The sequence below is a fragment of the Setaria italica genome, chromosome VI, assembly GCF_000263155.2.
Source record: "Setaria italica strain Yugu1 chromosome VI, Setaria_italica_v2.0, whole genome shotgun sequence".
NCBI lineage: Eukaryota > Viridiplantae > Streptophyta > Magnoliopsida > Poales > Poaceae > Setaria > Setaria italica.
In genome coordinates, this window is record NC_028455.1 from 20,297,406 (window position 1) to 20,369,494 (window position 72,089).

Here is a 72,089-nt window from a genome sequence, read left to right on the forward strand (position 1 = left end):
CGGATCCAATCCGAGTAGTTTGTTCCATTCAACTTGTCCTTCTCAAGGACCGAACGCAAAGCAAACGATGCGGTGGTGTTGCTAGGTGCCATTTAATCTACAACAAAAGTAATGCAAAATACACTAAGACAAACGTATCCATGATAGAGCAAATTACATTAAACTATTTTAACAGAATCTACTCCCACTAAAATCAATATCCCTCTATTGAAACTTAGTGATTCAGGATCCACAACTAACAAGTCTACTAGTGAGCTTTAGCATCACCACTAGCAAACGAGGTAGATCGGTAAGCAACTTTTGCTAATCATATCACATATGACTCCTGTTGTTGGGTGACATCTCTATGTCTCGGTGCCCAACCTTTATACCCCAAGGTCCTTAACCGTTAAGATAACCTTGTTAAGCAAACCAACCCTTATGCGTGTAAGTGTCCGACACAAACCCGTCTAGTCAAGGAAAACTAGTGGCACCCTAATTTCATAGACCCACCACTAATTGTACAAGACATGGGACGGTGCAAGTTTTAGTTGGGAGGGCATACTAACTTAAAATTTGCGAGGGATCGTTCTACTTCTAACATCACAGCATGCAGAAAGTAAAACATAAATAGAATAGCATTCACACAGCTTGTGACACAGTATGGCCCGTTTTCATATGGTGATCTCCATCTCCATAGAACCTGTTCACCATGGTGATCTCCATCTCCATGTTCCATGTGCGCCATCCTCCCGGTGATGAGTCCTCCAAGAACTAGAGCATGCTATTACGCCTAATAGCTAGTAAAGAATCTAGTAATGAAGATTACATAGTTGCTTGGATCATCACAGATTGGTACGCAGACCATTAAATACAATAAAGTGACAACACATATGGCTCCTGCCGTGTTGCCGTACGCGCGACACGCAGGTCACGAATGAGTTACACACATGCATCACATACACAAGGGGGCCATACTGATCACAAGATACATACATACATCCTGCAAAACAGAGTTAGGCGTCCTAACGTTCCAAACTTCGGAGGCCCGAAACTCCATCTTCCAAGCCGAATTTGGGAAATCTAATTTCGCCGAATTTGGGAAATCTTTCTATAGATCAATTTTTGTATAGAAATCGCCTCGATCCGAGATCGTACCGAAAAGTTACGGCTGATTTACCGAAGCATACGCATACGGCAAAATCCCGACCCCGGCAGTAGATCCCATCTACCATTGCACATCTAATGCGCCTGGCGTATGACCCTGGATCTCGATTCGACCAATCATATTGATCTTCGCTCACTGCAACTGGATTTACGTGTATCACTTAACTCCGATGGCGGAAACCGACCGGTAGGAGTATGTCGTTACACTACCATTGCAGCAAGGGCACGAAATCAGGACATAGATCAAACAGAGAACTCGCATATCTCCATATGCACACATCCCGAATCCAAAACTAAGCAGCTACGGCTCTGATACCATTGTTGGGATACGAGGTAGGCTACGCTAGCGCAAATCAAAATTTCTACCGTGTATAACCAGGAAGAACTGCCGTATAAGGATCACGGGATTACCACTCGACGCACTACTGGTGCGGAAGATGTAGATATGCGTCGATGCAGTGAAGATGATCACGTAGTCGTACGTAGTCGATCAACGTAGTCGTACGTAGTCGATCACGTCCAGCAGCTCCTCAGCAGCTCGTCCATGTGCACAGCAAGATCGCCTCCGGTACCGCGGCTCGTCGTGGCTCGTCGGCGGCTCGTCGATGGCTCGTCCAAGTGCTGCAGGCGCAACACCTCCAAGGTATCCACACGTGCAGGGAGGAAGCGTCGCAAGCCGGACTGCTAGATCCACGAGTTGCAACAGGCGAGGGCGTGGGAGGCGCGGCAGGTGTGTTTCGCCAAAAGGTGTAAACCCTAGGGCGCCCCCACCCCTCTATTTATAGAGGTTCCTGATGGGCCTCTGGATCCGAGGCCCATTAGTACTCCTAAACCTAATCCAACTCGGATCAGATCCGAATTGGGCTTCCAGCCCCTTAAGTGTGTGACCCTATGGGTTCGGTTACGTATAGACATGGCCTGAGTACTCCTACTCGGCCCAATAGTCGGTAGCGGCCTCTAGCAAGACGTGCCAACTCCTATACGCACACGAAGATCATATCAGATGAACCATCACAACATAATATACATGCTATTCCCTTTGCCTCACGACATTTGGTCTAGCTTCAAGCCGACCGCTCTTTCTCGATCCTGTGATTCGGAATCCCTTTGTAGGTTAACTCTTAACCGTACGTAGCATGGCCATGCATTTTCGGATCCGATCACTCGAGGGGCCCAGAGATATCACTCTCAATCAGAGAGGGGCAAATCCCATCTTGATTGACCATGTCTCATAGCATGCTTCTTGACAAACCCGAAAGCTACCTTTATAACTACCCTGTTACGGCGTAGCGTTTGATAGCCCCTAAGTAGGTCGATCCACATCTAGAATACATGCAACAATCTCAGGTCTAAGGACAAAGCGTATATGTTGTTTAAAGAGAGAACTACTTCTCGTGTTGGGTCAGTCCTAACACATGTCTCCACATGTGTCCACATTATTAGTTCAACATCTCCATGTCCATGACTTGTGAAACATAGTCATCAACTAATACATGTGCTAGTCTAATATTCATGTGTGTCCTCACATGAACTCCGACTAGGGACAACTTTAGAATAACCATACAAGTAATGAGTTTCACATACAATTCACATAATTGCAAATCAATTCAAGTAGCCTTTAATGGATATTCAATGAACACAACATACAAATCATGGATACAAATGGAATATCATCATCTCTATGATTGCCTCTAGGGCATACCTCCAACAACTTCGGCCTTGAGTTGAAGGAATCCAACAAGGGCTAGCACAAGGAGTGGTTTACGGTCACCAACCAGAAGCCCGAGCTCCCGCCGCGTACCGGATATGCCCCAGTTACTATGCCTGAGTGGTTGAACCAGCCGACCTTGGAAGAGATAGTCCAGGTCAACCAGCTGCTGAAGGAGATTACCAACCTGAAGGCGTGTGGACTCACAACAGGGGCTCTAAGTATCAATTTCTGTTGGAGATTAATGCAGCTGATCAAGAACAGGGTCCATCCGGTATATACACAGGACCACTAGATCCAACCTGAGAGGTGCAGTGAAAGGTGACCAAAGAAGAAGTTGCCAACTGGGTATGCGAGTTCTTTGGTGGTGTCATCAAGAACAAGAGCTGCCCCATGGCCTTTTCCCTCAAGAGTCCGGCCGACCCGGTATGATCTTAACCACATGGATTTGGTGTTCCCGTTTTGCTTTTGTGTTGTCTCTAACTAATCTTGTTGATTGACCAGAGCTGCGAGTTTGAGTTCTTTTGCCTAGTGCCACTTCCTAGAGGGGCCGAGCAATAATGACCCAAGGTCCACCCAACCACCGAGTTTGACCAGCCGCCTGCCACCCTTGATTGGGAATCGGACTCCTCCATTGGGTCGAACGAGGATGTGCCAGATGAGGTCGGCCAGGCTAAGAACTCCCCACTAGTTGGACGCTGAACACGGTAGGCCGTGAAGAAGCTTCCCGCCTCTAAATCGAAGCCAAGCGGCAAGAGAAAGAAGGCGGCTGGTAAGAAAGAGAAGGTTGCCCCAAGCACAGCCTCCGCAGGTAGATCAGCCAGCGAAGCAGACAAGGAGTCGAACACACTGAGTCCGCCCACCAAGAAGAAGAAGGCTGAGCTCCTTGAGACAACCACGGCCGATGCGGAGCGGATCAAAGGGACGCTAAAGGAAAAATCCACGAGGGGGCCGAGCGAAGGTGTGTTGTCGCCACCACTGCCCTTGCGTCCCAAGTTTTGGGTGAAGCAGAGTACTGTGTAAGTGCAATCTGGTTATATTATTTGTCTTGTGGTTCCTTTGCGGCCTATCTTGCTTAAGTTTCCTCTTGCATCGATGATACAAGAAGGCCGTGCTAGATGATGAATCTAGCGCGCAGCTGACTATTGGTGGCACTGACGATATTCCTCCGAAGGCTATGCCAAAGTAGGAGCTGCACCAACCTCGGTGCCACAGCAAGGCACAGTTGGGGTTATTGCTTCAAGTGCAGTTGCTGTGGAGGCTGCTATAGTTGGCTCCGGGGCTGAGCAGGTTTCCGGTGAGAGAGCCAGAGCCGAGCCTCACCTGGAAGAGTTGCCTAGGGTTGATCCGCTGCCAGAGACGTCCACCAGGGATGCTGGCGTGGACATGCGAGGGGGGATGATCCCGATACCCTGGACTTTGCTAGGACTAACCTTGCCTAGGACGTGGCGGAGGACAAGGAAGATCATGCTGAGCTACGGCAGTCATCCTCTCGGATTTCTGAGTTGTTATTTGTAAGTATGCTGACCAACCTAGAGAACCTATATCTTAAATCCCGTTCCTTTGCAATGCTCTGATCTTTAGAGTGTAAACAAAATCTGGCCATGCATGCTCATAAGAGGGAAGACGCAATTCACCAAGCTGAGGAGTATTGCCTTAAGGCACAACTTGAGGCTGACCTCAAGAGGGCCAAAGAGGATGTCGTGGAGTAGCTCAAACAGAAAGACCTGGAGCATGCCGAGCAAAAAGAAATCTTTGCTGCATAGCTGAAAGGTACATTGTGCTGACCTGTCGACTCAGTTCTATCCTTGAAGTCTTGGTGTTGGTGTGTGCTTGTTCAAATGAGCAGATGCCGAAGGAAGGGAGCACAAGCTCAAGCAACATCTCAAATAATGCGAGGTTGCAAATGCTCGTCTCTAGCAAGAGCATGATGTGGCGGTTTAGCGTGAGTACGCTGTGCCGTAGAAGCTGGCTTACGAGGCCAGGTTGTGCATAGATACTGACCGTTGCTTAGAAGCTACAATGCAAAGTCTTCAGCGTGACCAATCAGTGATTGCAGGGTTGGAGGTGGAGTTGGAAGATCTGCGCAGGGTGGCTAGCTATGTGATGGACATGGTCCAGCCGGAAACTGACCCGACCGCGCCAACACCACTTCTTGATCGCCTTAAGGCTGTGCCTAGTCGGCTAAAAGAGCTGCTGAATTACATGAGTTAGTCGTATTGCCTTGAGAGGGGGCGGAGGAGGATGAGAGACCCAGCGGTAGGTGTTGTTGCTTGGAGAAGAATTGAAACCCTTTGCACTTTTGGACAGGATCCTTTGCGTCGGCTACTGTTGTTGGACAATAGAAGCCAGAGAGAAATGCCTTGCCGACCAAAGTGCTTGAAGCGGTGTGGTTCCCGCATGTGCTCGAGTGGATCTCGTGAAGGAGGTCAATGCCCTCACTGTGCAGAATGCACTTCATCAAGATGCCTGTGGATGCGATCTTTCTGTAGAGCTCCTTCTTGATGACGACGTAGTTTGCACTGCGCCATGCTAGTTTCTCGTGTTCTATCTTGTCCCCTTGTGCCAGCTAGTCGGTGATCAAGGCTATGAATGGAGCGCGCCAATCTTGTTCTGCCTCAACTATCATGACATGAATGGAAGCTGGGTCGGCCGGAGCCTCTGTACTGTCGTTGACCTGATCTGGATCTAGAATCTTGATGGAAGGTTTTCGTATGTCTTGTACGAAGACGCCGATTGGGATTTATGCATGCTTGGAGCCGAGCTTGGACAGGAGATCGGCGACGATGCTGTGTTCCCTGGAGACATGGTGGAACTGAAGACCATTGAAGTGGGCCTTAAGTTTGCGGATTTCCGCACAATAAGCATCAATGGTTTCTTTGGTGCAGTCCCAGTTCTTGTTGACCTGCTCGATGATGACCTTGGAGTCACCGTATGCAAGGCTGTGCTTGATCCTGAGGGAGCCGGCAATGCGGAGGCCGTGGATGAGAGCCTCATACTCGGCGCCGTTGTTGGTGACCTTGTAGTGGATTTGGAGAACGTACTTGAGTTGCTCGCCTTTGGGGAATATGAAGAGGACCCCCGCATCGGCTCCTTTGAGGTTGAGGGCGCTGTCAAAGTACTTTGTCCAGTGTTTCGGCCTCTCCAGGGAGGGCGGCTTTTGGATCTCTATCCATTTGGCCATGAAGTTGGCTAGGATCTGCGACTTGATTGCATGACGTGGGCAGAAATCGAGGTCAAACTCATCGAGCTCTATAGACCACTTGAAAACTTGGCTGTTGACATCCTTGTTGTGGAGGATTTCACCTATTAGGTATGAGGATGCTACCCGGATCTTGTACGCCTAGAAATAATGGCGCAGTTTTCTAGACGAGATCAAAATTGCGTAGAGCAATTTTTGAACCTATATGTAATGAACTTTGGAGTCACTGAGGACCTCGCTAACGTAGTACACCGGTCGTTGCACCATGTGTGCATGGTTGGGCTCTTCGCGTTCCACAACTACCACGGTGCTGACAACGTGCGTCGTTGTAGAGATGTAGAGTTGTAGCGTTTCATGGTCGGCCGAGGCCGTCATGATGTGGGGAGTGGTAAGGAAGGCTTTGATTTCCTCGAGTGCCTTGCTGGCTTCATCATCCCACTCGAACTTGTCCACCTTTTTGAGTAGCTTGAAGAAGGGCAGTCCCTTTTCACCGAGTTTGCTGATGAAGAGGCTGAGGGCCGCCATCATGCCAGTAAACTTCATGACATCTTTCTTGCTAGCTGCTTCATCATGTTTCTGATTGTGTCAACCTTGATAGGATCAGCTTTGATGCCGCAGTGGCTGACCATGAAGCCCAGGAGCTTTCCAGATGGGACACCGAAGACACATTTGTCCGAGTTGAGTTTCCAGCGATAGGCCCAGAGGCAGTCAAAGGTTTCTTCGAGGTCGGCTATAAAGTTCTCCTCATCCTTAGTCTTGACAACCACATCATCGATGTTGGCCTCGACGTTCCTGTGTAGCTGATTCGCGAGGCAACCCGTGATTGCCTTCTGGTAGGTGGCGCCGGAGTTTTTTAATCCAAAGGTCATGGTGTTGTAGCAGTAGATGCCGAAAGGTGTTATGAACGTCGTTCTGTCTTGGTCAGTAGGATTGAGACCGATTTGGTGATAGCTCGAGTAATAGTCAAGGAAGCACAGCAAGGTGCTTCCAGGCGTAGAGTCTATGACCTGGTCGATGTGCGGAAGATGAAAGGGGTCCTTAGGGCAGTGCCTATTGAGGTTGGTGTAATTGATACACATTTTTCATTCACTCGATTTCTTTTTTACAAGGACTAGATTTGCTAACCAATCAGGGTGCTTACATTCACAGATGAAACCAACAACTAAGAGCTTATTCAATTCTACCCTAATGGCGTCCTTGCGATCTTGGGCGAAACGGCAAAGCTTTTGCTTCATCAGTCTTGCTGTCTTGATCATGTCCAAGGAGTACTCAGCCAGCTACCGCGGGACACCGGGCATATCGGATGGCTTCCACGCGAATATGTCCAAGTTGTCCCGGAGGAAACTGGTGAGTGCGAGTTCCTATTTTGGGGAGAGGTCGAACCCTATGAGGGCTGTCTTGGAGGGGTCTTCCAGGCCGAGGCAGATCTTCTTGACCTTCGGATCGGGCTGCAGCGCTGTGGGCATTGGCTCCGTCTTTGGGATCGTGAGCTGGTTCTGGTCCACCTTGTAGGACTCAGTGAGCATGGTGGTGGCTTTGGTCGAGTACTCCAGGACTTTAGCAAGTTGCACTGCCTCCGTGTCACACTTGTATGACGTCTCAATGTCACCGTAGATGGAGAGGACACCGTTTGGAGCCAACATCTTGAGGATGAGGTAGGTATGATGCGGAATTGCCATGAACCTCGCGAGCATGGGTCTGCCAAAGATGGCATGATAGGAAGTTTTGAAGTTGGCGACCTCAAAGGTGAGGTGCTCCGTACGGTAGTTGTCGGGCATGCCGAAGGTGACTGGCAAAATAACTCGGCCAATAGGATAGGATCCTTTGCTAGGCACGATGCCGTAGAAGGGGTCTTCACAGGGCTGGAGATGGTCAAAATTGAAGTCCTGCACTTCAGGGTTTTGGTGAAGATGATATTAAGCTCGCTGCCGCTATCGATTAGCACCTTGGGAAGGAGAGCCCGGTCTATGGTCGGGCAGACCACCAACGAGTAGAACCCAGGATCTGGAATGTGTACCCAGTGATCTTTCCTGGAGAAGGTTATGGGCATCTCTGACAAGTGCAAATACTGGATTGGTCGTATGGAGATGAAGTGCACCTCTCGCCGGTACAGCTTGTGTTTGCGGTTGCTGCAGAACACCTTGGGGCCGCCCATGATGATGTTGACATGACGGTTCGGTCGTTGAAACTCCTCGTTTTGGTTGGTGCCAGCCCGTTGGGCATTTGGGTTTAGCTGGTTGTGGTGCTCCTCTCTATGCTGATCATCACGGTTGTCGCGTCAGCGGTTACCGCGGTCATCACGGTGGTCGTGGTAGTGGTCATGACGATTATCGCGACGACGGTCACCACGGTCATCACGGTTATCGCGGCGGCGGTGTCGCCACGAGGGTCGTCCCTACCGTAGTCGTTGCGGCGAGGTCGCTTGCACTCCACCGGGGTGCCGAGCTCTTTCTTGAGATTGTGACGTTCATCCTTATGGATGAGGCACGGAGTGTTTAGGGTGTCATCAAACTCTTCCTGAAGGAAGGTGGTTGGTCTGACGGGGTCAGCTTCGGCAGTGAGTACCTCGAGGGCCCTTTTTTGAAGTCGGGAGGACTCCGGTTGTGCTTGGTGTTCCTCATAGGTCGGCAGTTTGTGGTCATCATTCTGGCGATGCTTGCCGCCCTAGAATTGTACTTGTGCCACCTCCTCTGTGTCGGCCTGAACATTGACGAGCTGCATCATCTGCCTGACCGTCTTGGGGGCAGCCTCATACAGCTGGCAGAACATGTTGCGGTTCATCAAGCTAGAGTGGAAGTACCAAATGACATCAAGGTCCCTGATGCCAGCCAACCTGTTGCGATTCTCGAAGAAGCGGTTCACGTACTCTCGGAGAGTTTCGTCCTTCCGCTGGGAGACTTGCCCAAGATTCTCCATGTTTCCAGATCGGCTGTAGGTAGCCTGGTAGTTTTGGGTGAAAGCCCTAGCTAGCTGACCCAAGCTATCAATGCTGCTCGGTGGGAGGTTCTCTAGCAATATGAGAGGGGCAGGTCCCATCACCACCGCGAAATAGGCGGCCATCTGGTGATAGGTGCCATTGGCGGCTTTCAGCGCAGTGCTGTACGTTTTGAGCCATATAGTAGGGTCGGAGCGGCCATCCTACTTTTCATTAATAGCTGGCTTGAACAAGGCAAACCACTCAACAACCCTGAGGTGGGGAGTGAAGGCGATGAAACCATCAATCGCTATGCTGTCGTCATCCTCGAGGTTGTATTCGACGGGTGGTGCCCTAGGCATGCACTATTGTTGCGCCTGGGTGGGACGTAGGCATCTTCAGGGGTGCCATACATGCGCCGCATCTCATCTTCTTGGTGTCAGTGGTCATCCCATTCTGCATCGCAGTTTAGCCCGCCGTCAAGTTCAGGAGCGCCGTAGTCGTGGTCGTACTCGGTGCGGTAGTAGAGCTCGACCTCTTCCCACTCTTGGTGGCGGTTGTTGAGGTCGGCGCGGAGGTCGTGGTGGTCGTGAATTGTTCACGGGGGTCATGTTGCTGACCTTGTCTGCCGTAGTTCTCGCCATCGCCTCTCCTGCCACTGCGCCGGTTGTCATGGTTCTCGAGTTGATGGGCGTTTTTGGCAGGTGGGTTGGCGGGTGTCTCCACCTCCTCTTCACGAACGGGCTCCAGCCGACCTCCTGTGCGATTGCCGTGGTCACCTCGGTGGTGACCGGATCTGCTATGAGCGGATTGGCTTTGAGAGTGCCAAGTAGATGTGGGCTGGGAGTGTGTTGACCGGCTCCGGGCCCGCTCTTCGATCTGGGTGTTGGCGATGCGGATACGTGCTCGGATCCGCCGGAGTGGTGCCAAGTCTGGAAGGTTTTCCAAATCGGAAAAGGTAGGCCCCAGGTTAGCCTAGGGTGTGGTGAAGACATATGTGGCTGGCCTCCTTGAGGTCGGCTTGTAGATTGCGGGCACGCATGGGTGCCTACCTCTGCCCCAGACACTGTCCTGATCAGCGTTGTCACCTTCGTTGGCACACGGTGGTACGACTTTGGCAGCGGGTGGTGGTTGGCGCTAGTCGCCTGCTGCCTCCGCTTCCATGTTAGCAGCAGGTTGTTGGCGTTGCTGGGCATCGGCTGGCTCCCGCTGGCGCTGTAGTACATGATCCCGATTCTTGGCGTTGCGACCTTCTTCCTGAGAAGAGGTTTTTCCATCACTGGATGGATCGTCAACGGAGACCATGAAGGCTTCACAATATGGCATGTTGGAGTTGCTCTCAACATCGTCTCCATAAGGGTTCGAAGTCAGGACGATGCAGGGGATGTGGAACTCACCACAGTCCAAAAACTGGGTGGGTCTGGGTGGGCCTTCAGATTGGATCTGAAGAGACCATGTGAGTTTTGCGGAAAACATGGCAGCCGAGTTCCTTAGACCAAAGGGGCGCGAGAAGGACCCTGCGCCGACCATGTTGGGCGTAGCACCACCTCAGAGAGGTTGATGCACTCAGCATTGGTTTTGCTGGTGTGATCAAGCCCCATGATCAGGTCAGAGGGTGGGTGGGTTGTCGCGAGGATGTGTGGGACCCTCTGTGTGAGAGAGAGAGATCGCCGACTTGCTGGGCAAGTGGTGTGATGATCCTCGGGTGAAGACCTTGCTCCGTCGAAGTAGATCCGACAGATGCTAAGCTAGCGGTGGACGCCTAGTCGGCGAAGAAGGTGGGTGAGTTGGAGTCCACCGGCATGCTCCCGAAGCAGAGCTAGATCCGATTAGCGAGGAAGTCCTTCATGCTCTCAGGGAATATGACATCGGGGCGAGATGCCATCGAGCTTGTTGGGGAGGATCCCACAATCACCCCTACCTGGTGCGCCAACTGTCGGATTTAGTAGCCCGACAGTCCACCAAGGGGTTACCCAAGTGGTTGATTTGTAGGTAGGAAGGATTGCGAGACCAACAACTCGATGGTAATCACGAGAACATGAAGGTTTAGACAGGTTCGAGCCTCTGGAGAGTAATACCTTGCGTCCTATTTTTTGCTGAATTATATTGCTGGTATGGTATGCAGAGAGTTGAGATTGTATGGGATCGTATGCCCCTGGGAGGCGCCCTTGGCCGCCTTATATAGGTTGATGACCTAGGGTTACAAGTCGGTTTGAATGTAATCTAGTTTGTTACTACATGGAAAGTAATCTGAGTCAGATTACAACAAGTATCCCGCAATATCCTAACTAATTTGAATTGCCCAGCCTCCTTGACTTGTGCTCCAAGTATCTTCACTCCTTGGCCCGCACATTCAGGTCGGGCGGGCCCACTTGTCAGGACCATCTAGCATCCTTGTCGGTGGGGACCCATGGGGTACCCGTATCCCTCAATTGTAGAGCTATTAATAATATCACCATTTGATATCGACACCCTATTCCACATTTAGATGATATGCTTGATGAATTGAGTGGTGCTGTTGTGTTTTCCAAGATTGATTTGCGTAGTGGGTACCACTAGATTCGTATGAAATTGGGAGATGAATGGAAAATCACTTTTAAAACTATGTTCGGTTTATATGAGTGGTTAGTTATGCATTTTGGGTTAACTAATGCACCTAGTACTTTCATGAGATTAATGAACGAGGTTTTGCATGCTTTCATTGGAAAATTTGTTGTAGTCTACTTTGATGATATATTGATTTACAGCAAATCTATAGATTAACATCTTGGTCATTTACGTGCTATTTTTAATTCTTTAAGAGATGCACGTTTATTTAGTAACCTTGAGAAATGCACCTTTTGCACCGACCGAGTGTCTTTTCTTGGCTATGTTGTGACTCCACAGGGAGTTAAGGTTGATCAAGCCAAGGTAGAAGGTATACAAGGATAACCTACACATCCACAAGAGGATCTTCGCCAGCCTTGAGCTTCGCCTACGATGCTTGATTTGTCTCTGCGACATTGAGGTTTATCACTTGTGAATCATCCTGAACTACATCTTGAGGCTCTGAATCATCCTCAATCTCAATCAGTTCCTCGGTGATTGGCGCCTTGCTTTGAGTAGCCACAACAATCGCCTTCTCCACTTTGGTCGCTTCTTCGAGTACGTACAAACTAGAAGTTTCATTCTGAGTAGACACGGTGGTGATACTGGAAACACCTTTTGGGAGTACATGATACTTAGGATCTTGTCCCTCCTCATAAGTAATTACTGTGGGAGGCACATCTTCCACGGGTACAGACTTGTTCACGATCCGTTTCGCAATAACGGATTGCTTCTTCTTTGGTAGTGGAGGAATCACAGCTTCAAGCTCACTAGCAGCCAAGCATTTCCTTGCTCCGGAGGAAGACCCAGCCTTAGCAGATGGCTGAGCCTTGATTTCTTCTGCGGTGTCAGAACAAGTGTTGCTGGAGGACTCGACTACCTCCTCCTCCTAGTCATCGCCTATCATGCCTTCTCGCGTAAACATGCGAGGAGCGGCTTCACAGGATTCTTCGGATCCAGGAGGAGGAGGAGAAGAGAAATACAAATCAACATCTTCCTACAAAGAAAGAAAAGTTAGGAAACCCAACAACTTCAAATAAGTACTCAGGGGCTAAGGCCACGGGTATTTACAGGATTCAGCGGGTGTGAGGTGTTGAATTCCCGCACAATAGTCGAGTCCCCACCCACGTTCTTGACCATTTGCTTCAGCCTAGCCATGATTTCATTCGTGCTGATTTCATCAGGAGAGAATCTGGATGAATCATCAAGGCTGGTGTACTTGTAGCCTAAATGACAGTGTTGCTGCAGCGGCTGAATCCGTCGCTTCATAAAGTTGAATGCGACACCAAGACCGGTTAGACCCTGTTCCTTTAGATCTGCTATTCGCTTCACCAGCTTGGGTACTTGCAGAAAATCGCCATGCTTTAGCTCATCAAGCCAGCGGTTGTTCCAAGAGGGACGGTGTCGTGTCAGCTTGGGGAGTTTCGGATCATGATTGCCAATGTAGCACTATTTTTCTTTCAACCCGGCATTGGAGTCTATCAATTCGTAGCCCAAATATTGGCTGCTCACTGTTTCTTGCATCTGGATCCCGGTGCCTCCAACCAAGAGGGTATGATTTTTTTGAGGGTTGAGGCTTCACATGGAAAAGTTTTTGGAATAACTGAAATTGCAACCTGATCCCAAAAAAAGCTTCACAAAAGTGGATGAAAATAGCAATGTGGAAGATCCCATTGGGGTTCAGATGAACCAACTCCAATTTATAGAAATCCAGCAAGCGCCGAAAGAAATCTGAAGTTGGCAATGTGAGACCTCGCTCAATGAAGTGGGCAAAAATTACCGTCTCATCAGGATAGGACTCCAAAGGGCAGGCGTTTCCATATGCAGATCGCCAGTTGATGAGGTCCTAATCTTGGAGTAAATTGGTGGCTACGAGCGCCTTGATGTCCTCCTCCTTCAGAGTTGACCGCTTGCAGGCACAGACGGGATTTGGCGGTGCGGTCTGATTGATTTTCTCGGACTTGGGCGCTGGCAACTGCATCTCTTTCTTCTTGTCAGATGTTTTTTCTTCTCGCCTTCGCCTGATTTGGATGTAGCAGTTTTCCAACCCATCCTTAATGTCACAAGCTCCTTCTACACTTGGGGGCTGCTTGGTAGGGGGACGACAGCGCTAGTGTTTGGAGATTGAACAGTGGCGGTGGTGCTAGGGCTAAAGTGTGGAAGTTGGAAAGACAAATGGCAAGGGTAACACTGAAGGGACAACTTCCTCCATTATTTATCACAGCGGCACGGTAACAACGGTTCAAATGAAGGGATTTTAATTTTAAAGGATCCCTAGAATTTTAGACACCTAATTGGCAGTTACCTTTATTTCAGGAGGAGATAAGATCTCCTTCCAGAGATGGTCATGTTGACCAAAGGTTGATCCTTATACCCACCAAACTAGTCAGCTAAAGGCTCGGGGGCTGTGTGCCACGTGTCCATTGGCAAAAGGTTTTTTCTTTCTGGTTTTAAGGGGAAAGTAATGCGAATTACAGATTGACCCTCAACCTAATTCTTTGATTCAACCTAAGGCTCGAGGGCTACTCCATGTTCAAGATTGAAGGACGAGACTGAGTTAAATGAGGCTTAAGCACATTCTAGCCACATGGCAGTTTTTGGGTACCTTTGAAGATTCAACCACATGATGTACTCGAAGAGCACCAAAACTAGTTGGTAAAGTCTGCAAAAGTATTCAGAACTGCTGCATTTGACTAAAAAGTACTCGAGGGCTTGTCATACATACGTCTATGGGCCCACCAGAAGGTTTGGACAGTCCTAAATATGGGCCTGGACACCGAGACGCATCTGACATGGAGACCATGGCGTAGGACGGCGTAGTCTACATGGAAAGACAAGAACTAGTCAAGGATTAGGAAAGTACTTGTTGTAATAAGAGTAGAACTCCTATAGTAGTACCTAACTGGTATTCTTGTAACCAACCAACAATGTAACCCTGCCCCCGGCAATATAAGGCGAGGCAGGGACCCCCTCTAAAGGAATTCAATCAAACCAACACATAGGACGTAGAGTATTACGCAATCTAGCAGCCTGAACCTGTCTAAATCTTGTGTTTGCATTTACCTTCAAGTTTCTGATCTCGACGAGCCCCACTAACGAAAGCACTACCTCGGGCACCCTCCTCGGTAGGTTGCCAGGTCTAAACACCGACACTTGGTGTCTTATTTTTACTTGCATCTGGCCTGGCATGTCGATAGCTTCAGATAAGATTGATGTTTGGTAAACTTTCCAAATCTCCACTTGATCCTCTTTGATCCCAAACTCATCTTGCCATATCCTTGCAAACTTAGCCCCTAAGTAATCTTTGAGGAGTGCTTGCCAAAAATGAGCATCAGAGGAGCCTAGTGGACCCTAGGCTGATCGGTCTGGGCCTCCATAGGCCAATTGGCCTAGGCCCTTTTTGGGCTCGTTGGCCTTTGTCTTTTACTGGTTCATCGCTTATTCTAGACTTTATCCAATAATGCTCCATTTAGTTCAATTTCCTGCAAAAACATAATATGCTCCTTAATTCATTGCATATGCGAAAATGGAGTTATTTCAGGTGCCAAGTGGAGGGTTAGTATAAAAATATGTATGAAAACACCACTTAAATGGCACTAAAAGTGTATCAATAATGAGCGTCAACAACCGTGATTAGTGATGTTGCTTATTTTGGTGCGTCAATAAGATGATGACGAATGGAAGTTCATCCTAGAAGTCTTCATAACATTGTTTCCTAGGTTGCACCACGTTGGATAAGAATCTAAAGAACATTAAAATTTGAATATATATTGGTACAAATATACCATTGTTACATTTTAGAGCATCATATATTCAATTTTGGCTGCTAATATGATCACAATCACACATAGGCCGTGTCATAGATACTTCGATATTGTTCACATCAAAATTAATCAAAAGTTTACCAGCAACAATGCAACATAGAACGAGTTTGTAGATAGATGGATACAGTGAAACAGGCACATCACACAAAATGCCGTTAGTGTTTGTCAACGTCAATATCTCACACAACATCAACACTAGGTGCATAGCATGTGGCTTCAATTGATGGAAGAATACAATTTCTTTGTTGTGTTCTTCAAATCATTGAGCTCTTTTGATTGAGCCTTCATTGTTGTTTCTTGTGTTTCATCCCTCGCTCTTAGGGCACCCATCTCTGATTCCTGTTCATCAATTTTTTATGCCAAAGTTGTGCCCCCTTTTTATAGTCTCAAGATGAGTGTGGATTTGTTCTACCTGTAGCAATACCAAACCTAGTTCTTTTCTTTGAATGTGGGTGAATGCCAACAACCTTACAAAATATCCTAGCTTGGACAACATCAGAAACTGGTTTAGTAGCAGTCTTTGCTTGGTCATCTCCAGGATGGGCGAGGATTTGTTCCATCTGAGCCTAATAAAAAAAAGAAAAAGGAAAGATCTCAAAAAATTACTCATAATTTTTTCAAGTGTTATTGTTGCAAAAAAAGAATGCAAAGGAAACAAGGACTTACAATAGCAGCCTATGCAGGAGCAGTGAAGCCATTTTTGCTACAATGGAAGTTCTTGAAAAAATCTATTGCAATTGGTTCTCCTTCAACATGCCCCTCTAATATGATGTGAAAACAGGCATAAACTGTTAGCTTGGAATAAGGAACATGAGCAGGTTTGTCAAAGTACACAACAAAAACATGATTTTTTTAGTTGCTTACCACTACTTGTGCCTGTGCAGCGTAGCTTCTAGATCCTGTGCACTAAGGAAATCTAACTTTCCCATGATTACTTTGGTTTGTACTACACTTCTCCTGTACAATGTACACTCATATAAGATACATGAATAAGAGGAACAAATCACTAATGCAAATGTGCTAGTGGTAAGTTGAAATTCTATCATACCCTGTGAGCTGGGGAAGTCCATAGCTTAACTAGTTCTTTCCTTCGAAGTTATTCATAGTGTCCATAGAAGATTTGGTTGCATTTTCATTTGCTAGCACATCATTGAAGTATTTTTTTCTTTAGCTTGTACCTCTTCAAATTGGACCTATTAAGCACAAGAAGGTCGGAAAAATGGATGCAAAGAACCATGCTAGTATATTAGTCAATATACATACCACCAGTTTGCCCATGTAGTTTTGGAGAATATGAACCTAGCTCCTGTTGTGCTTCTAGTGAGAAAGGATCAGTATATGCTGCCGCAGTACAATCCCACCCTCTAATGCATACTTTGCAGCTTGCATTGGTGCCTCTACCCATTTGAGCTCTTCTGGAACATGGATTGGAAGCTTGTTGTTAACTCTCTGCTTATCCTATCGAGATTTCTGCCCAACTTTCTTAGTTCTATGGCACTTGTACTCTTCTGGAAGGGCGTGCATCACCTAACAATAGTGTAACATTCATACATGTGGTGTGTTAATAATTATTTTGTTGCCAATTGCAGTGTTCTAAATTTTTGCTTTCGAAAAAAGAGATAAAATGACTTGCCTTCATCAATCAACATGTCGATGATGTCCTCAATGTGTGTGGCTGTTGCTTGGCTTGAGACCAGCAATTCTTGTGAATCTGGAGTCATCCCATTCAAAATATGTTCATTTGAAGCTAATTCCTTTGCCTTCCTCCTTATCAATCTAGGAGTTGTACTGTCAGAGGTATTAGGTGTCCGAGTTCCCTTGGCCAACCCTCTTCCCCCGCTAATAGGTATGCTTTCACTGATCTGATTGGATAAATTGCATAAATAAAGATAATAAGAAGTAATCCTGCATAATGAGAAGTCTTGCGAGACCATCTAACCGCGCTTGTGGAGTTGCCATTAGTGCATGTGAAAAGGTCGAGAGACCCTTGGTGTTTTGCCAAATTTCTACCAACTGAAGAGCAACGAGAAGCATCCGGGAGAGGCAAGGCAGAGACCCAGTTGCACATGGGGAAGACCCATTAGCTATCCAATGGAGTTACTTGATCGAGAAGTTTATACCATTGCGCAGGCATTCCCTTGAGAGCCAACAATAAGGACTAGTGGAAAGCTTCACCTTCTAATACCTCACTAAAAATCATCGTGTCACTATGTCACGAGTCTGCATTCTCTACCCCCTTTACCGCATTTCTTATTGCATTTACATTCTGCGTTTACCTTTTCTAAAATTACCATGTGTAGTTTATAGGAATGGAACCTAGGATGCAAAATTCTTTACAGTAGAGATAGCAACACATATAAAACTTTTGTGCACATCTAGATAGAAATTGGAATAGGTTTTTATATGTGGTTGGCGCCTTAGGTCTGTTTGTTTGAGCTGTAGCTTTTGAGCTTCTCTGAAAAGTTGCTGCTGGCTTTTTGGTTCTGAAAAACCAACACTAGCTTTTAGAAGATATGTTTAGCTTTCTGAGCTTAGGAAGCTACAGAAAGCTTATAAAATTAAGCTTTCCAGCTTTCCATATAAACTCTGCTTTTGTAGGCTTCTAGCTTTTCAGAAGTTGTACTTTTCGTTTTTTGTTTGAACTTTTTGCTTTCACACTAAGAAGCTGTCAGGAAGCTCAAACAAACACGCCCTTAGTTTTTAGAAATCCAGTTCACCCCCTCTTATGGTGTCACAGTCCCTTCACCCATGGATGTCACCGCCGCATCTGCCAAGGCACGAGCAGAGGACACAAGCTCCTTCCGCGCCTCGGCCGTGGATCCGGTGAAGGAGGGAGCTATCGACGGAGGAGGAGACGAGTAGGGGTGGAGGAGTAGTGGTGACGGAGGAGTGGAGGGAACGGTTGCGACAGAGGAGGAGTGGAGGGAGTTGCGGCGGAGAAGTAGGAGTGGAGGGAGGGACGGAAGTGGACGAGGGTTAGGTTTAGGAAAAAATCGCCGGCTTATATATAGAGAAACATTCTAACCGACCTAATAACCTACCGGTTAGAATTGCTCACACATTCTAACCGGCCTAATAGCACCCAAGTTAGAATAGCACATACATTCTAACACATTGGGCATAACTCATACATTCTAACTAGTATTGTATTCCACCTGTTAGAATGTTATAATAAATATAAAAATAAAGAAAACTCAATAAACACAAGCAAGTTAAAGTAACATAACATGAAATTAGAACTTATTTCAATCCACACAATTCATTGACATTAGATTAACATAAATTTAAAACAAACAACGCGGACGGCCGGATTCCACGAACTCACACTAATCACCAGATTCTTGACCCTCCGGAAGGTCACGCACTTTTCCCACAAAGACCATAAGTGGCCATGGAATCTGGCCATGTCGGCAGGATCAGGGAGCTTGATGTAGATCATCGCTGGTGACGATCTCGCAGCGATAGCGCCTCATTTCCTGAGCGACGTAGATGTTGGCGGTGACGAAGGGCTCGAATCGTTCCCTCATCGCGTACGTGGCGACGATGCGATCCTGCTCCCCATCCCACATGTTCAGCTGTTGGAAGATGCAGCAAGAGACAAGCAACCACGGAATAGGATGGACCATGCTGTTGCCCCTTCTCTGCATCAAAATAAGCACAACAAAATTAGAACAAAGCAAGCGAGAACAAGAAGACTAGGCCAGGCAGAACTAATTTTCCTTTTGTCAATCGAGATGCAGAACAAGCATATTAGAATGAGCGAGAAGCCGAGAACAAGAATATAGTACTACTAGGACTGCATTAGCGGGACTATATTTATATATGCGACTAACTTACGATCAAAGCCATTAACTTGCACCCAAAGATGAAGCTCCTCAACTTCCATCCGTTCTTGAATTCACACTGCACAGTGCACACGCTCCGAGAAGCTGAGCAGTTAATTCTCTCTCAAGTCTCGATGAATGTGGTAATGGTTCAAATTCGTATTCCACTCAGTCAAAATCCGCATTGATACGTTAAATAATTATTCTAATCGATTAATTAAATTTCAAGCCAGCTAGCATATAAGAATATATGTGATGGTGCAGAATGACACCGGTACGTTTAAGTAAATGTGCTGGTGTACAAAAGCACTGGTACGTTTACTTCACTATTCGTGTCGATTTTGTTAATCATACAGTGGACTGACTCGGTATCGATTCGCTAGCTTCCTTGACCTATAGGTACCAGAATATACAAAGAGAGACCGGTTAGAACTTAGAACATGGAGGGGTATGCCTTTCTTGGCTTGTGTGGTATCGTCTGAGCAGTATACTCTTTTCCGTATTCAAGATATATCCAGGTTTAAGTAGAGTATCTTATTCTGGCTTTTATTTAATTTGTTACATAATTTACGCTTATACAGCCGATTCTAGTAAACTTTGTCACTGATCTCTTGAAAATAGAGGTGCTAGCTTCATTTTTTTCGAAAGAGATAGCTTTACTAATTAAGGAGAATCAGTACGCACAAGTGACTTGACACAATCTGGTACCTTCGAGAAGGATACCCGACACTCATTCTTACGAATAGCTAGGTGGGCTAGCTCGTGCATGACTTTATTCTGCTCTCTCCTAACCTTGGCGAAGCTCACGTTGTGCAGGTGCTCGGCATCCTGGAGAGCATCATGTATTATTGGCGCCACCAGGGATCTATCTGCACCCTTCGCCTTAAGTTTCTCCACCACTACCGAGCACTCAGACTCAAAGACCATATCTTGATCAGGCCATCGCCCTGCCATCCTGATTCCTTCGAGGCAAGCCTGCACCTCTACCGCCTCCTCTGCATCTCGGCAGTGCCTAATCATACGCCATGCTGTCAGGGGAGGGCGGCCGTTAGTCTCTGATGATCACACCTACAGCTGCTTTTCCCTTCTCCTTAATGAAACATCCATCAACGTTGACCTTCAGCGTCTCCCCAGTCGGCGGTATCCATCTTCTGTCCCCAGCCGGTCTCTTCACACAAGGCCCGGCACTCCTCTCTCCAGATATAGCTTCTTTTTTTTCACGTATATCTCCAACCGCCTGCTGTTGCCGGATTTGAAACAGTGCCTCAATGTATCTTGTCAGGAAAGCACTGAACTAGTGACAGATGTCTGCTCTCTCACCTACAGTACGCCGTTCCTGACATTCCAACACCGCCGTATTAGCATAAGAAAATTGTAGCTAGATTCAGCATCATACCTGTCCAGTATGGCAAGGAGCCATCCTGGTCCATTGTTCCTCAGATCAATTTCAGCTGGAAGAGCCACCTGCTTTCTCAATTCACACCGAAGAGCTCGCGCGTGTGGACAGGAAATAACAGCATGAAAGGCATCCTCCACTGGATGGCCGCACAGCTGGCAGCTACATTCCTGATTCAGATGTCTATACTTGTTGGCAGCCCATTGTTGATAACCTTCCAGGCAAAGACTCTAACCTTTGAGGGCACATCCGCACCCCAAATCTTTTTCCACAGAGCCCGCTCCCTCTCAGCACTCGAGCTAGACCCAACTGCACCCATGTCATACCAGCTTATATGTGCTTCTAACTGAGAATATGCCAGTCTTCTCCCAGTTCCATGCAATCCAGTCCATACATGGTGTGGATGGTAGTTTGATTTTCAAGATCTCGTCCACATTGCAGGGATAGAAGAAGCGTCTAACTGCAGCTTAATCCCATGAAAATGGTAAAGAAAGTAGCAATTAATTCAAACAAACATAACCAAATGAAGGAGCATGATTTTAGAAAAAGTTGAAAAAAGAACCGTCAAATTTGGAATTCTTATGAGGAAAAAATACCACTTACAAGTTTTAATTCCGGATTAAAAGGATAAAGTAATCTATTAATGTGTTCTTCGTCTCAGTTCAGGTAGCTGTGACTAATAGTTATATAATATACTTTGTTTTAGAATAACAAAATAAAGATGTAGCTCAGTGGTGTGTATTGCTATTCTTGAACAGAAGGTCTTGGTTCAAAACCCGCTCAAGCACTTTGTCTCCTTTTTTCCTTTATTTCTCGCCACCTGGCGCAACGTGATGACCTCGTTCAAGCCCCCATTCCCCATGCTATGATGGATTGTTCTATGGCGTATCGTTTTATGACGAAATGAGCTGTTGTTCTGTGACGCTCTTTTTACTTTCATCATAATTTTGCAGCGGCTGAGAGCTGCCGCCTATGATCCATGACGAACCTTAAATTTTTGTCATAGATGTGGCCTCTTCAATGACAAAAATTTAGAATGTCACGTGGAAAACATAGTAGATACTACTATTTCTACTAGTGATATCTTCCTCATATGAACTCCGATTGGGGCGAATTTATAGGAAAAATTGCATGCCTCAAAAAGATCTGCAACATTCATACGAAGCGCTCGGGCGTTTAAAGCCTGTAGGGGGCAGGCCGACCGCCCTGGCCCTTTTCTAGGTCGGTTCATCGTGCCCTTCGTGCCACGGCACCTTTAGACTATAAATATCACATTTCTTTATCGGCACACATATCCATCCACCAAAACTCAACGAAATCTAGGGCATTCACTAGAAGGAGCTGAGGGTCGCCGCAAGTCTTTGGTGTTGTCTAGGAGATGGCTTAGGCCAAACCCTAGCCGCCATGGCCTTCCTGTGCGGTTGTGCCATGGTGGAGTTCAGGAGCTAGTTGTGGATCATTGATGGTATATACTCGGAGGTGATGATCTAAATACATCTATTATGTGAGCAATGTTCTTCTTGTCATCTGATCTGTCATGTTCACCTATTATGTCAATGCCTCCTTTTATGCTTTCTATCTGTCATGAATATGCTTGTTCCTTAGTCTAATCCTAGATTATACTACATAGCATGCTTTATGTAATCATGGTGATTAGATCTAGTATGTTGACCCATCTTGATAGCTTGACATGTTCACCTGTGTTTGTGCCCTGAAATTGGCTGCATCGATAGAGGAGATCATGAGAGGGTCTGCTTCTATGTAGGGTGGGAGTTTCCAGGAGATTGACCGGAGGTAGTGGTTTAAAGATTGCTTTGGATGAGATGCATGATGTGTTTGTTCATTGGCTAGAAGTAAAAGTAAAAGATGACAGGCTCTTGCTGCCCTTGGTGGTGTTATATCATATATACATATGTGGATGTGATCAACCCTTATTCATGATATTAATCTTTACAACAAATTTGCCTTCATATGCAATCAATGCTTCATGTTACGATTGATGTAACACCTTTGGTGTTAGCAAAGTAATTAGGAGCTAATCACCTGCATAATCATGGTCATTAGCATAGTTTGGTGTGCATTTTGGTATGATTAAACTTTTGTGAGCTTTGTTGCACCGATGAAGTGTCTATCTTTGAAAAGTAAGATTAATGAAGGGAATTATGCTAATTAGTAATCTAATATTAATAAAAATGGAAAAATATGAAAAATATTATATTTCTGCGCAAAAATAGTTAAGGATGTAAAACAAATCAAGAATTGATCTTCAACATGTTTTGAAAGTTGACACAAGTCAAATAGCTCACTTGAACTTAAGGGAAGAAGAAAAATCTAAGTGTTGGTTAATTAAATTTTTCTATGTTTGACCGACCTTTAAGAATTATTTTTCCAAAATATTTAACCTTTGACCAACATGAAACTTAAAGTATGAGTACGTATTTTCATCTAGGTGTGTTGTGATTGTATGAAAACTTTGTTTAAATGTTCCAAACCTTGGTCAAAATCCAGTCAAACCATTGTTTTGGCCGACGACATTAACATGCATCGAGATACTATTTGATTTTCTCAAAATTTTGTATAAGAACTTTCAAAAATTTCTTTATAGAACATGATGTCCTATGTTAGAAACTAATATGCTGAACAAGTTTGGCATGATTTGACAATGCTTTGGCTTTTAAACTCATGTTCAAATTTGGCTAAAAACTCATTTTGAGCCTTGGAAAGAGTAGCCAAAAATAGAGTTTTACCAAAGTTCAACCTTTGATATCTCTCAAACAGTTGAGTTCTAGGACCTTCACCCTTTCTAAAACTTGTAGAGAATTTCATGAACTAGAAGTTTTGTATAGAGCTTTGGGGTAGGTTATACATGGGAAATTTTACTTTTTGGCTTTGGAAAACAGCTTGGTGAGCACGTTTTAGCACTTGATGTTTTAGCCAGCGCAGCAACAGTCAGTTGGGGCAGTGAATGACCGGCCTAGGACAGGTGCGCCATGTCGCCACTGGCGTACGGCCTCGCCCGGCACGCACCAAGCCGTGACCTTATCACCTGCAGCGCCGCGCACGCCTCCTCGCTCCCGCTTCACATCCCCGGCTTTAAACAAGCAACCCCAGTGTTAGCGATCGTTACCTTATCATATTCGACCTCAAACATTTAATAAACCAAATCAATTGAAGCAAACACCTTAGCTATAGGGATTCCAACATGCTTGCAAGGAATATAGGTAATTTGGTGCACAAATGCCTTGAATGGTTAAGGAGCAACAATAGCCCATAAGTCTGAGGATCAGTTACTCTTAAACAAAGGTTTAGCTGAACATCTCGACATGATTCGAAGCAATGAACAAAGGATCTTTTGGATATGTACCAAGAATAACTCAAATAGCATATTTAACCCCACCATTTCAAAGTGCTAATCGAGATAAATGAAATGGAGTTTTAGTTCACCCAATTCGGAGTCCGGATGCAGAAGTTATGCTTCTTAGAAGATTGAGATGCGAGCTGGACACAGGAGGCAGGGTCGGCCGACCCAAACCCACTTCGGCTGACCCTAGACAAAGTCCAATGGCATTCAAACTTTGCCAGAAGCCTCTCCACTTAATGGAAGACCCAAGGAAACTCAGTCATGGGCCATCCACCACAAAAGGTGGATCGACCGTCTGTCCTAGGTTCGGCTGACCCCAACCCGTTGCCTCTCTCCAGCACATCTTCGGTCACATGCAAAGAAACACAATGAATACCGTTGTGGAGCGTTGGATCAATGTCAGTTTGATCAGAAGGCAGGCTTGAGTGTGACTCACTTGGATCCATGGGTCCACCAAACTGACTCCAAGGAGTTAGACCCACCAACCAACGCACCCTTGAAGCAATCCAAGACATCCAGAATATCAAGTGGCTGATCAGAGGACCAGAAAGCTATGGGGTAGGGTCAACCGAAGTAAATAGGTCGGCCGACCCACCCTTGGCACCCACGGGACCGCGCCACCTCTAAACATGCAGGATACCGACATCTAGGAGCCATTCCTACACGTTGATCAGGCTGAGGTGGTGGATCCTAGGATCGGCCCACCTCCCCAGTTTGGTCGACCTGGGGCCCATGACCAACCAACGTCGGTTCACTGCTACAAGTTCCCCCTACCTCCCTAGCACTATAAATAGTGCCATTTCATGCCAGGAAAGACACACAAGAGAAGAAGAGCTCCATAGGCAAAGCGCTGCCAACACTACACTTAGAAAATATGGAGAGAGGCGAAGTGAGACTGCTGGAGAGGAGCCGAAGCTGCCGGCCCCTCTTCCACGTTGTACTTCAGTGAATGCCACTCAGCTTCGAGAAACATCCGGGTCTTGTCTAGTAACTCTGGTTTCCTCTGATTAAATGAGCATTGGTTCTTATTCACTTCAGTTTATGGGCTCCTCGTTCATTGCTTAATACTTTGTTCTTGATGAAGAGTAAAGTAGTAGTTGCTAGTGTAGACCCGGTGTCTAGACTAGTGGTTACCTTGGTTTACGCCCAGTTCAACGGAATAGTTGTGGTAGCCAACAGGTGGTGACAGTCCTGTTCGGCCTACATAGTCCACCACATTAGATCTGGCCTGTAGGACTTAGGGGTAGACGCTGCCACTCCCCTTCTCATTCCTTTCCGCGAGTGGTGGTTTCTCGGGCATCCGAAGTGAACCTACATGAGTAGTCCCCATCTATTAGATCTATATGAGTAACCAGTGTCGCTACGCAAGTACCCTCTCTACCCTTCTGCTGATTTATCTTTCCTCTCTTTGTCATCACTCTTACCCTTCCATCCGGATGAACTAGTTTAGGATTAGACCACTTCTTGTTCCCCGTGAAAATCGATACTCTAGAATACTCCCGGGTGAGAGCTACATCGATATCCATACACTTGCGGATTTATCTGTTAGGCTATAGGAAATACCAACAAGCTTTTTGGCGCCGTTGCTGGAGAACGGTAGCTGTTCTAGTTCTGAAGCCAGTTTGTCCGTGTACCATCTACCTACCATTATGGATTCTACAACTACAGTATATCAGTTCTCGACTCCGAGGGGTGAATACTTGGAGCCACCACCATCATCCCATCCTATAAAAACCTCTAGCTGTGAGCTACACCCAAGTTTCTTAGATATGGTTCAAAGAATGTCGTTTGCTGGAATAGAAGATGAGAATCCATACACCCACTTGCGAGAATTTGAGAAACTCTTCTCATTCTTGTGATTAAAGGAATGAACAAAGAGACATTGAAATGGAATTTTTTACCATTTTCCTTAGTAGGACGAGCGAAGAAGTGGTATTCTCTCTCTGTCGGAAATTTAGCTGGAAGTTGGGAAGCGTTGCGAGATAAATTTTGTCTAACCTTCTTCCCAATATCTTGGGTCAGCAACCTTCGGCTTGAAGTCATTCTCTTCACAAAAGGAAGGCAAATCACTAGGAATTGCTTGGGCTCATTTTACAAATATTTTGGCCTTAGGACCTGATCTAGGAACCCCAGAATCTACTCTTCTCCAACAGTTTAGATTAGGTCTTGATGTCGAATCAGTCCAGTTCTTAGATTCCACATCTGGATGGTCTTTTATTCATTTAACCCTGAGCAAGGGAAGGATAGTCTTTGAAAAAATCCTTGAGAACTCTCCCTACACCAAGATTTATGATGAACCTCCAGAAGAAAATACCGATGAACCCAAACAGGAGGAGCCATGCTGTCCACATACCCAACCAAACGAGGCCCTGTAGCTACCATGTCCGATGATTGCTTTGAACCAATTCAAATTTCTGACCCAGACCTATATGACTCTCCTTGTGCTTTCCCCTATAATTTCTATGATGAATTATTCCTAGAATATGGGGATAGTTCAAAACTTCCCATAGACGAGAAGCATAAATGTGTTAAGGTCCGCACGTCAGGCAACATTGACCATTGTGAGCAGAAAGAACTCATGAAGAATCTCTCCACGGTAAAGAGTCGAGAATGGCTAGATGAGGCAGAAGCCTCATCTAAAGTCATTATAATGCCCACAAAAGTTAGGAAAATATTTTGCAATGTTCTGGGTATAACCCGAGCTTAGGAATCAACATCATCTCGAATTCTCTAGTGCGATCCCAGCTCTTGCCTTCCTGTTTATCTCCATCTGTTAAGCGCCTTAAACTTAAATCAAAGGATATCTTAGACTGTTTAGGCATCTTACATGTGGTGAAAGTTAAGGTAGGCAACCCCAAAATCTACCTAGATTTCCATATTTTTGATCTCCCAAAGGATCTTGAGCCATCAGTCATCATAGGGAGATCAATCGAAAAGATCTTGAGAGGCTAACCATTAGGAAATCAAATAGATCTTAAGGTTGGTAAGGAACATGTGTCAACCTCTCTCTCTGTCGATCTCTCAACAATCAAGTAGAGCCCGAAACCCTCGACCCGCAGAAGGTCAGAGTGCAAAAGGATAACTTGGCACGCATTTCCGCATTTACAAGCTAGGAATGGTTGAAAGAAGTGGAAAGCAATGATCTATTTGTACAGATATATCCCAAGCTGCAATTGCTCCAATGCCAAGTAGGAGGGATCAACCGCCAGAATGTGCTCTATGATCCAAGGGTTGGACTCAATATCATATCTAAATCCTTGGTAGTAGAATCATTTCCTTGTGAACTCCTTTCATTCTCCCAAAAGCGTCTCCAATGGATTACGAGCAAAACTATAGAGACTGAGGGAATCCTTAGGGTCAGTAGTACAAAGATTTGAGAGTGTGAGATCTTCTTAGATTTCCATGTCTTTAACATCCCTAAAGTTTATCCACCCTTCATTCTCATTGGAAGACCCATTGAAGGAGTCATTAATGGTTTTCTATATCATCTTGAGGTCCGAGATACATCCCTAGAATGTCATAGACAAGTAGTAAAGGATGAATAAGTATGGTCTATGGACATTCTTGAGGCATCGACTTTAGAGCATGAAAAGGAATGTTTTATTAATGAGCATGAGAGTTTCATACTAGAAGAGACACAAGACCCATGCTCATTTGAGAAGCCTCCAAAGTCAATTCCCAGTGCTGAGGGCACATATGAGAGCTGCAACCACCCTCTGCCCATCAATCACAATAACTTTGAAAGGATGGTTGTAGATGCGTTTGTCTCTCATAAATATTGCAAATCTCGTAGTCATTTTTGGCACAAGTCATTGCAGCTAGAATTATGCTGATCTACCAAACACCAGTGATGGAGTAGGGAGCCACATCGTGAAAGTTGGTTGCAACATGAAGGCTTCTCATGGTCGGGCTATGACCGTAAACAAGCACTGCCAGGAGGTAACCCGTCGTTCAATATTTCCTTCCCAATAAAGTCTCTTTCTAAATGAAAAATAAAATTAAAAAAAATATTACATTCGTTTCATCAAATAAATGAGATGGAGAGTAAGTACAATGACATGTTTTCAGGGTAGATACTTCCCTTCGGGTATATTTAGTTGCTAACCATTACAAGTTGAGATTGGAAAGCATGAAAGGTCAAATGATGTTCGAAACAACGGGCTACATCAACGATAGCACCTTGACATTATTGGTGATTGAACAACTTCAAAAGGAGACAACAACCTCACACAGTTGATTTTTGGTACCAAGTGCGCAACAATCTATGTGTGGAGGTGGAAAATTTAGTAAGTATCTCATGCCATGTTCCATTCATTCAAGGTTTTGTCTCAGTTTAAATGCAATGCTAGCCCTTGTTCCTTGTTTGCTCTACAAGTTCTCTTAAAAAAATCATTTTTTTTGTTTTGTTCTGAATGAAAGAATAAAAGAGCGCCCTGAGCTAGAATTTTCACCGAGGTAAAATGCCTCTTCGATTGGTGTAAATGTTACACTGACTGAAACTCATGTCTCATGTTTCCAAAAAGTATATATACACAACAATAAAGGATGGGGAACTATGTGATCAGCTGCAGGAAGGGTTGGACAACACCACCTATGGTGCTCCACATGTCCAACCATGCATGGAATACCTTGGTTTGCACCTAGTTCAACGGAATAGTTGTGGTAGCCGGTAGGTGGTGACAGCCATGTCTGACCTACATAGTCCACCACATTAGTTCTAGCCCGTAGGACTTATGGATAGACGCTACCACTCCCCTTCTCATCCCTTTCCATGAGTGGTGGTTTCTCGGGCGCCCGAAGTGAACCTACGTGAGTAGTTCCCATCTGCTTGATCTATCTGAGTAACAAGTGTCGCTACGCAAGTACCCTCTCTACCCTTCGCTTATCTATCTCTCCTCTCTTTGTTGTCAACCTTACCTTCCATCCGGACGAACTAGTTTAGGATTAGACCACTTCTCGTTCCCCGTGGAAATCGATACTCTGCAATACTTCCGAGTGAAAGCTAAATCGGTATCCATACACTTGCGGATTCATTTGTTAGGCTATAACACCCAGCCTTCTCCTTTTCCCCTATTCGCCACTCCACACTCCACCGAGCCGCCTCTGTCGCCAGCCAAGAAATGCTAGACTCTAGCCACACAACCCATACCCACCTTACCCAAACCTCCATCACCTCACCAACTACCTTCGCAACCTCCTCGTAACCCGGCCGTGCTTTCCCGAGTCAAAAATCGGCGTTTCCCCATATGCCACCACCAAATCGATCTAAGCTCTTCCGCTGGCCAATCCGCCATCGTCACTCCATCACCACCAAATCCACCACACCCACACCTCCACCACCTCCCCCGCTACCTCCTCAGCCTCTCTTCGCCGTTTGTAGCCCACTAGGTGATTGGAAATCGCCGTTTCACCAGCCACCCGAGCTCCACCCGCCGCCGCCTACCTCACCATGGACGACCCCTCTCCGGCCACCATCTTCGACCAAGACTTCCCAAACCAAACCGTGGTGACGTCCTAGTGCTCATGCTCATGTCCATTCGTAGTTGTAGCTGAGTTTCTACACGTGTTCCCGCGCTCGCCGCCGGACTACCGCCGCGGGACTGCCACCTCCGGTCATCACGGGTAGACCTAGGGTTTGTGTATCGGGGAGATGAGTAGTGGAGTAGATGCGTTGGGGTATGAGGGAGCTCGTGTGGTGGTCACCGGAGTGGGAGGAGGAGCCGCTATGCCGGCAGAGCCTCACCGACGCTGCTCACCGCGAGCGCACGGGCGTGCCTGAGGAGGAAGAAGGAGTGATGGGTGCGTGTGTGAGAGAAAAAGAACCTCAGGGAGTTACGTGTAAAAAGAGCAGGGTTTATGTGTGTAGGTGGAGTTTTTCCAGGGGGTTGAGCGCTAGATCTAGGGGGTTGCATGAAAATGGAAGGGTAGATTTGTTAAGAAAAGAACTTTCCAGGGGCGTCGATGTAAAACTAGTTTTAGTCTTTCTTATTAAATAGGCTGAGAACTTTAGAAATGTGTATAAATCATAAGAAAATGGAAAAAATACAAAATAAAATTTATTAGGCTTATGAGATAGTATAGTATCTTATAAAAATGACTTTATGCATGTAGCTGTTGCACATCTTGCTTTATAATTTATCATGTGAAAACCTTGTTTAAGGCTTAAAACATTGTGTGCTATTCCAAAAATAGTAAATTTAGTCTTGGTAGCTTCCTGGTGTTATTTAGGTTCTAGATCTAGAACTTGAACTCATGGTTAATGCAGTCTTCATGCTGTTGCGAAATTTAATTCTTAAATTGTTAGCTAAATATTGATAAAGGAAAAGTAAATTCTGTTAGCTCTGTGATGACCTTTTTTATCCAGGAAAAAAGTTATTCTATATCTTATATATCTGTTGCTAAATAAAATGCATGTTGCTAAATGTCCATTAATTAGAATAAATAGTTGTGGTGCTCTAAAACTTCTGGAAAATTCACAGTAGTATAGTTTTGTGTACAAACTATCTGTGAAGTTTGTAGAACCGGAAGCTTAGCAGAAAAATAGTTAGGGTTTATTTTCTAATTCTGCAGATTAGCAGTAATAGATTTTCAGTAGTTTTTCCTTTAGGCAAATTATACTGAAATTCTGATGATAACCTGTTGATAGGATTAGTGATGCTCTGTAAAAATTACATGCGCAGAATACAAGTCTAGAATTGGTTTTGATTTATTTTGCGTTCTCTAGCTTTTAATATGTTAAAAATAATTCCTGTAGCAAAAGAGCATGAATTTTAGATGCATACTAGGTTTCATGTTTAAGTTAAATTCTGTGCTTTATCTTGAATAATGGAGCTATAGTTACTGTTCTAGGCTTTTATCTTATTTCATTAAGATCTTGCTTAAATGATTAGTAACATAATTGTTTATGGATATAAATGCATGTAGATGTTTATGATTCTATTTATTTTGATACTCCTGCAGTAGTAGTTTACAAATTTTTGTTGTGAGGTAATTAAGATTAGCTTGTTGTATGATTGAGTTGCTGCATTCCTAACATTTCATTGCATTCTTGCATTCATATCGAACTGGTAGTTGAAGGAGCGGTGTATGAGCTGGTTGCCGAGGAGCCGTTGCAGCAGGAGTCTGAAAGGACCGAGATGTCACCTAGAGGGGGGGGGGTGAATAGGCGAGTTGACCAATTTATAAAATTTCAACCCACTCAGCAGCACTACCCAGGCCAAACCGGACAGACCGGTCAGATCGGTCCAGGCAGGGTGGCACACCAAGTGCTGCTCGAGTTCCTCCTTGACTTCTACACCAACCAAACTTGGAGAGTGGCTTCTGTAGATGATTTCCAATAGGACAAAGTAGTCCCTGCACACAAGACAAGCACACCTAAGTAGATCAAAGCGGAAGCACAAGTAAATTGCTAGAAATCAACAAGTGAAGCAAACAAAATGAAGACATGAGGATTTATTTATCCGGAGTTCAGATTCACCGCAATGAATCCTACATCTCCGTTGAGTAGCCTATTGGAATACGAGTCCATTTCAACTCCCTTCCTACAAGCTGGGTCTCTTTCAACCACTTTCTTTATCTCCAGTTGTTGATCTTTTTCCTTATGGAGGCAAGATCGCAACCCTCATAAACTTGCCGCTGCTCACCATACTTGGGAGCTAGCCGACGACGCCTAGCCGTCTATGAGGCACAACTCCAAGAGTAATAAATACTTCAAAGACTTTTTTGACACGAACCACAAGTGCTCAAGCTATGGATTGCTCTCTTCAGCTCACTAATTCTCATACAAGATCATTCTCTCAACCCAACTCAAAGATTTCTCAAGAATGACTCAAGTCTCACAAAGAGAGGTTGGAGAGAGCTTTTTTGGTCATTAGATGATGTCAAAGGCATGTGTAACCAGCAGCCCACCAAGGAGGGGGCCAAGGGGTATAAATACCCCCACAAACCTAAAACTAGCCGTTGGAGCTAATCAAACCAGTCAGACCGGTTGCTAGATCGGTTATACCAGTCTAGTTTGAAAAACTAGCCATTGCCCTTAGACCGGTCAGACCAGTTTGGCTGAGTTAGCCCAAAAACTCTCAAACACTCACTCTCGGTCCACCCACTGGTTGAACCGACTATTGTTAGCTGAGCTGGGACAGCTAGCTCACTCAAGGATTTTCTCAAAGCCAATCTCACATAGGTCAACTAAGAGCATTTTTGGTGTTATCAATTAGCTAATGTTGCGTCCCTCTTGATAGTACGGCATACCTATACTCAAGAATAAATATAAACATTATATCATCCACTTGAGCTTATAAGTCTTCATCCATGCCATACTTTGATCACTAGTCACTTGAGGGCTCTCAACATTGCTATCATCTTGAGCACATCCATCTTGATCTAGTGACTTAAGATTTTCCCTTGTTCATGATAAGATATACTTAAATCCATAAGTCACTCCTTCTATCAATCACAATAGACTAGATGCATTGCATTGCTTCCCTCGGTAAGGCTTAGATATGATACTTCGAAACCCCCTGGATACTAGCCACTTCACCTTAGCAAAATGTACATAGTCCAAGCCGTCGCTTGACCAAAGCTTGTTTAGTCCCTCGCTCTAGTACCTCGCTTGATTTCTTCACCTATTCTTGCCACTTTGAGTTTAGCTTTGCTTTCGACACCAACAATGAAATCACATTTGAAATTCTCTTCAAATGCTTGTTCTTGATTGATAAAGGATGTCTCATGAATTGCAAACTTCCAATAACAAGACCAATATGTAACACATAAGATCAAGTCTTTTTATCATATGCATATCAAGTCTTGCAATATCCATTTGTAAATATCACTATTCTTTTCTTAATGATCCCTTTACTTGTCAATCAAGCTATCACATGATTTGGAGACTTGTAGATCAACCATAAAATATATCCCCAAGTTTTACTTCACCCTTACTTGTCATTAATCATATAATTTCATCACGGGATTACATACTTGCTTACTTTTCTTTATTGTGAGCCATATAATGCATATTCAACTTATGAGACAACATTACATAATAAATATGAGAATAAAACCCTGCTCAAAATCTTAAGCAAATAAGTTAGTCCTTTAATCATTTCATCATTCAATTCACCAAAACCCACTTAGGGGCCTAGATGCACTTTCAGAGTCGCCAGAACACCAGACCCAAGGCCCTGCTAACTCCGAACTAGTTGCTTAGGAAGGCAAGTCCTGGAGCATAACCCCTATTTTTCGTATGCAATGTTATCTATTTAAGTATTGTGCATTAAGTTGCTAGGAGTTGATTGAAACCTTACATGCATGATCCCTAGGTTCCGTTGGTTGGTCTACTAGTATGTGTAGGTCCTTACAACTGCCATGCTTAAAAGGATTTGGTAGAAGTCAAGTGATTTCCTGTCACTCGCGAGATATAGGACTCTTGATACTTGTGGCAAGTTACTTGGAAATGAATCGCATGGTGAAGGAACAAGTGGAGACCAGGTGGAGAATGAGATGGTTAAGGTTAGGCAAAATAGGCAGTTTGGTGCTTGAACTTTACACCAAGGGTCAAGTTGGTCCCTCAACTTTCAAATCAGTCAATTTAGTCCCTCAACTTCCATTTTCAGGTAAAACTCATCCTTGTGCTGATGTGGTGCTATATCTTAGTATGAGACTAATGTGAAAAGTCCATTTTCCTTATCTCATGTAGGTCAAATATGTATATGCTCATATTCCCTTGATACATACACATAGAAATATATTTTTTAACATGAAATATAGTTTCTAAAAAATGTATGTACTTGTACTTTTAAAATCGTGCATGTGCTCATACAAATTAAATTGTGATATGAAAATGTATGTACTCATATTCTTTCCTGATATACACAATTTAATGTATGTACATATACTCTAAAGTTGGCATGTACTCGTATACTGGTACGGTATACATGCTCCATGTACATATTTATACTCTCTTGATAAATATATATGTTCATACTTATATATTTTGGATAATATTACGTTAATTACGGTGGAAAATTGAGGAGGGGGGAGAAGGAGCCAAGGGCAAAAATGACTTTTCACATTAGTTTCATGCTAATATGGAGCCCCATATCAGCACAAGGACATGTTTGATCCAAAAACAAAAGTTGAGGGACTAAATTAGCCATTCTGAAGCTGAGGGACGAACTTGACCATCGGTGCAAAGTTTAGGGACAGAAATGGCTATTTTGCCTTAAGGTTATAATAAGGATTGAAAGTAAACCTCCGCCTACGTCGGTTAAGGCTCGAACCATTGTGGCACATTGATCGGGGATTGAATAGTACTAACCATATGCCAGGAGTAGGAGGTAGTTGAAACCGGTAAACCTAGTACCTTCGTGCACAAAAGTAGATTGATCTTGATATAGTACATCTGTCGAGTACTAAACTAGAATCCATGGCTGGCCCTTCGAGGTACCGGTGGATTTTTGAAACTCATGGCTGACCTAGGGAGGTATCGGTGGGGACTAGTACTTGAGGAGCTGCGGGGCAGTTCAAATGCTAGCTTTCACGTAGAGAACCATTGCCATGTGCGGCCCGATGAAGCAACATATGTTGTGTGTGTTAGGTTTACCTTGCAAGGGATAAAATTAGATCGATTCGCCGTCCTCTCGGAAAAGAGAACCTTGATCTCTTAGTCTCATCATAGCAAGAAGTGAAATAGGTGGATGAAGATTGGATATATGTTGATGGTTATTTATTGTTGCTTATCTAATCAATTATTTTTCCACACTGAATTGTTGCAATTATGCAAACCTAGAAAATAGCTTCCATCATTTGAAATGTGGCTAAAATATTGAAAGTAAGGACCCACTCTTAGTTGCTCTTTGGCAAAACAAACCCAACAACCAAAAAGCGTAGGAGTCGGTTAAGTATATACCATAGTTCGGTAAGATTTGCTGAGTATTAGTATACTCAGGGTTGTTGTGAACCTATTTCAGGTGGTGTGTCTTCACTTTGATGGCACATCGGTGGGCTCCATGTGTTGTCCTTCGCTCGTTGTCCCTTCTAGTTCCATCTAGCTTACATTGTTTTAGTTCTTGTTTCCTTTCCGCTGTGCAACTTTTAAAGCTCCGAATCATTCTTGTATTTGAACTCAGTTGTAAAAGTTAATTTTTGTATCTTCATTCTTATAACTCTGTGATATTTGACTCTCTGCACTCACCATCGCGTGAGACTACTAGTGGTTTTCGATCAGTTTTATTGGTTTTGATGCGAATTGCCTCGTTAAACGGTTAAGCTAATGTGCCTCATGTGTTCAGATGATGGCCATTACACTTAAATACTATTTTAATGGGCGGTTCCACCACAATTGATCCGTTAGATTAGATGAAAAACCCTAGTCAGTTCGCTGCCGATCCACAGATTGATAAACCTTGGATGAATACTCTAAAGGAAAGACTAGGATGATGCGTGCGCTTGCGGTTCACAAACTCGCGCGCTAACCCGCCAACAATACACAAGCACGTTGAAGAAGTAAAATTTTCAATACCCATTTATTTATTGTGAACTTAAGTATACAATACATTTATATTACATCTAGACTGCATGGGTATATGCAGGCTTCAAGCATCCATAAAGCAGACAAACACAACATCAGGGTAGTATCATAGCATATACATGCTCACAAACATACTGTTTATATACTCTTATAGGTATATTACCCAAACCACTAGAAATCTAGAATGGACGTTTTCCGATGACGTTGCCTGCCGGTGTATAGTTGCAGGTGATGAAGATGCCACCGCTGTCACACTTGACACGCGCGCAGCCGATGGCCTTGGTGTTGCCCCAGACCACCTGGGTGTAGTGCCCGCACTCCTTCCCCACCACGCACATACCACTGACGTTGTCGTAGAATTGCTTCTCGTCCACCCACCATTGCACGGCCTCCGCCACCGTCCAGTCCTTACCAGGAGGCCCCATGTAAATGTTTTCACCGTAGCCCAACTTGTTGCGCTCATCCTGGTCCGAGTGCTCGAGCTTGCAGTCACCAGCACGTCTTGCCGCGTAGGCTCGTGCGAACGCCGCCACGGTCTCGTTCCAGACGACATCCTCAACACCCACCTCACGACGGGCGGCGTTGTGGAGCGCCACGAACTCCTGCTCTTGCGCCGTGGTCTGAGCCATTGAGGATATAGCCGTGGAGAACACAAGTACAAAGGCTGCTACTGCCACCGTCCTGGTCCTCGCCATACCTACCGCCTGAATAATTTGCACGGGATCAATTGGGAAGTTCCAATGAGATGTGAGTTTGTGATTGTAGTGTGGCGTTGTGTTGTTTTGTTGGTGCCTATTTATACCCGAAGGAGGCGTCTAATAACAGAGCATTTAGGACATGGTGGTCGATTACCATTTTGCTTTGGATATTTGTTACTACAAGTGCCTGTACCCAACACACATTTTTTAAGTACAAGTGTACAACAACTATGCTCGCAGCAGTCCTTTTCCTGCCAAAGTCCAACGCATGTGAGATTAGAGAAGACTAAAGACTAGGTCTTGCATTGTGCTTGCACGCTTTCCTTTAAGGGTAGGTTACCAGGAACTAGTCACGGCGGTCCTTGTGCATGCTTTGCATGCACACGTGTGGATCCACATTTCACTTTTGGCATGTTCTACTCTTTTACATTGAAAAAGATTATTAATCAACTTGGTTTCTGTTAACGAAATCATGAATCGGCGATCAGTTTAAGTTAACAGCCGAAATATGATTTTTCAGTGTTTTTTGAATTTAACCCTCTTTAGTACCGGAAACCAGCCGGTATCGCAAGTTGAGGACTATACCTTGGACGAATGCTTAGTTTTCTAGTAGTGGCATATATCGATCCCACTTTGTACTTTAATGAAAAGAGAGGGAAACCAAATTAAAGTATATGAGTTATGTGTTAAGGGAGAATAATTAGGGGAATATGCTTAACCATAATGTTCTGGGTTTGTTTTACGTATCAATTGGGAGCTCCAGTATATCAATCAATCCTTTAGAACCATCTTTCAAGCGAAGGTGGCTTAATTTTTCTCTAAATCAGGTCATCAAAACATACAAATACTAATCATCATTATTTTTTTAAACAAAACTAATCATCGCAAAGGTCATATCTATGGTCTACTAGTTGTGTGATTGTGTGGGTCGATGGTTTTTTATGTCACGTGCGGAGCACGAGTTTCCGGGCGATGACATCGCAACCGCGGTCTGTGAGCGGCTGAGCGCCGGCGGCTGACGTGAACGTTTGGGGTACAACAATGACAGTGATACGGTAAGGCCACAGTTTGACGGTATCGCTTCCGGACAGATTACGATTTGCGATGATGGTTCTAGAAGCAGATTTCCATTTTGATGGAGCATTTTTCACTTATATTAAATTTACTAAAGTAGTCGGTTTTTTCAAGCTTGATGCATTTCCGTATGAAGGGACATGACACCTAAGATGAGGTGAATTGGCTGTTCTAAAAGCTAAAGTTCCAAGCACATATAAAAACCTATTCTGATTTCTATCTAGATGTGCACTAAATTTTTTTTTATGTATTGCTATCTCCATCGTAAAAAAGTTTTGTACACTAGGTTCCAATCCTGTAAATTACACGTGGCAATTCTAAGAAAGGTAGACGTGAAATGGAAAGTGCAATATAAAATGTAGAAGGTAAAGGAGTAGAGAATGCAAACTCACAATACAGCGATTTTTACTGAGGTATCGGAAAGCAAAGCTTTCCACTAGCCCTAATTGTTGGAGCCCTCTCAAGAGGATGCCCGCGCAAGGGCATAAGATCCCCAGTCAAATAACTCCGTGGATATATAGCCAACGGGTCTTTCCCACGCGCAAGTGATCTCCGTCTAATCTCTTATCGATGCTCCTCGCAGCTCTTCACTTTGGTAGAGCTTCAACAAAAGCCAATGGTCTCTCCTCCCTTGTACATCCACCGAGAGCCACTCCACAAATATGGTTGGAGGATCTCACAAGACTTACAAGCTCCGGATTACAACTCTTGGTGCGCGCAAGCACTGATAACAAGGAGGTGTGCAAACCTCACCTAACTTAGACTAAAACCTAAAACAATGCTCTAATAATAGTCCTAAACTAGCACTAATCAAGACAAGTCTTATGCTAATTGCATTAATATTCTCTTAAGCACTTTGGTGGCCAGAGAACTTGTGAATGTGGAAACCAAGCCTATAGCTTCTCCAAGCTCTAACACACATGAAATGGTCGGACAATAGGGTATAAATAAATGATGCTCCAGTGGTCACTGAAACTGTGATCACTGACTGATTCGGAGATGCATAGACCCATGAACGGGAGCATACTGTGATGGTCCGGGCACTAGCTGTTGAGCCCGCTGACTCCTGGGCCAATAGACACTGATTGATTTGGTGTCTCCTGTTGACCATCACCATATGAAACGGTGATACCTCTAGCAGCAGCTTCTTTTCTGGCAGAGAGCACTGACTGATTCAGTGTGTGTCTTAACTGTAATCACTGTAACATGGTGTAATATGTGCAAACCTCCGGAGCCGATTCTAAGCTAATCTCGAGCTGAACCTGAAGGGACCGTGACACCCTAAGACGGGGTGAATTGGGTATTCTAAAAACTAATGCTGCAAACACATATATAAAAACAATGGTGGTCGAGCACCGGGAGCAAGGATCCGATAGGACCCCCTTTTAGAGATCCAGTCTGGGGGTTAGTTTGTGTGAAGAGGTTCGAGAGACGGTGAGGGGAGTTTTTTGGGTAATGGCACTCAGAGAGGCTTTTAGTTAGGTTCAGGCCACTCGGAAGCGTAATACCCTACATCATGTGTACTGTGTTGCTTAGAATTGCCTTCTTTTATTAGTAGAAGGATCAGCCTTTTATAGGCCAGACCCATAAAAGGACTGATCGGGGCAAGCCTTGCGCCCCAATCCTTCCCTCTTCTTTGTGTGTGAATGTGGTGGCCCAATGGTCACCCTCCCTTTCTACAGTTCTCCTGACACGTCGTCCATTTGCCCTGACGCTCCTCGCCTTGATGCGCACAGCTTCAGGGTGTGCTGACCAGGTCCTTTATACGTCAATCTCATTTTTTACCATCTTATCCCAGTAATCTTTGTTCTTCTCAGCCCGGCCCCACCATCCTGGGGCGGGGGGGGCGTGGAATCAAGCTCCTGGCATCCTTCTTGGGAGGCCTTCGTCGCTTCCCAGGGTTGCGGTGTGGGCCCACCCCTTTTGCAGAGGGCAACCAGGAGCTAGGTGAGCGCTCTAAACACAAGGGCGGCGCCCGTTGCCTATTGGATGGGACGGGTGAGGCCATCAATCCTCGAGGTGCCCAGGCGTGTCCCATCAACCGTAATGATGGTGTTTTTATAGGAACAATACGCCTGCTGATAGCCTGCCTCGACTTCTATGCCCTCTCGTGCCTGGATATGCCACCGCTTGCTTCACCTCAAAGCGAGCTTTCCCTAGGCTCTTCTCGAGAAGCCCTCTCGGGTGCGTCCTGCTCCCACTGTGTGGGTCCCTTGTGGGTCCCGTCACATGGGCACAATATTTTCCTTATCTTTCTAGGATCTAGGCCCATCTCCTTATTTGGGCTCCACAAGGAGGGAGCCCTTTTCTGCAGGCAGGCGCCCCTTGTAGGCACCTCTTTGGGGGAACCCCGTTCCCTTGGTGCTGACAGTAGCCCCCGGCCCCACGCTGGACCATCTTCCCCCAGGTCGCGTGGGGCTCAGTAGAAGGGAGGGGGGCGCCTATTGACGCTTTGTCTTTGCCTCGTGCAAAAACGCCTAAGTTTTGGTTGGGATTCCCTAAGATTCTGGGCGCTGCCCATACTTATTCTTCGCTGGCCGTTTCTCAAAGTCGAAGCGCCATGCTCGTTGTTTTATAAGACTGCATGAGCGAGCCCCTAGGGATTCCTTCCTCTCCACTTGTCATCTTCTTGAACCCTTCGCTTTCTTTGCCACAATCTCCTCTCCATTTGTCATCTTCTTGAACCCTTCGCTTTCTTTGCCACAATCTCCTCTCCACTTCTCCACCCACCATCATGGCCAGCAGTGATCGTTCCAACCGCCGCGCGCCTCCACCGCCACCGCACGACCCCCGGGTCGCCCAACTCACGCGCTCCACAATCATTGCTGAGGATGCCCTGGAGCGGATTCGAGCAATGCTGGCTCCAGCAGGGCTGGACGTTGGCACGGTGATTCACCGGGTGATAGATCAGGGGAGCCTTGACGAACCAAGGGAGGTTGTCATGTTCCTCCCTTTTTTCTTCTACGAACTTATCCCTCCGTTCTCTGCCTTCTCCCTCCGCATGCTGGAAGAGTACCAGATGCATGTGGTGCACTTCACACCCAACACCGTCCTCATGCTCGCCATCTTCGCACACCTGTGCGAGATGTTCGTTGACATAATGCCCTCTATTGAGCTCTTCCGCCACTTCTTCTACCTCCAATGTCTAAGGGCGCTGGCCAGGAGTGCTCCCCATGTGGTGGGGGCGTGTTTCTTCAAGCTCCGAGCTGCGTGCAAGGGGGAGTACATCACCATGATTTTTTGTGACAAGTTGGAAGATTGGAAGAGGAGGTGGCTGCATATGGGGGTCATCATGCCTCATCAGCACCTTTGCCTCCCTGCTTCTCCTCCGGTTGCTATTGCCAACATGTGGCTAGCTATGTTGGACCTTGGGGAAGAATGGTTGTTGGTGCTGGATCTGATTGCCTAGCTCCGACAAGCTGGACTTACATCGACCATGGTGGTGGTAGACTTCCTCCATCACCTCAATGCGCCCCTGTGTGCATGGGTCCGGCCATCGTGGTACTACACCAACATCGACGACACGACCCACATGCGCTGAGGGGCGTGTTCGGTCCTTTACGAGGCGGAGATTGTAGAGTTGCTGATCGTGGAGGTACGGGACCCGACAACAACGATCCTCCTGGAGGGCCTCGTGCCGCCGTGTGATGAGCCTTCCAGAGACCGTTGCACGCGGGCTTGTCCTAGTGCGCCTGGCCCATCCCCCTTCAGGGATAGCGGCGTCTAGAGGTGTCTCAAAGCGCCGGCGCTCTTCATCTCCGGTTCCAGCCAATTCTTCCTCCTCGTCATCGCCACCTCCCTCTCCTTTGCGAGATTTGCTCACCTTAGGTCAAGGATCGTCGTCCGTGGTAGTAGGGAGGTCGACGGGTGCGTTCACCAGCCGCACCCGCCCCCCAAGCGTCCAAGGGTGGGGATGACCGCGGTGGCCTCGGTGTCGCAGTGGATCTACATGGGGCCCAAGCGCAGGTCTGATCCTTACACCCTTCTTGCACATCTTTTTTACGTTCCTTCTCTAGGGGCGCAAGTAGTTCATCGAGGCAGACCCCACCTGGAGAGTCTGGCGGCAGGGCCCTACCATCTTCACCCTCCTCCATCTGGCGGACCTCCCCCACGGAGGGCTATCTTCCCGCTAGGCTGCAGACCCCTACGGGTGGACTCCCGCAGGTGCGGGCGACCCCAGTGGGTCCCATCACCTCTGACCACGGTCACGTGTCGTCAGCCTGTTGGGGCTTAGGTCCCTTGCTGGCAGGGACCCAAGCATCATTGGGCAACCACGCAAGCCTGCCTTCACTCCGGCTCCACCCCACTTCGGGTAGAGATGATGTCGGAGCAGGGGCGGCGGTTGCCGGAGCCTCTGGTGCCTCGGTAGTGGTGCGCGCAGACCCAATTGTCGTGGCGGCGACGATGGAGGCCCCATCGCTGATGGAGTTGGCCGGCACGGTCGCAGCTCCGACGGCACTGCCACCCACAGCGGGCGCCAGTGGCAGTAAGGAAATGGCTGCCATTTTCCTTTAGGTGTGGCATGCCTTGGAGGCAGCCCTTGAGGATGTCCAGCAGATGGCCGTGGGCCACGGCGAGGTACCTTCCGAGGAGCGCATGGTAGAGCTCCAGGAACAAGAACAGGAGTTGCACTTCCTAGTGCTCAACCTCGCCCGCCGCGAGGAACAATCCCATCTCTAGGAGGCGGACCTGGTGACTCACGAGGAGGCGGCTGTCACACATGAGTAGCTGCTCAACTCGCCTGACATGACAGTGGTGGCCCGCGAGCTCAAGTTGCTAGAGCGCGCTGACCAGCATTAGCGCCGGGAGGAGCATTGCTAGGTGGTGACCACCGCCCTTCTGGCAGCCCAAGAGTGAGAGAGGTAGCTGGCCCATCATGCTCATGAGCTTGACCTCCTCGCACAAGGCTTGGAGCCCCGCATGCAGTTTCTAGACCGCCACGAGCGCGAGATGACCCAACAGGCGACAAAGGTAGGTGCCATCAGCATGGGCAGAGGCCAACGAAGCGATCCAGGTGGAGCACCTAACACCGGGTGCCAAGATCCGCATGGCCACGGACACCATCAACACCCAGCTCCTTGATGCCCACCGATGGGTCCAGGAGGCCGAGAGTGCCTGCGCAACAGCCCTAAAGCGAGTGGAGGAAGTCGAGGTGAAGGTTGTTGGTGTACTCTCCCTTTCACACGGCTTCCTAGAGGTGCTCACACAACTCTGGTACTCTCACTGGGTAAGTGCCGAAGGCTTCCGCAACCTCACGATGTGCTCTCGAACAACGAATAGGATTGGATCTCCCTGCCCAGCCTAGCGGTTGATCACGGGCCGAAGCACCTCCTTCCTACCTTCACCAGGCTGGCGGAGCATCTACGGGCGTTCTGGTCAGTGGCGGATGCCACCGCGATTCAAGGGGCACGCGACCTGGCACAGGGTGTTGTGGAGCACATGCTTGCCTGTCTGAAGGCTCGGTCGGTCGACCTGCCTACAAAGGCGCTGCGCAAAGGGTTGGCTGTCGAGGAGAAAGTGGCGGCACGTCGCCATTCGTGACATGGCCGCTGAAGTGGTGGCCACTTCGTTCCTACTCCAGCCGATGAAGGGGTCAACAGCGAGGAGGGAGAGGACCCAAGCGATACTCCTGCGGCCTCTGTGGGCGAGGCTTTCGACGGCTCATCAGTAGCCACCACGCACTAGCAGCCCCCAGTGGGCCCCTCATCTTCTTAGTCTTTTTTATTTGTCTTGTCTTCTTTTTTGCGCTGGTTCCGCCTAAGCGTGGCACCAGAACCTTTGGGGTACTGTGTTGTGCCCCCCACTTTTGTAATAAATTAGACTTCCTCTTTTGGCTTCTGGACTTGGCTTTTGCTTCTTTTGCTTGGGCTTTTCCCATCTTTTTTTATTTTTGTCAGGGAACCTTCAGGCAAGGTGGCGGCTTCTGGCAACCCCGCGCTAGCATGTCCTGATGGGAATGCTCGCGTGTCGTGCCAGCCTTGCTTGTGTTGCTTGCCACTATCCCTGTGTCGCAAGGGGCAGTGTACGACTACTGGCTCCATCTTGCATTCCTTTTGAGGGGGAGCGGCACCTAGTTACCACATGCCTGGGCATCCTTCAGACCAATGGACTGCGCGCTATCCCTAGGCAAATGGTTGTTCCATGAACAAGGTGGCCTTATTAGGTAGTGTGGCTTCCCCAGCTATAAATAGCTCATAAGGCTGCCCTTCTTGTTCACCACCATCGCCATGGAGCTCACAGTTCATTTAGTTCTTCTTGGGGGGTTCAGTAGCTTCGCCCGTGGACCTCATCCTTCTCATGGTGCCTCACCTGGTGAGGGCGCCGAAAGGGACGATGTTGCGCCGTGTAGCCTGCTCCCCTTAGCATAGGAGAGCTGAGTTGAAAGTGCGTCTCGACACCGGGGAGTTTTGGCGCTCTAGGAGCAGAGGCGGAGGAGCGGTGTATCGGCAACAGGTAGGGGTGTGGTGCACTGCCCCTAAAGTCTGTGCACCTATCCTACCTCCCTTCCCCTTTCTTACCCTACATAGGAGAGCTGGGTTGAAGGGTAGAGAGGTAAGAGGCTGGGTGGCCTTGCTGGTGGCCCTCCCTAGATCCATCACAGGGTCACCTGTGGGTTTTGTTGCCCCTGGGGTAGCCCCGTGCTGCCTCGCCGACGAGGTAGGCCACCCGAAAGGGTAGAGGAGTTGACGAAGGCTGCTTCCCGTGACCAAGGCGGGTAGAGCCTGTCTTGAGAGCAGGTGTGGTACACATCCATCAACGCCTACTTCTTGCACCACCTCACCGTTGAGGTAAACCACCTGGCTGGATGCCTAGCCTGAGCTACGTGGGCAACCTCCCATAAGGACCCTTTCTAGGGCCCCTGTCGATGTTGTTGCTCCCACATGAGCTAGCTCGAGGTCCACCGAGATCTGTCCGGTGGCGCAGATGCTGTTCGCTGGCGGCGCCCATGGTGGGGTTGCTCTGCTGCGTCACTGGCTTGGCGTCCTCCTTCCCTGGGAGGTTGCTGATCCGATCCCAGAGATGGAGTTGGGGGATGCTTGCTAGGCTTCTCCTAGGAGGACCAGCCTCTGGCAGATCTTGAAGAATAGCCCTTCACTGGAACCCCCCGCCTCCTCTTGGACTACAACGACACCGTTGTCCCCGCGTGCTCCGACCTGCCATGGTCGATGCCATAGTAAAAAGGGGCACCACATCTCCACATCTCCATCCACGGCAGATGTTATTGATGTGGTGTGCCTGCAGTGGCCGAGCTATCAAGCATGCTATGCAGGTGCACTGGGGAGAGATACCTAGCTCGTGCCTCACAGGTGCCTGACGTGGCTGCTCCTTGCCGATCACCTTCCTCCTGAGGCTGAGGCCTCATCTGCTGTCGCTGTTGTTGCTGGTCGGGGGTGTCTCCTTCACCTTCTTTCTCATATTCAACTGTCGCGGGGCGCTCCTGTCTTTGAGCAGTGCTCCTCACTCATTGACTTCCCCTTCTCCATGGCTCGGAACCTCATGTTCGCGAGTCGCGGAGCTCCCTTCATCTTTGAACTTTTCTTTTAGGTCGTTACGACCGTGTACTTCCCTATGTAATGTCCAAAAGAAACTTCTTTTTCAAAGTACCTGGCTCCCTTTTTGTGTTGTGAAAGGATATCATGCAGGAAGCATGAAATAAAGGATGGTGTTGTTTTTGGTTTTCCTTTCCCACGATGGTGCCACTTCCTGTACTTGTGTTTGTGCCAGCAGATAGGATAATGGAGGCCAGGAGCCGTTAGGCGTTGGCCATGCCCAGGGTCTAGGAACCAGGTCAAGAGCTAGGTGCTGACTGTCGGGACCTGCCGTTAACTCAGCTACTATCATCTTAGACACAAACAGGTTCCTGAGGGCGTGTGTTCCAGGGATTGTTTCTTGTGATTAGATAAATTGACACAAAAGTTTTTAAAATTGCTATAAAAATAGCACATGCTAGGATGCTAACACATGGCTAGAATTAACATTAAACTGATACATGGATAAACAAGTACATAGGTGGGAGCCCCCGGACAACTATCCTAGGGATGAACATCCTGGGGTAGTTGTCCTTGATGCCTGAGCAATGCAACACCTCATGCTATCTACGGGTAAAACTTACAAAGGTGTTCGATGTTCCATACGTTGGGTACCGGAATGCCGTCTTTGTTGATCAACTTGACCGCCCCTGGCCACCATACTTACGTCACCCAGAAGGACCCTTCCCACATGGGGGATAGCTTGTTCTTTCCCTCCCAGGACTGGAAGCGTCGCAGCACTAGGTCTCCAACCTAAAGTTCCCGTGGTCGGAAATGTCGCTGGTGGTAGCAGCATAGGGCTTGTTGCTACTAGGCCGCTCGTAGTGCCGATCTGCACCTTACCTCTTCTAAATACAAAACATCTTGCTGTCACATGAGCTCTTGATCTCCTTCTTCGTAAGAGCGCACTCTTTGGCTTCCTATGGTTAGCTCGGAGGGGAGGGCCGCTTCCGCCCCATAGACTAGAAAGAAAGGAGTTTCTCTTGTGGTCCTGTTAGGCATGGTTTGGTTGGCCCACACCACCGCTGGTAACTCATCTATCCACCTGGTACCATGCTTCTTTAGCTCATTGTAGGTTCTCATCTTCAGCCCTTTAAGCACCTCTGTGTTGGCTCATTATGTCTGTCCATTGCTCCTAGGATGAGCAACGGACACGAAGCATAGCTGGATGTTCATGTCTTCGAAGTAATCCCCAAAAAGGGTGCTAGTGAATTATGTCCCATTGTCAGTGATGATTCAGTTGGGCACGCCGAAATGGGCCACTATATCTTTTATAAACTTCAAGGCTAAACCTTTGTTTGCTTTGATGACTGGTACCACCTCTGGCCACTTGGTAAATTTGTCCATCGTGACATACAACGATTCGTAGCCTCTGACTGCCTTTGGGAATGGTCCCAAAATGTCTAGCCCCTAGACCGCAAATGGCCATGATAGGGGGATGGTGTTGAGTGCCTGTGCTAGTTGATAAATTTGCTTTTCATGGAATTGACACGCCGTGCAATGCTTAACCAGTTTGGGTGCGTCCTCAAGAGGTGTTGGCCAGTAGAAACCCTGCCGAAAGGCTTTCCCGACCAGCGTGCGGGAGGAGGAGTGACTCCCGCACTCACCCTTGTGGACCTTAGCGAGGAGCTCGCCACCCTCTTCCCAAGATATGCACCTCAAGAGGACCCCATCTGTGCCGCGTTGATATAGATTCCCATCTACTGTGATGTAGCGTTTGGACTGTCGTGCGATCCTCTCCGTGGTGGCATCATCCTTGGGAACGATATTTTTTTTCAGGAAGCCGCGGATGTCATCCATCCACGAGGGTCCCTGAGAACATATGGGAAGCATGGAGCTTCCCTCTTGTGGCATGGCCTGGGTCCCCCTACTCGGTAGTGGGGCTTCCCCTTCGCTACGGTCGACTACCATAGTAGTGGGTCATGTGAGCCATTCCTCAAATACCCGGGGAGGCAGATGTGCCCGGGACAAGCCAAGCCTGGATAGCTCATCGGCGTCCACATTGTCCTTCCTGGGGACGTGCCGGACCTCCATTCTGTCGAAACACCATTCCATTCTCCGAACCACGGTGACGTACGTGGCCATCTAGGGGTCCGCACATTAATACTCCTTGGACACTTGGTTGACCACAAGCTAGGAGTCTCCCTTCACAAGTAATTGTCGAATACCCAAGCCGGCGGCTGCACATGTGGTAGAACCACCCAAATTAACCTGGCTAAAGTGTACTCAATTTCACCTCACATGCGAACCAACACTTTAATCAAGTTAACTTGGTAGTCTGTCGAGTTTCACCCGATAAACCACTTGTCTTGGATCGAAACAAAGCATACTCACACAAAGTCGAGTCCAGAGATTACAACAATCCAGATAGATTAATACAGGTCCCAACTTCAATTATTATGTCTCAGGAGTTTGAAATGCATGTAAGTAAAGTTTTCAAAGTTCAAGCAGCGGAAATTAAAGCGGAAGTCTAGCGTTGATACAGCGATGCCATAGTGAAGCCTGCCATGACATCAGTTACCGTGATCCTCGCCGACCGAGGATGGGTCCCACTCAACTGTCCAACCCAGAGAGAGCTGGGTCGGCCAAGTCAAGCAAACAGCACACTCACCAACATCTACCACATTTCCTGAAAAACAAGCCACAAGCAAGGCTGAGTATACTAATACTCAACAAGACTTACCCGTCAGGTGGAATCTACTCCACCGACTCCTAGACATGCAAGGCTTTTTGGCTGAGGGGTTGCATCTAAAGTAGGTCCTTACTTTCACATTTTAACATTAGATTATATTTGATTTATCATTCTAGGTAAGCACCTATTCTAAACAAACATGTGATCAAGCAATTTATTTCAAGCATCAGTATTAATCATCATCATTTGTTCCACTTCTTCCTCAGTGCAGAAATGCAATCAAGCAATGTCAAACTGTGAGAGGCAGACAATTTGAATCGAGTTTCTTAACCTTGTAAGGTGGACCTAAACCCACGATATATGCTACTGCCGCGTTCGGTTCGCATATATCAGCGGTTCCCGTCAATTCGCGACGTTTATCCAAATCCTACTTCCCTTGGATACAATGCCCCACCGGTCCCAGAACGACGCCATATCGTGGCTGCACTTGTACCCACATGTGGCCACATGAGAACCCAGTTCCAGAGAGAGCGGGGGAAAGGTCCACGCCGGTTCAATTAGGTACTAGGTTTTCCCATCTCATACTAGGTATGAGCTTAGTACTTTCAAACACTTGACCACGACTCTGAACACATTTTGACCTTAACAACTTTCTTTTAGACAGATAAGGTATTTCCACCAATTCCGAACAAGTTGCCCGGCCCCATCCGTCATCCTTATGGTTTCTGCATAAGTAAACATGCAACTCCTATAACTCGCGAGTGACAGGAAATCACTCGACTTTTACCGAGTCCCTATTTAGCATTGAAACTACTCGCCTTAACATACTACTATTCAACACATAGGTACCTAGGATCATAGAACTAAGGTTTCAAGCAACTCCTATGAACTTAAACGCACAAACATAAGCAACATAAGTAGTGCATAAATTTAGAAAACTGGGTTATGCTCCGGGGCTTGCCTTCTTGCCCTAACTTAGCCTTGGGCTCTTCCGAACTTGATTCGGGCCTTGATTACGTTCAGCTCAGCAAGAGGGTGTCCTTCTTCACGTTCCAGGCTAAGCTCGTACATTCCATCATGGAGGTTAGCTTTTACACGAGATGCATATGCAAGATTTCAGTTACAATCTTTTATGTGTAGGTTGCATTTCATAAACATTGTAAAAGCTTAGGGTGCATTTTGGACCACATTCACTTAGACAAGTTTATAACATTTCTTTCCTTTTAGCCTCATTCAACTAGACAAGGTTGTAACCATTTGTTTTCTTGTAGAGTAAGGTGTGACGTGAATAAAAATCGTGCCTTACTTTGATGGTGATTGTGTACACATATAAGGTTTTACCGACTTTGACTTCACAAAAGAGTGGGGGTCATTTTAGGGTTCCTCAACATGTATTTGGAAAGTTATCCTGTTTCTGAATTTTAAACTACCTTATCTTAGAATTTACCATTTTACCCTTCCCTAGTCACAAATGTTATGAGTGCAAATGCTCATGACTGCATGGGAAAATAAATGAAACAGTAAGAAATCAATGGTTAACAGAACCATCTAGCCATAAACAAAGCAAAACTGTATAAGAATGATAAGAGAAGCTATTTTGCATGCTAAGCCAAGCAAGCATGAAATGGCAGATAAAAAAATCATCTGTTGAGAAATGATCATGAAATAAAAGGCACTAACAGAAGATAACAATACAAAAACTATGAGAGTTCGATTCATCTCAAAATCAATTTTTAAAGTGGAAATATACAATAAACAAGATAACCTACCATTAAGCATATTTAATATAAAAAGGTTTGTAAATCAACCATAAAAGTATCATCATCACTTTTCCTAAATTCTATCTGGAACACAAAGGCTAGAGGTGGTTTCATCATTTTATCAATTTTCTACTATTTATCATGCACTTAGCAATATTAACATAGCAAGTAAGCATTTAAATTTAAAATAGTAGGAACACCATGGATTGTACTCATACAAGTTGTAGATCTGAACATGCATGTTACAAGGAAACTAACAAAAGCGATTTCACAATTTTTAGAGCACTATGTGATTTATAAAGCATTCAAAGGCTTTCACACCAAATAAATCATAGCACAAAATATAAAACACCAACATGCACAAAAATCATTTTTGAATAAACTAGACTTCACAAGGAATCCAACAAAACAAGAATCACATTTTTAGCATTTTTGTACTAGTTTCTATGCATTTTCAAAGTTTGCTACATTTTTACTTTAGCAAACAAAACAAAACCAAGCAACTTTGCAAGCTACCCCCTTGAACTTTCCTCAAAACCCCCTACAATTCCTTTCCCCAAAGCAATCGGGTCCTTGCCCCTTTCTTCTTCCTCCAGACACAACGCTCAGCACACAGATCACGGCATGGCTTGGCACAAACCTGGCCGGCAGCAGGGAAAAGGGCAGCGGGGCGGCAGGGAGAGGTGGCGAGGCTGCGCAGCTAGGGCAGGGAGCTTACCAGCAATGGCGCAGCGATGAGGAGGGGCCACAGGAGACCACAACCTCACACAGTTGATTTTTGGTACCAAGTGCGCAACAATCTATGTGTGGACGTGGAAAATTTACTAAGTATCTCATGCCATGTTCCATTCATTCAAGGTTTTGTCTCAGTTTAAATGCAATGCTAGCCCTATTTCCTTGTTTGCTCTACAAGTTCTCTTAAAAAAATCATTTTTTTTTGTTTTGTTCTGAATGAAAGAATAAAAGAGAGCCCTGAGCTAGAATTTTCACCGAGGTAAAATGCCTCTTTGATTGGTGTAAATGTTACACTGACTGAAACTCATGTCTCATGTTTCCAAAAAGTATATATACACAACAATATAGGATGGGGAACTATGTGATCAGCTGCAGGAAGGGTTGAACAACACCACCTATGGTGCTCCACATGTCCAACCATGCATGGAATACCTTGGTTTGCACCTAGTTCAACGGAATAGTTGTGGTAGCCGGTAGGTGATGACAGCCATGTCTGACCTACATAGTCCACCACATTAGTTCTAGCCCGTAGGACTTATGGGTAGATGTTGCTACTCCCCTTCTCATCCCTTTCCATGAGTGGTGGTTTCTCGGGCGCCCGAAGTGAACCTACGTGAGTAGTTCCCATCTACTTGATCTATCTGAGTAACAAGTGTCACTACGCAAGTACCCTCTCTACCCTTCGCTTATCTATCTCTCCTCTCTTTGTCGTCAACCTTACCTTCCATCCGGACGAACTAGTTTAGGATTAGACCACTTCTCGTTCCCCGTGGAAATCGATACTCTGCAATACTTCCGAGTGAAAGCTACATCGGTATCCGTACACTTGCAGATTCATTTCTTAGGCTATAACACCCAGCCTTCTCCTTTTCCTCTATCCGCCACTCCACACTCCACCGAGCCGCCTCTGTCGCCAGCCAAGAAATGCTAGACTCTAGCCACACAACCCATACCCACCTTACCCAAACCTCCATCACCTCACCAACTACCTTCGCAACCTCCTCGCAACCCGGCCGTGCTTTCCCCAGTCAAAAATTGGCGTTTCCCCATATGCCACCACCAAATCGATCTAAGCTCTTCCGCTAGCCAATCCGCCATCGTCACTCCATCACCACCAAATCCACCACACCCACACCTCCACCACCTCCCCAGCTACCTCCTCAGCCTCTCTTCGCCGTTTGTAGCCCACTAGGTGATTGGAAATCGCCGTTTCACCAGCCACCCGAGCTCCACCCGCCGCCGCCTACCTCACCATGGACGACCCCTCTCCGGCCACCATCTTCGACCAAGACTTCCCAAACCAAACCGTGGTGACGTCCTAGTGCTCATGCTCATGTCCATTCGTAGTTGTAGCTGAGTTTCTACATGTGTTCCCGCGCTCGCCGCCGGACTACCGCCGCGGGACTGCCACCTCCGGTCATCACGGGTAGACCTAGGGTTTGTGTATCGGGGAGATGAGTAGTGGAGTAGATGCGTTGGGGTATGAGGGAGCTCGTGTGGTGGTCACCGGAGTGGGAGGAGGAGCCGCTATGCCGGCAGAGCCTCACCGACGCTGCTCACCGCGAGCGCACGGGCGTGCCTGAGGAGGAAGAAGGAGTGATGGGTGCGTGTGTGAGAGAAAAAGAACCTCAGGGAGTTACGTGTAAAAAGAGCAGGGTTTATGTGTGTAGGTGGAGTTTTTCCAGGGGGTTGAGCGCTAGATCTAGGGGGTTGCATGAAAATGGAAGGGTAGATTTGTTAAGAAAAGAACTTTCCAGGGGCGTCGATGTAAAACTAGTTTTAGTCTTTCTTATTAAATAGGCTGAGAACTTTAGAAATGTGTATAAATCATAAGAAAATGGAAAAAATACAAAATAAAATTTATTAGGCTTATGAGATAGTATAGTATCTTATAAAAATGACTTTATGCATGTAGCTGTTGCACATCTTGCTTTATAATTTATCATGTGAAAACCTTGTTTAAGGCTTAAAACATTGTGTGCTATTCCAAAAATAGTAAATTTAGTCTTGGTAGCTTCCTGGTGTTATTTAGGTTCTAGATCTAGAACTTGAACTCATGGTTAATGCAGTCTTCATGCTGTTGCGAAATTTAATTCTTAAATTGTTAGCTAAATATTGATAAAGGAAAAGTAAATTCTGTTAGCTCTGTGATGACCTTTTTTATCCAGGAAAAAAGTTATTCTATATCTTATATATCTGTTGCTAAATAAAATGCATGTTGCTAAATGTCCATTAATTAGAATAAATAGTTGTGGTGCTCTAAAACTTCTGGAAAATTCACAGTAGTATAGTTTTGTGTACAAACTATCTGTGAAGTTTGTAGAACCGGAAGCTTAGCAGAAAAATAGTTAGGGTTTATTTTCTAATTCTGCAGATTAGCAGTAATAGATTTTCAGTAGTTTTTCCTTTAGGCAAATTATACTGAAATTCTGATGATAACCTGTTGATAGGATTAGTGATGCTCTGTAAAAATTACATGCGCAGAATACAAGTCTAGAATTGGTTTTGATTTATTTTGCATTCTCTAGCTTTTAATATGTTAAAAATAATTCCTGTAGCAAAAGAGCATGAATTTTAGATGCATACTAGGTTTCATGTTTAAGTTAAATTCTGTGCTTTATCTTGAATAATGGAGCTATAGTTACTGTTCTAGGCTTTTATCTTATTTCATTAAGATCTTGCTTAAATGATTAGTAACATAATTGTTTATGGATATAAATGCATGTAGATGTTTATGATTCTATTTATTTTGATACTCCTGCAGTAGTAGTTTACAAATTTTTGTTGTGAGGTAATTAAGATTAGCTTGTTGTATGATTGAGTTGCTGCATTCCTAACATTTCATTGCATTCTTGCATTCATATCGAACTGGTAGTTGAAGGAGCGGTGTATGAGCTGGTTGCCGAGGAGCCGTTGCAGCAGGAGTCTGAAAGGACCGAGATGTCACCTAGAGGGGGGGGTGAATAGGCGAGTTGACCAATTTATAAAATTTCAACCCACTCAGCAGCACTACCCAGGCCAAACCGGACAGACCGGTCAGATCGGTCCAGGCAGGGTGGCACACCAAGTGCTGCTCGAGTTCCTCCTTGACTTCTACACCAACCAAACTTGGAGAGTGGCTTCTGTAGATGATTTCCAATAGGACAAAGTAGTCCCTGCACACAAGACAAGCACACCTAAGTAGATCAAAGCGGAAGCACAAGTAAATTGCTAGAAATCAACAAGTGAAGCAAACAAAATGAAGACATGAGGATTTATTTATCCGGAGTTCAGATTCACCGCAATGAATCCTACATCTCCGTTGAGTAGCCTATTGGAATATGAGTCCATTTCAACTCCCTTCCTACAAGCTGGGTCTCTTTCAACCACTTTCTTTATCTCCGGTTGTTGATCTTTTTCCTTATGGAGGCAAGATCGCAACCCTCATAAACTTGCCGCTGCTCACCATACTTGGGAGCTAGCCGACGACGCCTAGCCGTCTATGAGGCACACCTCCAAGAGTAATAAATACTTCAAAGACTTTTTTGACACGAACCACAAGTGCTCAAGCTATGGATTGCTCTCTTCAGCTCACTAATTCTCATACAAGATCATTCTCTCAACCCAACTCAAAGATTTCTCAAGAATGACTCAAGTCTCACAAAGAGAGGTTGGAGAGAGCTTTTTTGGTCATTAGATGATGTCAAAGGCATGTGTAACCAGCAGCCCACCAAGGAGGGGGCCAAGGGGTATAAATACCCCCACAAACCTAAAACTAGCCGTTGGAGCTAATCAAACCAGTCAGACCGGTTGCTAGATCGGTTATACCAGTCTAGTTTGAAAAACTAGCCATTGCCCTTAGACCGGTCAGACCAGTTTGGCTGAGTTAGCCCAAAAACTCTCAAACACTCACTCTCGGTCCACCCACTGGTTGAACCGACTATTGTTAGCTGAGCTGGGACAGCTAGCTCACTCAAGGATTTTCTCAAAGCCAATCTCACATAGGTCAACTAAGAGCATTTTTGGTGTTATCAATTAGCTAATGTTGCGTCCCTCTTGATAGTACGGCATACCTATACTCAAGAATAAATATAAACATTATATCATCCACTTGAGCTTATAAGTCTTCATCCATGCCATACTTTGATCACTAGTCACTTGAGGGCTCTCAACATTGCTATCATCTTGAGCACATCCATCTTGATCTAGTGACTTAAGATTTTCCCTTGTTCATGATAAGATATACTTAAATCCATAAGTCACTCCTTCTATCAATCACAATAGACTAGATGCATTGCATTGCTTCCCTCGGTAAGGCTTAGATATGATACTTCGAAACCCCCTGGATACTAGCCACTTCACCTTAGCAAAATGTACATAGTCCAAGCCGTCGCTTGACCAAAGCTTGTTTAGTCCCTCGCTCTAGTACCTCGCTTGATTTCTTCACCTATTCTTGCCACTTTGAGTTTAGCTTTGCTTTCGACACCAACAATGAAATCACATTTGAAATTCTCTTCAAATGCTTGTTCTTGATTGATAAAGGATGTCTCATGAATTGCAAACTTCCAATAACAAGACCAATATGTAACACATAAGATCAAGTCTTTTTATCATATGCATATCAAGTCTTGCAATATCCATTTGTAAATATCACTATTCTTTTCTTAATGATCCCTTTACTTGTCAATCAAGCTATCACATGATTTGGAGACTTGTAGATCAACCATAAAATATATCCCCAAGTTTTACTTCACCCTTACTTGTCATTAATCATATAATTTCATCACGGGATTACATACTTGCTTACTTTTCTTTATTGTGAGCCATATAATGCATATTCAACTTATGAGACAACATTACATAATAAATATGAGAATAAAACCCTGCTCAAAATCTTAAGCAAATAAGTTAGTCCTTTAATCATTTCATCATTCAATTCACCAAAACCCACTTAGGGGCCTAGATGCACTTTCAGAGTCGCCAGAACACCAGACCCAAGGCCCTGCTAACTCCGAACTAGTTGCTTAGGAAGGCAAGTCCTGGAGCATAACCCCTATTTTTCGTATGCAATGTTATCTATTTAAGTATTGTGCATTAAGTTGCTAGGAGTTGATTGAAACCTTACATGCATGATCCCTAGGTTCCGTTGGTTGGTCTACTAGTATGTGTAGGTCCTTACAACTGCCATGCTTAAAAGGATTTGGTAGAAGTCAAGTGATTTCCTGTCACTCGCGAGATATAGGACTCTTGATACTTGTGGCAAGTTACTTGGAAATGAATCGCATGGTGAAGGAACAAGTGGAGACCAGGTGGAGAATGAGATGGTTAAGGTTAGGCAAAATAGGCAGTTTGGTGCTTGAACTTTACACCAAGGGTCAAGTTGGTCCCTCAACTTTCAAATCAGTCAATTTAGTCCCTCAACTTCCATTTTCAGGTAAAACTCATCCTTGTGCTGATGTGGTGCTATATCTTAGTATGAGACTAATGTGAAAAGTCCATTTTCCTTATCTCATGTAGGTCAAATATGTATATGCTCATATTCCCTTGATACATACACATAGAAATATATTTTTTAACATGAAATATAGTTTCTAAAAAATGTATGTACTTGTACTTTTAAAATCGTGCATGTGCTCATACAAATTAAATTGTGATATGAAAATGTATGTACTCATATTCTTTCCTGATATACACAATTTAATGTATGTACATATACTCTAAAGTTGGCATGTACTCGTATACTGGTACGGTATACATGCTCCATGTACATATTTATACTCTCTTGATAAATATATATGTTCATACTTATATATTTTGGATAATATTACGTTAATTACGGTGGAAAATTGAGGAGGGGGGAGAAGGAGCCAAGGGCAAAAATGACTTTTCACATTAGTTTCATGCTAATATGGAGCCCCATATCAGCACAAGGACATGTTTGATCCAAAAACAAAAGTTGAGGGACTAAATTAGCCATTCTGAAGCTGAGGGACGAACTTGACCATCGGTGCAAAGTTTAGGGACAGAAATGGCTATTTTGCCTTAAGGTTATAATAAGGATTGAAAGTAAACCTCCGCCTACGTCGGTTAAGGCTCGAACCATTGTGGCACATTGATCGGGGATTGAATAGTACTAACCATATGCCAGGAGTAGGAGGTAGTTGAAACCGGTAAACCTAGTACCTTCGTGCACAAAAGTAGATTGATCTTGATATAGTACATCTGTCGAGTACTAAACTAGAATCCATGGCTGGCCCTTCGAGGTACCGGTGGATTTTTGAAACTCATGGCTGACCTAGGGAGGTATCGGTGGGGACTAGTACTTGAGGAGCTGCGGGGCAGTTCAAATGCTAGCTTTCACGTAGAGAACCATTGCCATGTGCGGCCCGATGAAGCAACATATGTTGTGTGTGTTAGGTTTACCTTGCAAGGGATAAAATTAGATCGATTCGCCGTCCTCTCGGAAAAGAGAACCTTGATCTCTTAGTTTCATCATAGTAAGAAGTGAAATAGGTGGATGAAGATTGGATATATGTTGATGGTTATTTATTGTTGCTTATCTAATCAATTATTTTTCCACACTGAATTGTTGCAATTATGCAAACCTAGAAAATAGCTTCCATCATTTGAAATGTGGCTAAAATATTGAAAGTAAGGACCCACTCTTAGTTGCTCTTTGGCAAAACAAACCCAACAACCAAAAAGCGTAGGAGTCGGTTAAGTATATACCATAGTTCGGTAAGATTTGCTGAGTATTAGTATACTCAGGGTTGTTGTGAACCTATTTCAGGTGGTGTGTCTTCACTTTGATGGCACATCGGTGGGCTCCATGTGTTGTCCTTCGCTCGTTGTCCCTTCTAGTTCCATCTAGCTTACATTGTTTTAGTTCTTGTTTCCTTTCCGCTGTGCAACTTTTAAAGCTCCGAATCATTCTTGTATTTGAACTCAGTTGTAAAAGTTAATTATTGTATCTTCATTCTTATAACTCTGTGATATTTGACTCTCTGCACTCACCATCGCGTGAGACTACTAGTGGTTTTCGATCAGTTTTATTGGTTTTGATGCGAATTGCCTCGTTAAACGGTTAAGCTAATGTGCCTCATGTGTTCAGATGATGGCCATTACACTTAAATACTATTTTAATGGGCGGTTCCACCACAATTGATCCGTTAGATTAGATGAAAAACCCTAGTCAGTTCGCTGCCGATCCACAGATTGATAAACCTTGGATGAATACTCTAAAGGAAAGACTAGGATGATGCGTGCGCTTGCGGTTCACAAACTCGCGCGCTAACCCGCCAACAATACACAAGCACGTTGAAGAAGTAAAATTTTCAATACCCATTTATTTATTCTGAACTTAAGTATACAATACATTTATATTACATCTAGACTGCATGGGTATATGCAGGCTTCAAGCATCCATAAAGCAGACAAACACAACATCAGGGTAGTATCATAGCATATACATGCTCACAAACATACTGTTTATATACTCTTATAGGTATATTACCCAAACCACTAGAAATCTAGAATGGACGTTTTCCGATGACGTTGCCCGCCGGTGTATAGTTGCAGGTGATGAAGATGCCACCGCTGTCACACTTGACACGCGCGCAGCCGATGGCCTTGGTGTTGCCCCAGACCACCTGGGTGTAGTGCCCGCACTCCTTCCCCACCACGCACATACCACTGACGTTGTCGTAGAATTGCTTCTCGTCCACCCACCATTGCACGGCCTCCGCCACCGTCCAGTCCTTACCAGGAGGCCCCATGTAAATGTTTTCACCGTAGCCCAACTTGTTGCGCTCATCCTGGTCCGAGTGCTCGAGCTTGCAGTCACCAGCACGTCTTGCCGCGTAGGCTCGTGCGAACGCCGCCACGGTCTCGTTCCAGACGACATCCTCAACACCCACCTCACGACGGGCGGCGTTGTGGAGCGCCACGAACTCCTGCTCTTGCGCCGTGGTCTGAGCCATTGAGGATATAGCCGTGGAGAACACAAGTACAAAGGCTGCTACTGCCACCGTCCTGGTCGTCGCCATACCTACCGCCTGAATAATTTGCACGGGATCAATTGGGAAGTTCCAATGAGATGTGAGTTTGTGATTGTAGTGTGGCGTTGTGTTGTTTTGTTGGTGCCTATTTATACCCGAAGGAGGCGTCTAATAACAGAGCATTTAGGACATGGTGGTCGATTACCATTTTGCTTTGGATATTTGTTACTACAAGTGCCTGTACCCAACACACATTTTTTAAGTACAAGTGTACAACAACTATGCTCGCAGCAGTCCTTTTCCTGCCAAAGTCCAACGCATGTGAGATTAGAGAAGACTAAAGACTAGGTCTTGCATTGTGCTTGCACGCTTTCCTTTAAGGGTAGGTTACCAGGAACTAGTCACGGCGGTCCTTGTGCATGCTTTGCATGCACACGTGTGGATCCACATTTCACTTTTGGCATGTTCTACTCTTTTACATTGAAAAAGATTATTAATCAACTTGGTTTCTGTTAACGAAATCATGAATCGGCGATCAGTTTAAGTTAACAGCCGAAATATGATTTTTCAGTGTTTTTTGAATTTAACCCTCTTTAGTACCGGAAACCAGCCGGTATCGCAAGTTGAGGACTATACCTTGGACGAATGCTTAGTTTTCTAGTAGTGGCATATATCGATCCCACTTTGTACTTTAATGAAAAGAGAGGGAAACCAAATTAAAGTATATGAGTTATGTGTTAAGGGAGAATAATTAGGGGAATATGCTTAACCATAATGTTCTGGGTTTGTTTTACGTATCAATTGGGAGCTCCAGTATATCAATCAATCCTTTAGAACCATCTTTCAAGCGAAGGTGGCTTAATTTTTCTCTAAATCAGGTCATCAAAACATACAAATACTAATCATCATTATTTTTTTAAACAAAACTAATCATCGCAAAGGTCATATCTATGGTCTACTAGTTGTGTGATTGTGTGGGTCGATGGTTTTTTATGTCACGTGCGGAGCACGAGTTTCCGGGCGATGACATCGCAACCGCGGTCTGTGAGCGGCTGAGCGCCGGCGGCTGACGTGAACGTTTGGGGTACAACAATGACAGTGATACGGTAAGGCCACAGTTTGACGGTATCGCTTCCGGATAGATTACGATTTGCGATGATGGTTCTAGAAGCAGATTTCCATTTTGATGGAGCATTTTTCACTTATATTAAATTTACTAAAGTAGTCGGTTTTTTCAAGCTTGATGCATTTCCGTATGAAGGGACATGACACCTAAGATGAGGTGAATTGGCTGTTCTGAAAGCTAAAGTTCCAAGCACATATAAAAACCTATTCTGATTTCTATCTAGATGTGCACTAAATTTTTTTTATGTATTGCTATCTCCATCGTAAAAAAGTTTTGTACACTAGGTTCCAATCCTGTAAATTACACGTGGCAATTCTAAGAAAGGTAGACGTGAAATGGAAAGTGCAATATAAAATGTAGAAGGTAAAGGAGTAGAGAATGCAAACTCACAACACAACGATTTTTACTGAGGTATCGGAAAGCAAAGCTTTCCACTAGCCCTAATTGTTGGAGCCCTCTCAAGAGGATGCCCGCGCAAGGGCATAAGATCCCCAGTCAAATAACTCCGTGGATATATAGCCAACGGGTCTTTCCCACGCGCAAGTGATCTCCGTCTAATCTCTTATCGATGCTCCTCGCAGCTCTTCACTTTGGTAGAGCTTCAACAAAAGCCAATGGTCTCTCCTCCCTTGTACATCCACCGAGAGCCACTCCACAAATATGGTTGGAGGATCTCACAAGACTTACAAGCTCCGGATTACAACTCTTGGTGCGCGCAAGCACTGATAACAAGGAGGTGTGCAAACCTCACCTAACTTAGACTAAAACCTAAAACAATGCTCTAATAATAGTCCTAAACTAGCACTAATCAAGACAAGTCTTATGCTAATTGCATTAATATTCTCTTAAGCACTTTGGTGGCCAGAGAACTTGTGAATGTGGAAACCAAGCCTATAGCTTCTCCAAGCTCTAACACACATGAAATGGTCAGACAATAGGGTATAAATAAATGATGCTCCAGTGGTCACTGAAACTGTGATCACTGACTGATTCGGAGATGCATAGACCCATGAACGGGATCATACTGTGATGGTCCGGGCACTAGCTGTTGAGCCCGCTGACTCCTGGGCCAATAGACACTGATTGATTTGGTGTCTCCTGTTGACCATCACCATATGAAACGGTGATACCTCTAGCTGCAGCTTCTTTTCTGGCAGAGAGCACTGACTGATTCAGTGTGTGTCTTAACTGTAATCACTGTAACATGGTGTAATATGTGCAAACCTCCGGAGCCGATTCTAAGCTAATCTCGAGCTGAACCTGAAGGGACCGTGACACCCTAAGACGGGGTGAATTGGGTATTCTAAAAACTAATGCTGCAAACACATATATAAAAACAACGGTGGTCGAGCACCGGGACCAGGGATCCAATAGGACCCCCTTTTAGAGATCCGGTCTGGGGGTTAGTTTGTGTGAAGAGGTTTGAGAGACGGTGAGGGGAGTTTTTTGGGTAATGGCACTCAGAGAGGCTTTTAGTTAGGTTCAGGCCACTCGGAAGCGTAATACCCTACATCATGTGTACTGTGTTGCTTAGAATTGCCTTTTTTTTCTTAGTAGAAGGATCAGCCTTTTATAGGCCAGACCCATAAAAGGACTTATCGGGGCAAGCCTTGCACCCCAATCCTTCCCTCTTCTTTGTGTGTGAATGTGGTGGCCCAATGGACACCCTCCCTTTCTATAGTTCTCCTGACACGTCGTCCATTTGCCCTGACGCTCCTTGCCTTGATGCGCACAGCTTCGGGGTGTGCTGACCAGGTCCTTTATACGTCAATCTCATTTTTTACCATCTTATCCCAGTAATCTTTGTTCTTCTCAGCCCGGCCCCACCATCCTGGGGGGGGGGGGAGGCGTGGAATCAAGCTCCTGGCATCCTTCTTGGGAGGCCTTCATCGCTTCCTAGGGTTGCAGTGTGGGCCCACCCCTTTTGCAGAGGGCAACCAGGAGCTAGGCGAGCACTCTAAACACAAGGGCGGTGCCCGTTGCCTATTGGATGGGACGGGTGAGGCCATCAATCCTCGAGGTGCCCAGGCATGTCCCATCAACCGTAATGATGGTGTTTTTATAGGAACAATACACCTGTTGATAGCCTGCCTCGACTTCTATGCCCTCTCGTGCCTGGATATGCCACCGCTTGCTTCACCTCAAAGCGAGCTTTCCCTAGGATCTTCTCGGGAAGCCCTCTCGGGTGCGTCCTGCTCCCACTGTGTGGGTCCCTTGTGGGTCCCATCACATGGGCACAATATTTTCCTTATCTTTCTAGGATCTAGGCCCATCTCCTTATTTGGGCTCCACAAGGAGGGAGCCCCTTTCTGCATGCAGGCGCCCCTTGTAAGCACCTCTTTGGGGGAACCCCGTTCCCTTGGTGCTGACAGTAGCCCCCGGCCCCACACTGGACCATCTTCCCCCAGGTCAAGCGTGGGGCTCAGTAGAAGGGAGGGGGGTGCCTATTGACGCTTTGTCTTTGCCTCGTGCCGAACCACCTAAGTTTTGGTTAGGATTCCCTAAGATTCTGGGCGCTGCCCATACTTATTCTTCGTTGGCCGTTTCTCAAAGTCAAAGTGCCATGCCCGTTGTTTTATAAGACTGCATGAGCGAGCCCCTAGGGATTCCTTCCTCTCCACTTGTCATCTTCTTGAACCCTTCGCTTTCTTTTCCACAATCTCCTCTCCATTTGTCATCTTCTTGAACCCTTCGCTTTCTTTGCCACAATCTCCTCTCCACTTGTCCACCCACCATCATGGCCAGCAGTGATCGTTCCAACCGCCGCGTGCCTCCACCGCCACCGCACGACCCCCGGGTCGCCCAACTCACGCGCTCCACAATCATTGCTGAGGATGCCCTGGAGCGGATTCGAGCAATGCTGGCTCGAGCAGGGCTGGACGTTGGCACGGTGATTCACCAGGTGATAGATCAGGCGACCCTTGACGAACCAAGGGAGGTGGTCATGTTCCTCCCTTTTTTCTTCTACAAACTTATCCCTCCATTCTCTGCCTTCTCCCTCCGCATCCTGGAAGAGTACCAGATGCATGTGGTGCACTTCACACCCAACACCGTCCTCATGCTCGCCATCTTCGCACACCTGTGCGAGATGTTCGTTGACGTAATGCCCTCTGTTGAGCTCTTCCGCCACTTCTTCTACCTCCAATGTCCAAGGGCGCTGGCCAGGAGTGCTCCCCATGTGGTGGGGGCGTGTTTCTTCAAGCTCTGAGCTGCGCGCAAGGGGGAGTACATCACCATGATTTTTCGTGACAAGTTGGAAGATTGGAAGACGAGGTGGCTGCATATGGGGGTCATCATGCCTTATCACCACCTCTGCCTCCCTGCTTCTCCTCCGGTTGCTATTGCCAACATGTGGCTAGCTATGTTGGACCTTGGGGAAGAATGGTTGTTGGTGCTGGATCCGATTGCCTAGCTCCGACAAGCTGGACTTACATCGACCATGGTGGTGGTAGACTTCCTCCATCACCTCAATGCGCCCCTGTGTGCATGGGTCTGCCCGTCGTGGTACTACACCAGCATCGATGACACGACCCACACGCGCTGAGGGGCGTGTTCGGTCCTTTACGAGGCAGAGATTGTAGAGTTGCTGATCGTGGAGGTACGGGACCCGACAACAACGATCCTCCTGGAGGGCCTCGTTCCACCGTGTGATGAGCCTTCCAGAGACCGCTGCACGCGGGCTTGTCCTAGTGCGCCTGGCCCATCCCCCTTCATGGATAGCGGCGTCTAGAGGTGTCTCAAAGTGCCGGCACTCTTCATCTCCGGTTCCAGCCAATTCTTCCTCCTCGTCATCACCACCTCCCTCTCCTTTGCGAGATTTGCTCACCTTAGGTCAAGGATCGTCGTCCGTGGTAGTAGGAAGGTCGACGGGTGCGTTCACCAGCCGCACCCGCCCCCCAAGCGTCCAAGGGTGGGGATGACCGCGGTGGCCTCGGTGTCACAGTGGATCTACATGGGGCCCAAGCGCAGGTCTGATCCTTACACCCTTCTTGCACATCTTTTTTACGTTCCTTCTCTAGGGGCGCAAGTAGTTCATCGAGGCAGACCCCACCTGGAGAGTCTGGCGGCAGGGCAGAACCATCTTCACCCTCCTCCATCTGGCGGACCTCCCCCACGGAGGGCTATCTTCCTGCTAGGCTGCAGACCCCTACGGGTGGACTCCCGCAGGTGCAGGCGACCCCAGTGGGTCCCATCACCTCTGACCACGGTCACGTGTCGTCAGCCTGTTGGGGCTCGGGTCCCTTGCTGGCAGGGACCCAAGCATCATTGGGCAACCACGCAAGCCTGCCTTCACTCCGGCTCCACCCCACTTTGGGCAGAGATGATGTCGGAGCAGTGGCGGCGGTTACCGGAGCCCCTGGTGCCTCGGCAGTGGTGCGCGCAGACCCAATTGTCGTGGCGGCGACAATGGAGGCCCCATCGCTAATGGAGTTGGCCGGCACGGTCGCAGCTCCGACGGCACTGCCACCCACAGCGGGCGCCAGTGGCAGTAAGGAAATGGCTGCCATTTTCCTTCGGGTGCGGCATGCCTTGGAGGCAGCCCTTGAGGATGTCCAGCAGATGGCCGTGGACCACGGCGAGGCACCTTCCGAGGAGCGCATGGTAGAGCTCCAGGAACATGAACAGGAGTTGCACTTCCTAGTGCTCAACCTCGCCCGCCGCGAGGAACAATCCCATCTCTAGGAGGCGGCTGTCACACATGAGCAGCTGCTCGACTCGCCTGACATGACAACGGTGGCCCGCGAGCTCAAGTTGCTAGAGCGTGCTGACCAGCGTTAGCGCCGGGAGGAGCATTGCTAGGCGGTGACCACCACCCTTGCGACAGCCCAAGAGTGAGAGAGGCAGCTGGCCCATCATGCTCATGAGCTTGACCTCCTCACACAAGGCTTGGAGCCCCGCGTGCAGTTGTTAGACCGCCACGAGCGCGAGATGACCCAACAGGCGACAAAGGCAGCTGCCATCAGCTGGCAGGTGACAGCAGCATGGGCAGAGGCCAACGAAGCGATCCAGGTGGAGCACCTAACACCGGCCGCCAAGATCCGCATGGCCACGGACACCATCAACACCCAGCTCCTTGATGCCCAGCGATGGGTCCAGGAGGCCGAGAGTGCCCACGCAACAGCCCTAAAGCGAGTGGAGGAAGTCGAGGTGAAGGTTGTTGGTGTACTCTCCCTTTCACACGGCTTCCCAGAGGAGCTCACACAACTCTGGTACTCTCACTGGGTAAGTGCCGAAGGCTTCCGCAACCTCACGATGTGCTCTCGAACAACGGATAGGATTGGTTCTCCTCGCCCAGCCTAGCGGTTGATCACGGGCTGAAGCACCTTCTTCCTACCTTCACCAGGCTGGCGGAGCAGCTAGGGGCGTTCTGGTCAGTGGTGGATGCCACCGCGATTCAAGGGGCGCGTGACCTGGCACAGGGTGTTGTGGAGCACATGCTTGCCTGTCTGAAGGCTCGGTCGGTCGACCTGCCTACAAAGGTGCTGCGCAAAGGGTTGGCTGTCGAGGAGGAAGTGGTGGTACGCGTCGCCATTCGTGACATGGCCGCTGAAGTGGTGGGCACTTCGTTCCTACTCCAGCCGATGAAGGGGTCAACAGCGAGGAGGGAGAGGACCCAAGCGATACTCCTGCGGCCTCTGTGGGCGAGGCTTTCGACGGCTCATCAGTGGCCACCACGCACTAGCAGCCCCCATAGGGCCCCTCATCTTCTTAGTCTTTTTATTTGTCTTGTCTTCTTTTTTGCGCTGGTTCCACCTAAGCGTGGCACCAGAACCTTTGGGGTACTGTGTTGTGCCCCCCACTTTTGTAATAAATTAGACTTCCTCTTTTGGCTTCTGGATTTGGCTTTTGCCTCTTTTGCTTGGGCTTTTCCCATCTTTTTTTATTTTTGTCAGGGAACCTTCAGGCAAGGTGGTGGCTTCTGGCAGCCCCGCGCTAGCATGTCCTGATGGGAACGCTCGCGTGTCATGCCAGCCTTGCTTGTGTTGCTTGCCACTATCCCTGTGTCGCAAGGGGCAGTGTACGACTACTGGCTCCATCTTGCATTCCTTTTGAGGGGGAGCGGCACCTAGTTACCGCCTGCCTGGGCATCCTTCAGACCGATGGACTACACGCTATCCCTAGGCAAATGGTTGTTCCATGAACAAGGTGGCCTTATTAGGTAGCGTGGCTTCCCCAGCTATAAATAGCTCATAAGGCTGCCCTTCTTGTTCACCACCATCGCCATGGAGCTCACAGTTCATTTAGTTCTTCTTGGGGGGTCCAGTAGCTTTGCCCCCGGACCTCATTCTTCTCATGGTGCCTCACCTGGTGAGGGCGCCGAAAGGGAGGATGTTGCGCCGTGTAGCCTGCTCCCCTTAGCATAGGAGAGCTAAGTTGAAAGTGCGTCTCGACACCGGGGAGTTGTGGCGCTCTAGGAGCGGAGGTGGAGGAGCGGTGTATCGGCAACAGGCAGGGGTGTGGTGCACTGCCCCTAAAGTCTGTGCACCTATCCTACCTCCCTTCCCCTTTCTTACCCTACATAGGAGAGCTGGGTTGAAGGGTAGAGAGGTAAGCGGCTGGGTGGCCTTGCTGGTGGCCCTCCCTAGATCCATCACAGGGTCACTTGTGGGTTTTGTTGCCCCTGGGGTAGCCCCGTGCTGCCTCGCCGACGAGGTAGGCCACCCGAAAGGGTGGAGGAGTTGACGAAGGCTGCTTCCCGTGACCAAGGCGGGTAGAGCTTGTCTTGAGAGCAGGTGTGGTACACATCCATCAACGCCTACTTCTTGCACAACCTCACCGTTGAGGTAAACCACCTGGCTCGATGCCCAGCCTGAGCTACGTGGGCAACCTCCCATAAGGACCCTTTCTAGGGCTCCTGTCGATGTTGTTGCTCGCACATGAGCTAGCTCGAGGTCCACCGAGATCTGTCCGGTGGCGCAGATGCTGTTCGCTGGTGGCGCCCATGGTGGGGTTGCTCTGCTGCGTCACTGGCTTGGCGTCCTCCTTCCCTGGGAGGTTGCTGATCCGATCCCAGAGATGGAGTTGGGGAATGCTTGCTAGGCTTCTCCTAGGAGGACCAGCCTCTGGCAGATCTTGAAGAATAGCCCTTCACTGCAACCCCCGCCTCCTCTTGGACTACAACGACACTGTTGTCCCCGCGTGCTCCGGCCTGCCATGGTCGATGCCATGGTAAAAAGGGGCACCACATCTCCACATCTCCATCCACGACAGATGTTATTGATGTGGTGCGCCTGCAGTGGCTGAGCTGTCAGGCATGCTATGCAGGTGCACCGGGGAGAGATACCTGGCGGGTGGCTCACAGGTGCCTGACGTGGCTGCTCCTTGCCGGTCGCCTTCCTCCTGAGGCTGAGGCCTCATCTGCTGTCGCTGTTGTTGCTGGTCGGGGGTGTCTCCTTCACCTTCTTTCTCATATTCAGCTGTCGCGGGGCGCTCCTATCTTTGAGCGGTGCTCCTCGCTCATGGACTTCCCCTTCTCCAATGGCTCGGAACCTCATGTTCGCGAGTCGTGGAGCTCCCTTCATCTTTGAACTTTTTCTTTTAGGTCGTTACGACTGTGTACTTCCCTATGTAATGTCCAAAAGAAACTTCTTTTTCAAAGTACTTGGCTCCCTTTTTGTGTTGTGAAAGGATATCATGCAGGAAGCATGAAATAAAGGATGGTGTTCTTTTTGGTTTTCCTTTCCCGCGATGGTGCCACTTCTTGTACTTGTGTTTGTGCTAGCAGATAGGATAATGGAGGCCGAGAGCCGTTAGGCGTTGGCCATGCCCGGGGTCTAGGAACCAGGTCAAGAGCTAGGCGCTGACTGTCGGGACCTGCCGTTAACTCAGCTACTATCATCTTAGACACAAACAGGTTCCTGAGGGCGCGTGTTCCAGGGATTGTTTCTTGTGATTAGAGAAATTGACACAAAAGTTTTTAAAATTGCTATAAAAAGAGCACATGCTAGGATGCTAACACATGGCTAGAATTAACATTAAACTAATACATGGATAAACAAGTACATAGGTGGGAGCCCCCAGACAACTATCCCAGGGATGAACATCCCGGGGTAGTTGTCCTTGATGCCTGAGCAATGCGACCCCTCATGCTATCTACGGGTAAAACTTACAAATGTGTTCGATGTTCCATACGTTGGGTACCGGAATGCCGTCTTTGTTGATCAACTTGACCGCCCCTGGCCACCATACTTCCGTCACCCGGAAGGACCCTTCCCACATGGGGGATAGCTTGTTCTTTCCCTCCCAGGATTGGAAGCGTCACAGCACTAGGTCTCCAACCTAAAGTTCCCGTGGTCGGACATGTCGCTGGTGGTAGCAGCATAGGGCTTGTTGGTACTAGGCCGCTCGTAGTGCCGATCTGCACCTTACCTATTCTAAATACAAAACATCTTGCTGTCACATGAGCTCTTGATCTCCTTCTTCGTAAGAGCGCACTCTTGGGCTTCCTATGGTTAGCTCGGAGGGGAGGGCCGCTTCCGCCCCATAGACTAGAAAGAAAGGAGTTTCTCTTGTGGTCCTGTTAGGCATAATTTGGTTGGCCCACACCACCGCTGGTAACTCATCTATCCACCTGGTACCATGCTTCTTTAGCTCATTGTAGGTTCTCATCTTCAGCCCTTTAAGCACCTCTGTGTTGGCTCATTATGTCTGTCCATTGCTCCTAGAATGAGCAACGGACACGAAGCATAGCTGGATGTTCATGTCTTCGAAGTAATCCCCAAAAAGGGTGCTAGTGAATTATGTCCCATTGTCGGTGATGATTCAGTTGGGCACGCCGAAATGGGCCACTAGATCTTTTATAAACTTCAAGGCTAAACCTTTGGTTGCTTTGATGACTGGTACCACCTCTGGCCACTTGGTAAATTTGTCCATCGTGACATACAACGATTCGTAGCCTCTGACTGCCTTTGGGAATGGTCCCAAAATGTCTAGCCCCTAGACCACAAATGGCCATGATAGGAGGATGGTGTTGAGTGCCTGTGCTAGTTGATAAATCTGCTTTTCATGGAATTGACACGCCGTGCAATGCTTAACTAGTTTGGGTGCATCCTCAAGAGCTGTTGGCTAGTAGAAACCCTGCCGAAAGGCTTTCCCGACCAGCGTGCGGGAGGAGGAGTGACTCCCGCACTCACCCTTGTGGACCTCAGCGAGGAGCTCGCCACCCTCTTCCCAAGATATGCACCTCAAGAGGACCCCATCTGTGCCGCGTTGATATAGATTCCCATCTACCGTGATGTAGCGTTTGGACTGTCGTGCGATCCTCTCCGTGGTGGCACCATCCTTGGGAACGATATTTTTTTTAGGAAGCCGCGGATGTCATCCATCCACGAGGGTCCCTGAGAACATATGGGAAGCATGGAGCTTCCCTCTTGTGGCATGGCCTGGGCCCCCCTACTCAGTGGTGGGGCTTCTCCTTCGCTACGGTCGACTACCATAGTAGTGGGTCATGTGAGCCATTCCTCGAATACCCCGGGAGGCAGAGGTGCCCGGGACAAGCCAAGCCTGGATAGCTCATCGGCGTCCACATTGTCCTTCCTGGGGACGTGCCGGACCTCCATCCCGTCGAAACACCATTCCATTCTCCGAACCTCGGTGACGTACGTGGCCATCTAGGGGTCCGCACATTGATACTCCTTGGACACTTCGTTGACCACAAGCTAGGAGTCTCCCTTCACAAGTAATTATCGAATACCCAAGCCGGCGGCCGCACATGTGGTAGAACCACCCAAATTAACCTGGCTAAAGTGTACTCAATTTCACCTCACATGCGAACCGACACTTTAATCAAGTTAACTTGGTAGTCTGTCGAGTTTCACCCGATAAACCACTTGTCTTGGATCGAAACAAAGCATACTCACACAAAGTCGAGTCCAGAGATTACAACAATCCAGATAGATTAATACAGGTCCCAACTTCAATTATTATGTCTTAGGAGTTTGAAATGCATGTAAGTAAAGTTTTCAAAGTTCAAGCAACGGAAATTAAAGCGGAAGTCTAGCGTTGATACAGCGATGCCATGGTGAAGCCTGCCATGACATCAGTTACCGTGATCCTTGCCGACCGAGGATGGGTCCCACTCAACTGTCCAACCCAGAGAGAGCTAGGTCGGCCAAGTCAAGCAAATAGCACACTCACCAACATCTACCACATTTCCTGAAAAACAAGCCACAAGCAAGGCTGAGTATACTAATACTCAACAAGACTTACCCGTCAGGTGGTATCTAATCCACCGACTCCTGAACATGCAAGGCTTTTTGGCTGAGGGGTTGCATCTAAAGTAGGTCCTTACTTCCACATTTTAACATTAGATTATATTTGATTTATCATTCTAGGTAAGCACCTATTCTAAACAAACATGTGATCAAGCAATTTATTTCAAGCATCAGTATTAATCATCATCATTTGTTCCACTTCTTCCTTAGTGCAGAAATGCAATCAAGCAATGTCAAATTGTGAGAGGCAGACAATTTGAATCGAGTTTCTTAACCTTGTAAGGTGGACCTAAACCCACGATATATGCTACTGCCGCGCTGGGTTCGCATATATCAGCGGTTCCCATCAATTCGCGACGTTTATCCAAATCCTACTTCCCTTGGATACAATGCCCCACCGGTCCCAGAACGACGCCATATCATGGCTGCACTTGTACCCACATGTGGCCACATGAGAACCCAGTTCCAGAGAGAGCGGGGGAAAGGTCCACGCTGGTTCAATTAGGTACTAGGTTTTCCCATCAAATACTAGGTATGAGCTTAGTACTTTCAAACACTTGACCACGACTCTAAACACATTTTGACCTTAACAGCTTTCTTTTAGACAGATAAGGTATTTCCACCAATTCCGAACAAGTTGCCCGGCCCCATCCGTCATCCTTATGGTTTCTGCATAAGTAAACAGGCAACTCCTATAACTCGCGAGTGACAGGAAATCACTCGACTTTTACCAAGTCCCTATTTAGCATTGCAACTACTCGCCTTAACATACTACTATTTAGCACATAGGTACCTAGGATCATACAACTAAGGTTTCAAGCAACTCCTATGAACTTAAACGCACAAACATAAGCAACATAAGTAGTGCATAAATTTAGAAAACTGGGTTATGCTCCGGGGCTTGCCTTCTTGCCCTAACTTAGCCTTGGGCTCTTCCGAACTTGATTCGGGCCTTGATTACGTTCAGCTCAGCAAGAGGGTATCCTTCTTCACGTTCCAGGCTGAGCTCGTACGTTCCATCAGGGAGGTTAGCTTTTACACGAGATGCGTATGCAAGATTTCAATTACAATCTTTTATGTGTAGGTTGCATTTCATAAACATTGTAAAAGCTTAGGGTGCATTTTGGACCACATTCACTTAGACAAGTTTATAACATTTCTTTCCTTTTAACCTCATTCACCTACACAAGGTTGTAACCATTTGTTTTCTTGTAAAGTAAGGTGTGATGTGAATAAAAATCGTGCCTTACTTTGATGGTGATTGTGTACACATATAAGGTTTTACCGACTTTGACTTCACAAAAGAGTGGGGGTCATTTTAGGGTTCCTCAACATGTATTTGGAAAGTTATCCTGTTTCTGAATTTTAAACTACCTTATCTTAGAATTTACCATTTTACCCTTCCCTAGTCACAAATGTTATGAGTGCAAATGCTCATGACTGCATGGGAAAATAAATGAAACAGTAAGAAATCAATGGTTAACAGAACCATCTAGCCGTAAACAAAGCAAAACTGTATAAGAATGATAAGAGAAGCTATTTTGCATGCTAAGCCAAGCAAGCATGAAATGGCAGATAAAAAAATCATCTGTTGAGAAATGATCATGAAATAAAAGGCACTAACAGAAGATAACAATACAAAAACTATGAGAGTTCGATTCATCTCAAAATCAATTTTTAAAGTGGAAATATACAATAAACAAGATAACCTACCATTAAGCATATTTAATATAAAAAGGTTTGTAAATCAACCATAAAAGTATCATCATCACTTTTCCTAAATTCTATCTGGAACACAAAGGCTAGAGGTGGTTTCATCATTTTATCAATTTTCTACTATTTATCATGCACTTAGCAATATTAACATAGCAAGTAAGCATTTAAATTTAAAATAGTAGGAACACCATGGATTGTACTCATACAAGTTGTAGATCTGAACATGCATGTTACAAGGAAACTAACAAAAGCGATTTCACAATTTTTAGAGCACTATGTGATTTATAAAGCATTCAAAGGCTTTCACACCAAATAAATCATAGCACAAAATATAAAACACCAACATGCACAAAAATCATTTTTGAATAAACTAGACTTCACAAGGAATCCAACAAAACAAGAATCACATTTTTAGCATTTTTGTACTAGTTTCTATGCATTTTCAAAGTTTGCTACATTTTTACTTTAGCAAACAAAACAAAACCAAGCAACTTTGCAAGCTACCCCCTTGAACTTTCCTCAAAACCCCCTACAATTCCTTTCCCCAAAGCAATCGGGTCCTTGCCCCTTTCTTCTTCCTCCAGACACAACGCTCAGCACACAGATCACGGCATGGCTTGGCACAAACCTGGCCGGCAGCAGGGAAAAGGGCAGCGGGGCGGCAGGGAGAGGTGGCGAGGCTGCGCAGCTAGGGCAGGGAGCTTACCAGCAATGGCGCAGCGATGAGGAGGGGCCACGCAATAGGAGCTTCACAGCAGCAGAGGAGCGGAGGGGCTTGCCGTGGAGGCGCCTGCCCGGCGAGGGAGGGAGGCTGGAGAGTGGCAAAACGGATGCGGGATGGCTCAGGGAAGCTCCTGGCGTGAGGAATCGGCTAGAGGTTTGCCAACCATGGTGAATTTCACCGGCGAACAGAGGAGCTTGGAGCTTTGGGTGTGCTGTAATGGAGGCAGGAGATGGTGCGAGTTTGGGGGAGGCTGGTTCTCGGGTTTTATAGGCGGGGCGAGGCCACAATAAGAATGGGCGAGGTGACATAGCACCAGGCGTGGGCATTGGTTGTGAGGGCGAGCTCCGGGCATGTCGGTCACTTGGTGTCCATGCCGTGCGGGAGGAGCTTTGGCCAATGGAGGGCGAGGAGTGGCGT

At 46.7% G+C, this 72,089-nt stretch overlaps 2 protein-coding genes across 2 annotated transcripts; both read right to left on the reverse strand.

Moving 5' to 3' along the window:
• Positions 1-35,455: 35,455 nt before the first annotated feature.
• Positions 35,456-36,241, reverse strand: LOC101766292 (pathogenesis-related protein PRB1-3). The gene has a single exon (XM_012846987.2). The coding sequence runs from the start codon at positions 36,181-36,183 to the stop codon at positions 35,668-35,670; it is 516 nt and encodes a 171-aa protein (XP_012702441.1). The 5' UTR covers positions 36,184-36,241; the 3' UTR covers positions 35,456-35,667.
• Positions 36,242-57,226: 20,985 nt separating this feature from the next.
• LOC101758570 (pathogenesis-related protein PRB1-3) lies at positions 57,227-58,010 on the reverse strand. The gene has a single exon (XM_004973196.2). The coding sequence runs from the start codon at positions 57,938-57,940 to the stop codon at positions 57,425-57,427; it is 516 nt and encodes a 171-aa protein (XP_004973253.1). The 5' UTR covers positions 57,941-58,010; the 3' UTR covers positions 57,227-57,424.
• Between the last annotated feature and the right edge of the window lie 14,079 nt (positions 58,011-72,089).

Excerpts from the sequence above, each read along its gene's own strand:
- LOC101758570 (XM_004973196.2), bottom strand. The coding sequence starts at position 57,940 with ATGGCGACGACCAGGACGGTGGCAGTAGCAGCCTTTGTACTTGTGTTC.
- LOC101766292 (XM_012846987.2), bottom strand. The coding sequence starts at position 36,183 with ATGGCGAGGACCAGGACGGTGGCAGTAGCAGCCTTTGTACTTGTGTTC.